The 71641-nt window shown below is 35.5% G+C and overlaps 5 protein-coding genes across 7 annotated transcripts; 4 read left to right on the top strand and 1 right to left on the bottom strand.

Moving 5' to 3' along the window:
• The first annotated feature begins 12825 nt into the window (after positions 1–12825).
• LOC136224661 (probable NADH dehydrogenase [ubiquinone] 1 alpha subcomplex subunit 5, mitochondrial) lies at positions 12826–15462 on the top strand. Its single transcript, XM_066013064.1, has 2 exons — positions 12826–13245; positions 15000–15462. Exons 1-2 carry the CDS (start codon positions 12933–12935, stop codon positions 15188–15190), a joined length of 504 nt encoding a protein of 167 aa, XP_065869136.1. The 5' UTR covers positions 12826–12932; the 3' UTR covers positions 15191–15462.
• A 17930-nt stretch (positions 15463–33392) lies between these two features.
• On the top strand, positions 33393–37518 carry LOC136224641 (protein SGT1 homolog). The gene is made up of 9 exons (XM_066013039.1): positions 33393–33689; positions 33930–33999; positions 34968–35222; positions 35425–35521; positions 35611–35676; positions 35780–35918; positions 36349–36434; positions 36524–36628; positions 37245–37518. Exons 1-9 carry the CDS (start codon positions 33530–33532, stop codon positions 37350–37352), a joined length of 1086 nt encoding a protein of 361 aa, XP_065869111.1. The 5' UTR covers positions 33393–33529; the 3' UTR covers positions 37353–37518.
• A 1656-nt stretch (positions 37519–39174) lies between these two features.
• On the top strand, positions 39175–43422 carry LOC136224652 (uncharacterized). Of its 2 annotated transcripts, XR_010686542.1 has the most exons (6): positions 39175–39487; positions 39992–40247; positions 40608–40722; positions 41704–41822; positions 41910–42000; positions 43081–43422. XR_010686542.1 is itself a non-coding variant. In XM_066013048.1 (5 exons), the coding sequence occupies exons 2-5, from the start codon at positions 40024–40026 to the stop codon at positions 43130–43132; spliced, it is 510 nt and encodes a 169-aa protein (XP_065869120.1). In that variant the 5' UTR covers positions 39196–39487; positions 39992–40023; the 3' UTR covers positions 43133–43422. The 2 variants fall into 2 exon arrangements, 1 of the variants encoding a protein (XP_065869120.1); XM_066013048.1 differs by lacking the exon at positions 41910–42000 and having other exon boundaries at positions 39196–39487.
• A 1419-nt stretch (positions 43423–44841) lies between these two features.
• Positions 44842–52316, top strand: LOC136224633 (uncharacterized). Of its 2 annotated transcripts, XM_066013022.1 has the most exons (6): positions 44856–44998; positions 45267–45434; positions 46997–47252; positions 47612–47726; positions 50255–50373; positions 51802–52316. In XM_066013022.1, exons 2-6 carry the CDS (start codon positions 45278–45280, stop codon positions 51851–51853), a joined length of 699 nt encoding a protein of 232 aa, XP_065869094.1. In that variant the 5' UTR covers positions 44856–44998; positions 45267–45277; the 3' UTR covers positions 51854–52316. The 2 variants fall into 2 exon arrangements, with proteins under 2 accessions (XP_065869100.1, XP_065869094.1); XM_066013028.1 differs by lacking the exon at positions 45267–45434 and having other exon boundaries at positions 44842–44998.
• Positions 52317–52795: 479 nt separating this feature from the next.
• On the bottom strand, positions 52796–54466 carry LOC136224626 (UDP-glycosyltransferase 88A1). Its single transcript, XM_066013014.1, has one exon. It carries the CDS (start codon positions 54416–54418, stop codon positions 52970–52972), a length of 1449 nt encoding a protein of 482 aa, XP_065869086.1. The 5' UTR covers positions 54419–54466; the 3' UTR covers positions 52796–52969.
• Between the last annotated feature and the right edge of the window lie 17175 nt (positions 54467–71641).

Raw genomic sequence — 71641 nt, 5'->3', positions numbered from 1 at the left:
CACGTGCTTGGTACGAGAGGCTGACCAGTTTCCTGCTGACTAGAAATTACGTCAGGGGCAAAGCTGATACAACCTTATTCATTAAGAAAAAGGGTAAAGATACCCTGCTGGCCCAAATTTATGTTGATGATATAATATTTGGTGCAACTAACGAATCAATGTGCAAGGAGTTTAGCAAACAAATGCAGACTGAGTTTGAAATGTCTATGATGGGAGAACTCAACTTCTTCCTCGGTCTTCAAATTAAACAAGGAAACAATGGCATCTTCATCAGTCAAGCAAAATATGCCAAGGAGATCTTAAAGAAATATGACTTGGAAAATTGCAAGCCAATATCCACTCCTATGGGCACTGACACTGTCCTCTGCGCTGATGAGAATGGTAAGTCAGTAGACAGCAAGTTATATCGAGGTATGATAGGCTCTCTACTTTACGTAACAGCCAGTAGACCGGACATTCAGTTTTCAGTATGCTACTGTGCTAGATATCAATCTAACCCTAAGGAATCTCATTACATTGATGTAAAAAGAATCCTTAGATACTTGCAAAGCTCAGTGAACGCAGCTTTGTGGTATCCAAATACTCATGATTTTACACTTATCGGATACACTGACGCTGACTATGGACGAGATAAGCTGGAACATAAAAGCACCTCTGGAGGATGCCACTTTTTAGGAAGCTGTCTTGTATCCTGGTTCAGCAAAAAGCAGGCGTCAGTAGCCTTGTCCACCACTGAAGCTGAGTACATTGCTGCTGGTCACTGTGTTGCTCAAGTCCTGTGGATCAAGCAACAACTTGAAGATTATGGTGTTCAAACGAAGACAATTGAGGTCAAATGTGATAACAAAAGTGCAATTGATCTGTCCAAGAACCCAATACAACACAGCAGAATGAAGCATGTCAGCATCCGACATCACTTCATTAGAGACCATGTACTCAAGGGTGAGATTAAGCTGACCTTTGTCCCAACGGACGAACAGCTTGCGGATATCTTCACGAAGCCACTGGCACGTGAGCAGTTCAGCATACTGAGAGAAGCAATTGGTATGTTTAATCCTCTTCAGTAAAATTCCTGTGCTAAATGAATATTGAATGCTGAGTGAATTACATGCTGAATGATTTATTGTTTGCTGAGTATCTCCTTGAAACTGACTGAATATACAATACTGAGTAAATTAGTTTAGAACTTGAACTTAAAATCATCCTTAAATAATGCACTAACCACTCAGAATATCAAACGCTTGACATTCTAAATACTGAGTGATTAATCTGTTAGCATAAATGCCAAGCACGCGTATAACCTAGGATGACGTATTCACCGTAATGTGTCATAAATGCCAGGATCCTTGTCGGTACATGATCCCAAGGCAAAACTGACACATGGATTTGGTTAAGATCCACACCGTTCAACTTGTCTATAAATTATGGGCATTTCCCCATTTTTTACTCTTTACGCTTAACAAATTCTTAAGGCTAAGAAATTACTCAAATTTCTCTCTCTCAAATACCTCTATTCTCTCCATCTTAAAAGAATGACTAAGTTATCCTTCAACGTCTCCGGTGCCGGCCACCAAAAGTCCAGCTCCGATGAACCTTCACGAAACCCCTCTACACCGAGCAAGGGTAAAACTGGCCAAACCTCTGGCCAAGGGAAAGCTGTTAAGATCAGGACCTACTCAAAGGTCTTCGACAATGTACGTGAATGGAAGGTAGAACCCTCTAGATGGGTTTCGGAGCACTTTGTACAGAACGAACAGCCATTTGCTGAGTGGATTTCCAAGAATGAATGGACTGGGCTGTTCTCGGTCAGGGATGAGACATATCCTGACCTAGTGAGGGAATTTTACCACAACCTCAAGGTTGCCAGTGACTCCGCCGACTACCTGAGCACTGAAGTAAAAGGGAAAACCATCTTCATCAACCCTCTGTACATAGGAAATCTCCTCCAGCTCAAAACTGAGGGAGTAAGGCTGAGAAAGTCAGGAGATCAGGACAAGACTGACTACGTCCATACCTTCTGCAAACCTGAGGGTCACTCAGGAGAGATCTCAGCATCTTCAATGGGACAACATCAGAAGATGGCTCACTACCTGCTGAGCTATTTCATTTACCCAAAGATCAACTGCACTACATCAGCAACCAACTTTGAACAGTGCTTCATATGGCACATGCTGACGTACACCCCCATCAACATGCCAATTTTCTTAGTTGCTGGGTTCCTACGCAGCATGGGTACAATGAGGTTGGGATCAATCATCACCAGGATCCTCATCGACCACAAGATTGACCTCGAAGGTGAGGAATCTTTTAGAGGAACTGAAATCACAGCTGCCTCGCTGAGGGCACTTAAATTTGGACAGCCCTTGAAGAAAGGAAAAGCTGCTGCTGGCCAAGCTGATCAGACTGAGGAGACTATTGCTGAGCCTAAGAAAGGGCGAAGAACTAAGGCCCCAGTTTCTCGCAAGAGAAAATCTGCTGAGGCACCTAATGCTGTGTCTCCAGCAAAGAGGCAGAGGTCAGCTGGAAAGTTAGCTGAGAAGAGAAGAATGCAAGATGAGCCTGACACTGAGGAAGCTGCTGAGCTATCTCAGAAGAAGCAGAAGTCTTCAACACTGGCACCTCTCGACGTCATGCCGACAGATTTTATTATACCTGGTGATTCTCATTTCACTCAATGCCAAGGTACTGATGCTGAGGAACCTGAGGTCAAGTTAGATGACCACTTCATCTCCCAAGTTGAGGAAGAACTTGATGGAGATAATACTGAAGAAGAAGAAGAAGACGATGAAACCAGCGGTCAGGATGACGCTGAGGAGTCTGAAGAGTATGACATCGAAATTGAAGCTGAGGACGCTAACACTGGGTTAGCTGGTGGAGCTGTGCAGACTTACACTGAGTTAGCTGCTAGAATTGAGCAAGTGGATCAAGCTGACCAGACCCATAATGAGGAAAAAGAACCTACTCACTCAGAAGAACCTGCTCATCATACCTTTCCACCACGTAGAAGGCGAAAGCTGGTTAAGGCCAGTGAGAAAATGGTCAGTGAACCCCCTTTGCAATCACCATCTATTCCTGAACTTGTCCTCTCCAAGACAACAAAGGATCCTTCTACCGTCCAATTAAAATTTTTCAAACGGCCCTCAACTTCCTCTACTACAACGCCGTTGGAAAAACAAGCCTCTGTTTCTTCTCAACAGGAACATGCCGAGCATCATACTTCCACTACTTCAACCAGTCAGGTTGAACCGACCACTGCTCATGCTGTCTCCTCAAGCATGGTGCTGACTCCCCATCATTCTGTCGTCAGCACAGACAGTGTTCGAGTTAACACCTCTACAACCAATCTCTCTGCCGATCACACAACAATTCCTCCATCTCAAGTGCAGATTGAGCAAACTCATCCTGTCACTGACCAGGGTACTCCTCTCACACCCTTCTCTTCTGGTCATACGGATGTACATAGGGATGCCACTGAGTCCGGCAAGAAGCTCATCGACTCAGTGCAAGCTCTCATCCAAGATCTTCAACAGTCTGCTTCACCTGCTGCTGGATCCTCATTCCCAGAGACAACTCAGCTCTCCCAAGTCACTCTACTTCTCAACGAAGTCAAGGGACTCAAGGACCTGCTGAATGTCGTCTTATCATTTCAAGCCCAGCAAGCAAAGCAAGACTCACTTGCCAAGTTGGCAGAGATTCAACTGTCCACAATTCAACATCTGAACTCGCTACATCAGCAAGTCCAGAGGTTATCTGCTGTGAACACTGACTACGCCACTTCCTCAGAACTGAAGATGCTTTTTGCTCAGCTGCATACTGAGCAACTCAAGACAAATGAGCAAATGGTGTCCTATAGTCAGTGCTCAGTTGAGCAAATCAGTGAGGCTGTCAGGCTACTTAACCTGAACAAGCAAGAAATGGATACTGACGCGTTGAAGCAGAATGAATTGTTGTCTCTCGCACAACAATCCTTCAACCATATCCGTCATAATAATATTCAACAACATCACTATGACTCAGAACTTCTGAAGACATTCCACCAAGTCTTCGTTGGCCTCTCTGAAGCTCTCATCTGGCAAGCCAAAGCTCAAGCCTTCAGTGTAAATATGCTCAGTGCTGCTGATCTTCATATACCAGTAGAAGTCTCAGCTGATGGGGTTGCCATTTTTGATGGCCTGAACGAAAGTGCTGACAAACTAAAAGAGCTTTCACAAGAACTTTCTCGTGCTGTCTTAACCGATGCGTTCAAGCTCCATGAAGTTGACAAAATGGGGGAGAAAGCGCAAGCTGCCAGAGCTCAGCATGAGCGACATCAGTACGAGCGAAGTCAGTCACAGGGCAAGAAAAAGAAATAGATAGACTAGCATGCTTAAGCCACATCTGTGTAACCCATTTTGTCTAGTTTACTTCTTTTGTCTATATACTTGCTGACTTCTCTCAATATATATATCATACTTTATTTCCTGATTTCAATACTGAGTTATGATATATGCTTTTATAGTACTGAGTTACTTTGTATCTTCATCAGCCATACTTAACACTTATAATATTTATTGACTAAATGATATGCTGATAACATGTTTGACATCATACTATGATCTTATGAAACATTCTGATAAAGAACTCATTGAACAATAATTTGCTCAGCGCGGTCTGTATATCTAAAACTTCCGCTTAACACTGAGTAAATAGAATATGTAATATAGCTGACCTACACCTAAAAACTGACCTTAGACTCACTCATTTAAATTCTTAAATGATGCAATTAAAACTAAGTCAGTAGTGCAACCCTTACGGGGGAGTTTGCTGAATGATATAAGGTCAACTATCATGGGGGAGCTCATACTGAATGCCTTGCTGAATAGTTTTGCCAACATCAAAATGGGGGAGTTTGTTGAAATACCTTTCCACATAATTTTGATTTGACAAAATTGTTTAAATATAAATTATAACACGTATCCTAAACACACTAAGTTTAAATGCTTTGATTTATTCTACTAATGTGTTTGTTCAATGTTGAGTATAAATGTTATAAGTCATAAGGATTGGAAGGCCCAAGCCCAATACGGAAACCAAGGCCCAAGTTAAACAACTCAGTACACTCGGTCCGCGTATGTCAAGACGCTGCCGTTTTTGTTCAAAACGCAACTCAGCAATCGGAAGGATCTAGAAGACCTTCGGGAACAACTTCAAGATGAAGCTGCTGAGTAGTCTCGACAAAGCGTACAAGACAGCAGCTGGCAAAGGAAAACTTCCAGACAAAGTGTTTCCTCTTTTGGCAAAGTTCAGACGACACAGTATGCTGTCCAGTTGACTTTACCATAAAAGGAGAGACCATCTGCTGTGCTGACCGAGGACAGAAGATACACGATTATGATTGGCCGAGAGCTCTGTGCAAGTCAGGATGACAACGACATATAGCCGTTTCCCTCCAACGGTTATTTCGAAATTCGAAATGACCGAATGACCAGACGTCTCTATAAATAGTGCCATCACAAGCTTCACAACACACAGAACTTAATCAAGCCATTACGCTGACCAAATCTCTACAAGTTCTGCAAGCAAGAAGCAAAGCAAATTTCTTACACTACATTTTCATATTTGTGTAAAAGTCTAGAGTGATTGTAAATCGTCTAAAGTGTCTTAGCACATCTTTGTATTAGGACAAAAACACTTATCATTTCTAGAAATAGAAAGGAGAGGCTGAGTACTCGGTTTTAAGTACTCAGCGGAGAGATTAGGATTGAGTAGAAGTATAGAGGAAGGTACTCTTGTCATACTCAATTGCTGATATTGTAAAAGGTTTGAGGCTCTACCTTTAAAGAGCTTAGTAGAGGATTTGAAATCTCGGAGGTGTTCCGGGGACAGGACGTAGGCTTGGAAGAAGCCGAACCTGGATAAATCTGCTGAGTGAAGTATTTCTAAACCTTAACTCCTAATTTATATTGCTTGCTTTAAATAATCAAAACTGACCAAGTAAAGAGGTCAAGTTGAGTTGTGCGCGTTGAACGTCTGAGTTCAGGAATAGACTCCAAGTGCTATCTCCTGACTCAAGCGGAGGAACTGACCTAGTCACCTGTTGACTAAGCCAGTATCTTGCTGTTTACTCAGCGCCGCTGTTCAAACCTTTTTCTTTAGAAAAAGAAGTCTGCCTAAATTGCGAAAAAAGTTTAAATAGTTCCTAACCCCCCCTTGGAACTATACTTGCAACTAAACAAGGGACCAACAACATGGTCTAGAATAAGAAAATTCTCCCTGCCCGAATTAATTTTTAACAGTGCATGTTGCTTTTACATGATTTCTAGGTTTCTGTTGCCTTGCGATTGAAGGATGGAGTTACAGTACAACCAACTATTTCGAATTTGTGGACCTTCCCTGCTACTGGGTTACTAAAACTGAATATTAATGTCTCCGTTGACACTGAAAATTGCAGAATTAGTTTGGGTCATGTGGGTCGCGATTCCTTAGGTCGAGTTGTGGGCTCACATTCAAAATTTCTTCGAGAAAATTGGCCTCCTCTGTTAAAGAATGCAATTGGATTAAAGGAAAGTCTAGGGTGGATTATTTCTCGAGGTATCTACAATCTTTGTATCGAAACGGATGCTAAGGGGACGGTAGATGACCTCTTCTCAAAGGCCTATCATATTTTAGAGCTTGTATGTGTTTTAACTGTCTGTAGAGAGTTAGCTGTAAAGTGTCTTAGACCTGTTTGATCATCAGTTTCAGCATTTAAAATTAATATATCAAGTGTTTATTGAGTTTAAGCTTGTTTGATAACACAACTTAAATATTTCAGTTAAGTCACAGAATCATTTATTCAAAAGATTTAACTTAAAATTTTAAATTGAACATTATTAACTAATATTTTTAAATACATAACTTTTAGTATTTATCAAACAATTATATCATTTAATATTTTCAGCATTTATAATATTCAGTACTTAAAATTCAGTACTTATTTTCTCAACACTCAATTTTAAGTTTCACTAAACGCCACCTAAATTTTCAATCAGTCTTTATTCCTCGTTCAACAAATAAGATTGTAGATACGTTGGCAAAGAATTCATCTTTTTTTAAGCTAGCCCCTCCTATTGGGACTCGGCCGTTAGTAGGGGTGGCAATGGAGCGGGACGGGGACGGTTTTGCATCCCCCATTCTGCCCCTAATATTTTCGAATGCGGTTTCGGGGAATCCCCAAATAAATGTTCGAGGATTTTTTGGCACCCACACCCATCCGCACAGTTCTCCACGGGTTTCGAGGAATCCCGGATCCCCAAATAAAATTTAAAAAATTCTCTAAATTAAAAAATTATCCAATCCCCAAATTTAAAATTCACCACCTGTTAGTGGTATAAAATATCAGTTTAAAGCAGCAATAAAAATGAAATTATAAAATATAACTTTAGAGTAGCAATAAAACAAAATTAAAGTACTGATATAATAAAAAAAAACTCAGCATTCAGTATCAGTATTGATATAATACAAAAAAAAAACTCAGCATTTAGTACTGATATATCTAAATACATGTGATATAACAAGAGTAGCAATAAAACAAAATTAAAGTACTGATATAATAAAAAAAACTCAGCAGTCAGTACTGATATATCTAAATACATGTGATATACCAAGAGCAGTAATAAAACTAAATTAAATTATTGTAGATGTAGATAATAGTACTAGTTAACTTATAACAATTCTGATTATTTTATTAATCACATTTAAATACTAATTATCTTATATATATATATATATATATATATATATATAATATTTTATTTTATTGTTTGGAAATTTTGCGGGGATTTTGCGGTCGGTTTTTCGGTGGCAATTTGCGGATCCCCACGGTTCGGGGATAGTAATACCCACCCCGCCCAATTTTAATGTTCGGGACTAAAATCTCCCATGCCCCCAACCCCGCACCTAAAATTTTCGGTTTTCTCCGCCCTATTGCCACCCCTAGCCCTTAGTTGTAATCAAGCTTCGGATATACCCATGGCTATCTATTATTAATAAAATTTCTTCCCTTCGTTTCAAAAAAAGATCCTTAAAATGTTTCCCCCAAAAAAAACTAAAGAATTAAGGAGGACACATGAATTATTATCCCGAAACTGAATTTTGATATTTGTTTAATATCCAATTACTACTAGATTATAGATAGTCTCATTAATTACTGACTCTGAAATCAATAATTAAGCAAGAAATATTAATCAAATCTTATTCGCTGAAGGCTTTATTAAATTAAAAAATCTCACTTAGCACTGACTTTTCAATTATTATTATTATTTACAAATCGCAAGTTGAAAATGGATCTTAAATTCAAACACATTGAATTGATCGCATGTTATTATTATTGGATTTATGTTGGTCCAAACCTTATTAAATTTTATGATATATAGTTCTAATAATCAGTTAGTTGTTTGTGGTATTAATTGTTGCTAGGATAAGATTACATTAATATTAATATGCACAAATTATTTAGAAGTTCACGTGACTAATTGTCATACTTGTCTAATAAAATTCTGTAAATAAGTTGGGCAGATTTTATGATTATTTTGTTTTTCAAATTTACAAGAAAAATTGTTAAGGAAAATTTACATAGAAGTTCATTTTGGAAACTATCTATATAAGTTATGAAATTATTTCAACCTAATAAAATTATTACTTTTAATTAATTTTAAAAAATATAGTTTATAAATTAATGGTCTAGAATATATTATCTAGGGTTTATGATTTATAAATTGGAGTTTGGAATTTTAAATTAGGATGTAAAATCATATTTTATATAATAATAATGACATATTTAGAATTAAGTTTGCTAATCTGATTTAGTTATAATTTTATTGTTAATTATGATATTCATGTAGACCCAATTATTAAACCTTGTGATGAGAGATATGGATTTGCAGAACAACTAACTTAGAGAATTCTATAGGTCAAATACAAACTTTAATATGCCATTATCCTCTATATATTATGTTTACACCATAATTTAAATTTTCTAGGCTCTAATTCATAAATCATAAACTCTAAAAAATATATTTTAGACTTCTAATTTAAAATTTCTAATCCTTAAAATATATTAAAAGTACTAATTTTATTAGTTTGATATAATCCAAAATTATGACTTACATAGTTATAAATAGTTTTTAAAAGATAAATTTCTGTGTAATTTTCCCAATTTTATATCCAAACCCATTCAAAAGATAAGCCCAACAAAATCAGGCCCATTTGATCAAATGATTACTTTTTTTTTAGGGTAAATTATACTATTGTCAGGATTAACAAATTATTTACAAGTGTCTCATACCACTAACTAAAAATTTGACAAAAACAAAAATAAAGTTATGATATTTTAAAATCATATAATGTCTAAATACATAAAAATAATTTTGATAATTGTAAATAAAAATTAAAATCTAATTTTTTGATGTAATTTCTTATTCTTTTTAACTCATTGATCATTAGATATTTATCTCCATTTTATCTTCTCTATATTGACTTGGTCGTTGGAGTTTACTTAGGAATCAATTCCAATGCAGGAAGAAAACGACATTAAAACAATATCCGGAAATCCCACAGTTCTATTATTTTAGGTAGCGGTAGGTTTATTTACTTTCAAAGTCAGAATAGATTAGATACATGGATGTATAAGGTTTATAGGAATTGATAGAGTGAAAAAAATTGAATATTAAACCTGACAATTAGGATATTAATTTTTAATACTGGAACCAACTCTCATTAACAATGAGAAAACTTTGACATAGTTGACTCATCAATTTATACACATATTGGTCAATGTTTAAATGTTTGACTCTATCAGTATAAGTAATAATGTAGTTGCTTTCATTTTCTAAAAAATAAGATTTCAATACATATTAAGCTAGCTGGCCTTCATTTATTCCTTCAATATTTTGTTGGAAATTTGAATTTTTAAATTGTGATGATTTATTATTTTGAGGTTTAAATATAAATTGCATGGCTCAAGTTTTTAATAATATTATTAAGTTTTATATTTTATAATATTTTTTTAACGGTAATATTATAAGGTTAAAATAAAGAAATAATGAATAAAAAATTGATACTCAAAAGTAAGACATATGTAATGGTTTTGTTGAGAAATAATAGTGTTTGTCTCACATGGCCTCTTTGAAAGGAGTTTCTATAGTTGATATACAAAGCCACACGAATGTTCACATGCACCTTAATTTGCAAGTGAATTTGCTTATTCACCGTTAGATATAGGTTTATTAAATGTAAGGCTCAGGATGCTTTGAATCTCCACCTTAGGATTCTAATAAGCCTAGATCTAATGGTGAATGAGCAAATTCTACATGCTCATTAAGGTGCATGTGATCAAGACTAAGCAAAGCCATTTTATAAGGTGCTAAGTAATAACCAACCAGAAGGTCATTTCACGTGTAGGAAGTGCAAATCCAATCCCAATTGATTTGGGACGCACCCGTATGTCGCGAGCGACAAAAATGCGGGACCGAAATGGGCCCTCTTAGGCCATCCTCCTTTTGTTTGATCCATATTTTATTTTTAATTCTCAACAGTTATAATCGATTTTAATTTTGAAACTGATTTTTCTACTGCTCTTCTTTGTTCTTACGAAGGTTGAAAGTTATTTTGTAATTTCAGTTTATTAATATGATTGGTTATGTACTTTTATTATGTCCGTTTTCTCTCTGGATGTGATATTATTGCTAATAATCTTAAGACATAATCTATCTTTCCTGTAAGATGCAAAAATGGTACCTTAATGTTGGATTACCTTGACTAAGTGGGGTATTGAGGAACACAAGTGGCTCAGAAAGGAAATTCTGCAACATTTCTAATCAAGTTGTGGTATGGCCCGGAGATCAAGAAATACTCCAATAATGTAAAACAGTCTCAACATGGGTTGGAGTTGGGTATGAAAAATCTCACTATAAAGATGATGGTCAAAACAACATATTCCATAGTTTTACAGATATATAAATACGCTAAAAGGATAGAGATGCACAATAAAAATATCTAGATAAAAAATTTGAAATGCCAAATGTCAAAAGTGTTACCGCTTCATCACAATTTGGAAAATATCATAAACATCTCACCACGAAACGCTAAAAGCGTACAACTTCATCACGGTCTAGAAACTAAGATTTCCAAAGTGTAGAGTGTACATACATTCCATGAACATACTATTTTCCAAATTGAAATGTGAATTGTACATAATGCTTTTTTTTCAACACCGCATGTACACATACATACATGAACAACGGCATTCTATTTCTCAAACTACAAAGCACGATAAACATGAAAAAAATGCATTTTTCCATTTACCACACCTTAATTATAACTACACAATAAATGAAAGATAAATCTTTGAGAAATTGAGGGACATCCTAGAATAATAATTTTGATTTGGTTTAAATGTTTCATTGTTTTCCTTCAAATTACTGTTCAAAGCGATCATGTATTACAACACAACCAAATAAAATATCAATGCGATCAATGGGATGGGAAAGAAAAAAAAAAGTAAACAGTACCTATAAGTATATTGTTTCACATCGCAGACGAGATAGTTCGGTGTCCAAAAACAACTGCATAGTAAAAAAAGGATGTACTAGGAATACATCTCCCGTTTGTTTGGGTCACCAAATCTACAAATTTTTATTTTTAAATACATCGGTAAAACAAAACATAGAAAAAAGAAAAGAAAAGAGAAAAACAATAAACTGACGACACCTATAAGCATACTACATCATATCGCTAGCGATAAATTAGAATCAATAATAAACATATTATTTCACATCGCAAACAGGTAAGATCCGTATTCAGAAACAATTGTACAGTATAAAACAAATATACTCAGAACACATTTTCTGATTGTTTAGGCCGTGGGATCTACACAGTAAGATTATATATATTACTAAATCAAAGAACAAACGGAAGAAAAAAACAAAATCAATAAATGAGCGGTACCTATAAAATGTATTGCAACACATCGTTGGTAAGAGATCAGAAGAAACTATATGTAAGAGAAATGACCGACTAGATGTCCGGGGAGCAACGGACGATTTCAAAATAACCAACAAACTAGAAGAATATCTAGGACGGTGAACTGGGATCCAAAGAATGGAAATGCATAAGAAAATCAAAGGGTAAAGGTACATGCGAGCGGTGAAATCACGACGTTGAATGAGATAATGGAGAAGAGTGATCAAGGGAGATTCTGGATCGAAATCGAGTTGAGGGACATAAAAGTTGGAATCATGATTTTAACTTCAAACTATACAATGTCGTTTATTTTAAAATAGTATGTATAGATTGTTCAAACAAAGAAAAAACTTGAGAATGATCAAACATGTTGAGCCATGGTAAGAAAAATAAAAATAAAAAAACAAAAATTATTATACCTAAAAAAAACATTAAAACCTTTTAAGCTAAGGCTAACGAAGTTACATTGTAAGATGCAATTTGAAAAAATTGGGAAATACTTTAATTTTAAAGTTAGAGAGAACATTTTTTTTAATATATATTTCATTGAGTAATAAAATTGTAAGTATGATATGAAAGTAGTAAGGAATAAACTTCATGTATGTATAGGCTAAGCTTATTAATAAATAATTCAGTTATAAACCATTAATATTGATTTCTTAATATCTAGCTGGAGCTTATGCTCTTGATTAGTCCAAGCCCACCGTAAATAAACTTAATGGGCTAAACTGATTCTAAGCCCATGGGCCTATCATTTAGTCCACAAGAGTTTGTATATAGATCCTCATCGTTGATCTATAGGACCTCTGGACGGTTCAGATTTAAGCAGTGTATTATTGTAATTCCAGACCCATTTGCTGAAGACTGAAGGAGATCACAGCACTGAATTAGGTGCAGAGTGGAAGAGATCGAAGGGTGAGCTATCCAGAGTTTCACCGGCAGAAAGATTAACGATGTTCCTGCGGGTGATCGCACGGCCATTGATGGCCAGGTTAAAGGAGACGACAGGGATTGTGGGTCTAGATGTCGTCCCCAATGCTAGAGAGGTGTTGATCAATCTTTACAACAAAACCCTAAAGGACATTCAGGCGGTCCCTGAGGACGAAGGTTATCGTAAGGCGGTGGAGAGCTTCACTAAGCATAGACTCAAAGTATGCCAAGAGGAAGAGGATTGGGAAATGATCGAGAAAAAGTTAGGTTGCGGCCAGGTTGAGGAACTCATCGAGGAGGCTCAAGACGAGATAAAACTCATTGAGAAAATGATCGGTTCGTACTTTTTTTTTTAGTTCTGATTGTTTCTGCCTATTGATTTGTTGGAAGAACTCAGTGAAAAATTCTGCCTGGAATTTAAACACAAAAAGAGTTTGTTAATTTGGTCTTCAATTGTTCAAGATTGGTTCAGAAAACTTGAATTAGAGACTTCCTTATGCAAATTTTCTATTCACATTGTTATTACTATTTCAATTGCTCACGATTTGGTTCAGAATTTAGAGACGTTGTTGATCAAGTTTGTATTCACATTGTAGCAGAATCAATTGACCCTTGGCGCAATTGGTACCATGAACAAATAGAGTATATAGCTGTCATGGGTTGAAAACCAGACATTTGAACACCCAACCAAATTGAAAAGAAAAATAATGGATATCCAGACCTTTCAAAACACACAGACTCTTCCCCCTTTCCAATAATGCGTATGCCTAGGTGAGTAGGCCTTAATTAGTAGGGAAAGTGTAATTCGCCATGTCCGCAAGAAGCAGCCTGGGTTTAGGGATGTTCAGTAATTAATTGTGTTTTGGTGTGTGTGCTTTGTGTTGCTGTTATGTGTGTATGTTGTTTGGTTTGGCGAGTGGCTTGTTATAACTGCCTGCTGCCTTGTTGTGTCAGTTAACGGCAGTTAAGTGTCTTATAGCCAGTTATTTTTTGTGTAATGGAATTCGTAGGAATAGATTAAGTTCCTTTTCCCCAAATAGTTTCAGATATCTGAGGTTCCCTCTAAATGAGCCTCTAGCTAATTAGCAACCACAGGTTCTCAAGGCAGGAAATCAGAACAGGATCTGTATTACAGTATTAGATCAGAATTTAATTACCAATCGTCCTGTAACTCAGTCGTTGACTTCTGGCCATAACAGTATGTTTTTACCATTCGTTACCTTTTTCCTTGGACATTGGGGATTGCTTGCTTACCTAGTTAAGGATGATTGAAGAAGAGTACTGAGATGAACTCATCATATGCTTGTTGGAGGAAATATCTTGAATTTCTTTGTTGTTAGGCCTACTATTTTTTACTACGCAGATCATGTCCTTACATTTGCTTGGTGTGATAAAGGGTTGATGTTTATTTTCTGTCCCGAAATGTCAGTTATCGTTTAAATTCAATTCCCCATCTAAGTGCTTAGCTTGGAGTAATATGACTCGCCTATTAATGCACCTAGAATCTTAGATCCAGTTGCTGTGGAAAGAATCAGTTTAATTTTTGTTTAACTATAATAACACCATTGGGTGTTTACCTGTCAGATTATATCTGCTCATTCTGGCTTTGAATTTAGCGTTGTTAAATTTATTGCTTGATGTTGAAATTTAGAAGAGTTAATTTATTTTGAATGCAGAAACGATTACTTTATTGTTAACCATCCTTGGGTGGTGGAAGTAAATCCCATTCTGTAGTGAAATTGAAATAGATAGCGCAAAAGTCTTGATTGTTGCCATAAAAAAAAAAAAAAGAGGGATAGTGAATGAAAGCTATCACAGGTATAAGCTGCCATCAAGCTATTCGAATTAGTTAATCTACATTGTCATATTAGGTATCATAATTAGAACATATGTTCATTCTCAGTGTTCACCTCTGGAACCAATGTTAATGAGTTTCTTCTTTCAACACTTGCATTAAATATGAGTTCATTTATTATTGGTTCTCTTGGCATCAACTCATTTATGAGTTATTTATAACACTTTATGTTGTATATGATGTATTCATTGTGGGTCTTTGATATTATTTATATTTGAATTGTTCTATGCTGCAGAGTGGGATCCTTGGGGTGTTCCTGATGACTATGAATGTGAAGTTATAGAAAATGATGCTCCAGTTCCAAAGCATGTTCCTCTGCATCGACCTGGTCCTCTTCCCGAGGAGTTCTATAAGACGATCGAGGCGTTGCAATCCAAGAATGGTGCAGCTGCAGTCACCTCAGGTCAGTCTGAGTTAAAGGAGTAGGTTGGCATGGACACTTATTCTGAGGAACATTGAGATTCAGAGTTGAATCTTTCTCTGTGTTCTTAGTTTATTATTTGTTCTTCTCTTGTAATTTCTGTTTACTAGATTCATAGATTTTGATGAGACCAGCAAGAACCATTTGATGAATAATCCTGACACAGCGGAAGTTAAAAGTTGTTTTTATCAGTTGTGCTTCCTGCTTTTTTTTTTGCTAAAGAAAACTACAGATCTTGATTATTTTTCATTGGGCAGTAAAACAAGTGATTCTTCAATGAGCTTATCCTTGTCCATTATTTCATTTGAAAGTGGTGATGATAATATTAGAATGTTATTTGATTTTTATTTCCTGATGTGATAGCTATGGGACTGATCTGAGTTTTCTTTCAAACTTAAGCTGAACATAAAACCCGAGGAAAAGGTTTCAAAGTGGGAAAATTTTAGGGTACTTTTTTTCTGTCCATGTGTATGTAGTGGTATTCAAAACGATTTTCATTGGTCGGAAGTATTAGTCCCGGAGTAATCTAAAGGGTTCAAAAGTTTGCACGAGTCCTCCCTTATACCACTGGAACATGAGGGAATAATGATAGAATGATGGATTAAGGGCCCATTTCTGTTGTTATTGAATTGTTCTTTTTCTTTCTTTTTAAAAGCCGTGGTGCCAATCTAAGGAGAGTAAAACCTTAGCCTAAAAGTATAAAAAAATTAAAAAATCTGAGGAGAGTAAAACCCTAGCCTAAAATTATAATTATCACCATTGAACCATCGAACATAATTTGAATTTTCCATATTAAAGTAATAGTGAATATATTACACAAGTTCAATATGATATAAGTGGGTTAAAAGGTTCTTAAATATTATGTGTCGAGTTCGTGAGTTCTACTCCTGTTGAGAGTTCGTGAGTCCTACTCCTGTTGAGAGTGTTAAGTCCTTGTTTCCTGCGTTTCTGCACTTTCTGTGTGCGCCGATTAGGGTTCCGGCGGAGGTGATTCCAATTTCGAGATACTTTGCCGAGTTGTGCCTCCGTTCTGTTCCGTTGCGAGTACTGCGGTTCCTTGAGAATTTCTTATGGACGAACAATTCCAGCAATGAACCATAGTCGATGATGGGTTCGAGTTCGGGTCTGAGGTGGAGGGGTCGGCGGCGATCGATTATAAACTCTGTTTAGTGGGTTCTCTATTGACCGACCGCAATTTCAATTTTGAGGTGTTTAAACACCGGATGGCCAACATTTGGAGGCCGGGGAAGGGGCTCGCCATTTCAGAATTAGGAGGTAAGCTACTGTTATTCCGCTTTTTCCACCAATTTGATTTGAAGTGGGTATTTGATAATGGTCCCTGGACGTTCGATAATCACCTACGGATCGATGAAAGAGGGAGAGCAACCAATTAACGCTCAATTGACTCATGTGAGCTTCTGGGTGCAGGTGTATGGGCTCAATCCGGGTCTGTTTACAGAAGTGGTTGTTAAAGCTTTAGGCAATTTTGTGGGGGAGTTTGTTGGTTTTGATGAGAAAAGCAAATGGGCACATGAATTGAGTTATCTTCGTATGAGAGTCCGTGTGGATATACGGGTACCCCTGAAAAGTGAGAAGAAGGTTAGAAGAGCCGGGTCGGAGTGGTTGACAGCCAAATTCAGATAGGAGAAATTACCTACTTTCTGTTTCATATGCGGGCTTATTGGGCATATTGACACACATTGTGATTTGTTTTTCCAGAGCACAAAAGAGGAAATTGTGAGGCCTTGGGATGCTTCTCTTAGGGCCCCGGCAAGACGAGCTAATCTGCTTGGAGGGGAGAAGTGGCTGCGCGAGGAAACGATCCCAAGCATGAGTAGCAGCACAAAGTAGGCTAGTGGGTCGAAAGAAAGTGATCTTAACAATCAGAGGGACGCGGCAACATCTTCATCAATTGGCCAGGAATTTTGGCATAAGTATATTCGAGTAGGGAGCCGCAGCGGGTTCTGATCCGCAAGAGAAACAACCAGAAGTGGGGTTGGAGGTCGCCGAGGAGAGAAAGCGCCGAAGAAGTGGAGAAGCTCCGGAGACAGTCAGGTCGGATGATCTAATCAAGTCCGTTTCACTACAGGCTATGGATGTCGATCAGTTGAGTAAAAAGGAGGGGAAGAATAAGGCTAAAGCTAGTGTGAGCCAAGAGCAACTCAACCCTAACATTATGCAAGGTATCAATAAGCAAAAATCCCTATTGGCGGATGCTAGCGTCTGCCACTCGTCATGAAAGTGTTAAGCTAGAACTGTCGAGGCCTGGGCAACGCCAAAGAAGTTCCTATTCTTGCTGAGCTGCTCAGAGCTCATAGGCCCGATGTGGCGTTTTTGTATGAAACACTGATTAGTAAGTCCCGTATTGAAGTAAATTGGAATAAGATTGGTTTTGATGGGTGTTTTACTGTGGATTGCGTCTGTAGAAGTGGAGGGATTTGTATCCTCTGAAAGAGAAGCTCTGACTGTACTTTCTTCACTTTCTCCATTAATCACATTGACGTTCAGATTCATGATCTTAAGAATGGAGATTGGCGTTTGACCGACTTTTATGGGTGTCCGGAGAGAGCTAGACGAAAGGTTTCTTGGAATATTTTTAGAAACTTTGCCGCCACCTCTCCTCTCTTTTGGGCTATTCTTGGCGATTTTAATGATCTAATGTTTCACAGTGATAAAAGAGGGGTGTCTGATCATCCCGAGTGGTGCTATAAGGGTTTCAGGGATACTCTGTCAGAGTGCGGTCTTCAGGATATTCCTTTAATGGGGCATCCATACACACGGATCAGACACATGGGCAAATCAAATGAGGTACATGAGAAGTTAGACCGTTGTATGTGTAATGATCAGTGGGCTACGCTTTTTCCTAATGTCTGCAGTATAAATACGATTGCTCCTTCATCTGATCATTCTCCAATTATTCCGATTACTGATAATGCAGCTCCGCAGGGGCTACGACATTTTCGTTTTGAGCATAAATGGTTGAGGGAAGACGAGTTCAGGGAGGTGGTGGAAGCGATGTGGGGGAGGCAAGATTCAGGTCCTGTTACTGACAAGTTACAGCTACTGGCCGCGGATTTAAATCAGTGGGGACGTATGAAGCGTTTGGAGAACAGGAGATCAATAAAAGAACTTCAAGTCAGATTAGAGATTCTGAGGGATAAACCGGGAGCTGGAAACGCAAATTTGAATGAAGCTACAAGGTCAGAACTGGTCAAATCACTACTTCAGGAAGAGGACCATTGGCGACAAAGATCAAAAGTTCTGTGGTTACAAGAAGGAGATAGCAATACTAGATTTTATCACTCGTTCGCCAACGGGAGGAGAAAACATAACCAAATCAGCAAACTCAAAAACGGACAAGGGGAGTGGGTGGATCAGACGAGAGACGTAGGGGAAGTAGCAGTGGGTTATTTTGGTTCACTTTTCTCAGAAAGTAACAGTAATTGGAATGAGGTGGTGAATTGTATTCAGGGTAGGGTGGATGATGACATGAACAGAAGACTACTTCAATCTTTCACCAAAGACGAGTTTCGCAAAGCCCTATTTGAAATGCACCTAGAGAAAGCACCGGGACCTGATGGGTTCAACCCGGGCTTTTACCAACCTTTTTTGGGAGCTAATTGGAGAGGAGATTTTTAGCGCAGTGACTACTTGGCTTGAAAGAGGTACGCTGCCATCTGGTTTAAATAACACAATTATCACATTGATCCCAAAATGCGAGAATCCTGGTGATATGACGGAATTGAGACCAATTGCTCTCTGTAACGTACCGTATAAGATCATCTCTAAAGTTCTGGCTAACAGGTTGAAACCCATTCTTTCGTCTATTATATCTGAACCTCAATCAGCTTTTGTGAAAGGAAGGTCGATTCAGGATAATGTTCTAATTGCGTTTGAATTGATCCACAACATAAACAGTAATTGTGCAAGGAAAATTGGTAATGTTGCTCTGAAGGTTGATATGAGCAAGGCCTATGACAAGGTGGATTGGAATTACCTTCAAGCTGTGATGCTTAGGCTGGGATTTGATAGCAGGTGGGTCAGATTGATTATGATGTGTGTTTCCTCTATCGAATATCAGATCAAAATTAACGATAATTTGTTCGGTCCAGTTATACCAAAGAGAGGCCTGAGACAAGAGGATCCCCTTTCCCCATATCTCTTTATTTTCTGCGTGGAGGGGCTGGCTGCATTATTACATCAAGCTGAGAGTAGGGGATTATACATGGGTGTCAAGTTAGTAGAAGAGCTCCCTCTGTGTCACACTTGTTATTCGCTGATGACGCCTTCTTATTTTGTCAAGCATCGATCGCAGAGGCGAGGGCACTGAAGGAATTGTTACTCACTTATGAAAAGGCGTCTGGTCAGGCTATCAATTTCGACAAATCAGGAATTATGTTCAGTCGGAATGTGGCAATTTGGTATGGCGCAGGGGATTTCGAGTATCTTAGGGGTAAGTAAGCCGTTGAATACTGGCAAGTATTTGGGCTTACCGTCGCTGGTTCGGAGGACGAAGAAAGCTATTTTTGCTCATTTTAGAGATAGGCTATGGCACCGTTTACAAAGATGGCAGGGGAGAGGCATATCGAAAGCGGGTAAGGCCACTCTAATCAAGGCAGTAAGTCGGGCTATTCCTATCTACTTTATGAGTGTTTTTCTGTTGCCAGTTTCAACAGCTGAGGAGTTGCAGAGGATGCTGAACTCCTTCTAGTGGGGGAATAAGAAGTCGGGAGGGAGAAGCTTTAATTGGATGGCGTGGGAGCGTCTATGCGCCCCTAAAATTTTTGGAGATATCAGTTTTCGAAATTTCACTGCTTTTAATCTGGCTATGCTTGGTAAATAGGGATGGCGCATGTTCTCTAATCCTTCGTCACTGGTAAGTAGAATCTACAAAGCTAAATACTACCCTAGAGGGGATTTTTTGGGAGCCGACTTAGGGCATTCACCCAGTTTCATTTGGCGAAGTATATGGAGCTCGAAGCTTGTTATTAAAAGAGGTGTTAGATGGAAAATTGGAGACGGGTCTCAGGTCAATGTATGGAACAACAGCTGGTTGAGAGATGATAGTGACAGACAGTTACAGACTGCGCCGATTCCAGGCCTTGAAAACGTGAAGGTTTGTGACCTCTTCATTCCTAACTCTAAGGAATGGGATGTCAAGCTCCTAGAGGAATTGTTTAGCGCTAGAGATATCCATGAAATGAAGAAGTTACCTCCTAGATTGGGTAATCAAATTAACAGTATTGTGTGGCAGGCTCATCCGTCAAGGAGATATACTGTCAAGAGCGCTTACCACCTAGCTGTGGGCATGGAAGGAGGTGAGCTCCATCATGTTGAAGGCGAGTGGAAAGCGTTGTGGGCTGCCAATGTACCTCACAAGGTTAAATACTTTGCTTGGCAGTTGGTCAGAGGCTATCTGCCAACAAGAGTAAATCTGCAAAAGAGGGGATTACTAGTTGTTACGAACTGTGTTATGTGTAATGCCGCTTGGGAGGATAAGTGGCATCTGTTACTGGAATGTAGCGGGGAAAAATTAGTATGGCGGATGGCGGGCTGGTTGGAGCTGATCACGTCAACGGCTAACACTTCGTCTAACATATCTAATTGGTTTTGCAGATTAGTAAAGCATTTTCAGGCGGAAGCTGTTGAGAATTTCATGACAAGGCTCTGGTCGATGTGGCAGGCCAGGAATAGAAAATTATAGGAGCAGAAAGTCACATCCCCAGAGCAAACAACAATTGAAGCTGACAACTTAAGGAGGGACTAGTTACGGGTGCAGGAAATCAGACGGCGGACAAGCTGTATTCCTGGCGATCAGCGGGCTTGCACGGATTGGCACAAACCGGAGCACGACCGTGTTTCTTGCTGTACCAATGCAGCTTCTTTTGACGGACTGGAAGCTACAGGGATTGCAGCAGCTGTTCGGGATGCGAACAACAATTTTTTGGGTGGTCGCAGCGAGCTGCTGAACTGTGCACCGCTAGTTAAAGAACGTGAAGCCGCTGCACTCTTAGCTGCTTTGCAATGGATGGAAATTCTTCAATATCAGCAGGTGACGTTCGAAACAGACGCCAAACAAGTAGTTGATGCAATTAAGTTAGACACTGCGGACGATTCCGAGTTCGGGGACTTAATCGCTCAATGTCGGGGTCTACTAAGTAAAAATGACACTTACTCAGTCATTTGAATTTTGCGATAAGCTAACGGGTTGGCTCATGAATTAGCAAGGGTAGCTCGTTTCTCCACTTGTCCCACATTCTTTAATTCTTTACCGAGTTTCATTTCTTCCGATGTACTACATTTTTACCAGTTACCGGTTCATTAATTCATTCATTCTTTTTTGGTTAAAAAAAAGATATTATATGTCATTTTAGATGATTAGGATTAGCCTACTAATTTAAAAATAACAAATATTTAAAATTATTAGTATATTATTCTATATTTTCAAAATGTCACCTTTAACGGAAGTAAAAAATTACATATTGATAACTAAAAGAAAAAAAAGATTGAGAATAGTGTTAAGCTTCCAAAATTCCATGGACGATTTTTGTAAAATAGAGGAGGCGCCGATTATTCTAATGCTTAAGTCAGCGACAAATGAAGATAAAGAAAAAGAAGAAGAAAATATGTTAGGGTTTTTCGGCATACTTAAAAAGATTCTCACACAAATTATTATATTATTCTATATTTTTAAAATGTCACCTTTAATATAAGAAAAAAATTATGATAACTAAAAAAATGATTAAAAATATTGTTAAGCTTCTAATATTGCAAGACCGATTTCTGCAAAATAAAGGAGGCGTCGGCGGTTCTTCGTAAGCACTTTGATGCTTACACTACACCATAGATTGCCCAGTGCAACCTTTTTTCAAAACATGTTGCCTTAACATGTTGCATTAGCTCAATTTATTAGATTTCTACTATTCATTTATGTCTAAGATAACACTTCAACAAAAAGTGTTGTTTATTTATTTTTTTTAGTTCTTTTATTTGAGCAAGTGTAACATTCACACAATATCTATAATTAATGTTACATTAATTAACTTGATAGTTAGATAAAGCAACATTTAACAACGTAAAAGAAATATTTAGATGTTGCCATAATAAGAACAATAATAATAATAAATAAGTATGTCTAATTTATAGATAAAAATATATTGATTAATAATAAATTATATTTAATTAATAATTTAATTAATTATTCCATATCATTTTTACTTTAAAAAATTACCTCAAATTAATTTGGCTCTAAAATCTACAACAATTAATTTCCAAAAATTTCACCAAATTTTTAGGTTCTAAAAAATTTCTCTCCGATTAATTATTGTAAAGTAACTAAATATAAAAAAATAATAAAAACCATAAAATTTCACCAATTTTTAGGCTCTAAAAAATTTCTCCCCAATTAATTCTTGTAAAGCAATTAAATATATAAAAAATAAAAACCATATTGAAGATTTAATATATTGAAATATATATAGTTGTTATTAATAAAAATATTAAAAAAAATTGTTATTTTTTTTGGTAGAAACAGGAAAGAAAACAAACCAACGTCGAGACAAAAGCTAACCTGGGATCAGCCTAGGAAAGCTAACCCCAACTCTGTCCTCTAAAAGGAGAGAAGAAAGATAGATAGGAGGATCAGAAAGGGTGGAAACACCTAACATCCCCTCGTGCCCAGCCGCCGCCAAGCGATCCGCAATTCGATTTTGTTCTCTGTAGATGTGGCTGAACTCTAAGGACTCAAAGGAGGAGCCAAGACTTCTTATTGCTTTGATAAGGTTCTGGCTACTAAGACAAAAAGCATGATTATTAGAGATCATACTAATAGCCTCCATATTATCAGACTCCACAGCAAGCCTTTTAATACCCAGATTTCTGGCAAGCTTGACTCCAGAAAGAATACCCCAAAGTTCTGCTGAAAAGGATGAGCCCAAACCCAGGTTATGGGTGAATCCAGACAACCAGGCACCTCCCGCGTCCCTGAGCACGCCTCCAGCCGCGATCTTTCCATTGTTGAGACAGGAGCCATCCGTGTTCAACTTAACCACCCCATCCTTCGGCCTACCCCAAAGTTCTGCTGAAAAGGATGAGCCCAAACCCAGGTTATGGGTAAAAAAAATTGTTATTAATATATATCAAATTGTTTTTTTTATGTTCTAAATCACATTAATATATCAAACCAATTAATTATGTAAAATTTTATCTATTTTTTGGCGCTAAAATTTTCCTCCAAAAATAATAAAAGAAAAAAACCCTTCCAATTTCATTCCCTCCAATTTTTTCCCTCTAAAAAATCTCAAGTCTATCAAAAAGAACAAAACTTACCGTACATATGTCTTCCTACTCCTTATGGAACCAGATCTTGACTTACCGTCTAAGTCTAACAAAAAGTAAAAAAAGTCCCTAAATCTAACAAAAAGGGTTTTTTCTGTTGTTCCCTAAATTGGTACTTTTGCTTTCAAAATCATGACTTTGGGGGATTAAGGGAGCGTTGGGTGATGGCTTTTCCTTGGTGGTCTTTACATCCCTTTCTATCTTCTTAGAAAGGACTAGGGGTTTCGATCGACCTAGATAACTTATCTGGGCAGTCGATCACTTATCTAGGCTTCTTATCTGCCGTTTGGCCTTTTTTAGTTTAAGTAGCAAAAGAAATAGTTCGGCCACACCCTTATCCTCGAGACTCTCCGGTCTGTCAACTTAGTGGTCTCCGTTCTCTGAGGTTCTTTCTATCTCGTAAGAGATAAGGCTTTACCATCTTTACTCCCTATGCCATTCATGAAAATGGGTTTTGAGTTTTATGTTTTGTACTGATAGTTATAGTCGCAATTTAGGGATTTAAGTGTTCATATAAGTATTGATTTTTTTATAGTTTAAATCAATATATTCATATGTTCTTGTTCCTAACATAAAATGTTTCTCAACTGTTTGTGTTTTTTTCATTTAAAAATCATGCTCAACAGTGACTTAGTCCTATCTTTTAGATGTTTAACAATCATGCTCAGCATAATGACTTGGTCTCAACATTTTTTGGCCAAAATGTTTTACATAGATCAGACACTCTCTTGTTTTGTTATTGAAATTCAATTCCAGAATCGTTTATACATGTTAGCTTGAAAGATGCCTTTTGTCTGGAATGGTTGTTCTAATTATGCCTTTTGTCTGGAATGTCTGGAGTGGTTGTTCTTAGTGATTGAAAGGTGTTAAATTAGTATGAGCAACACCTATTAATCCTCGTAGATTATTTATTACAGAATTTTTTTCAGTATACTTTACAACTATGAATTTTCTTTCCTCCAATTGGATGAAGATTATGGTTATATGACTTTGAGTAGCACTATTCTCCTATTTATTTATTGTTATTAATAAAACAGATAAATTAAACATATACCTGAATATTTAATGCAATTGAGTGTCTCTCTAAGTTGGCTGATCATGCAATTAATTTGGTTCTATATGGTAGTCTTTTGCTTGAGTGCTTAGAATTAATACAGTGATGGGTTTTGATCAGCTTACTATTGTTTCAAATTCTTCGACAAGATTTGCAATGGAGGGACTTAATTCTGAAAGTAATTGTGTTGCTGAAATTTCATGTCCTAACCTTGAAGAATTGCAATTTTTGAACAGTTTCTACTTTAAATGCCTCCAATTGAGTAATATGCCATATTCAGTTTCATCTTGTAATTGAGACAAAGAATATTGAAATTTTGAACTAGCAAATGCTTCAATAGCTTCAGCAATAATCTTTGGTCTTTTGTTCATGTTTGGATCCAGGGAGCAACTCTGTAACTTGTGAAAGAATATGATGAGGGTAATTTTCAAAATGGTAAATTGATTAAATTTTAGTAGAGCAAAATTAGAAATTTTTAGTGACAAGTAGAAATTAGTACAAACAAGTTCCCAGCTGAAAATTGAAATTCAAAAGAGGTGAATCTTGTCTCTTATTAATCACCAAATGGTTGAGTTTGAACGTTTCTTGTTTTGAATAGTCTTGGACATGTTGCACTATCTGGTAAGTTTGAGGTTATACTTTTGTTTTGCTTCATCCCAAGTCAAAAGGGCATCGTTTTGGCTTCGATAAAGGAAAAATTATTGGTGCTGAACTCAAAATATCAGTTTGCTTCAGGCGTGCAAAATTTGAATTTTCATTTAGGAAAGCTTATCTAATTCTTAGTGCTTTCTATTATTTGCTAATTGTTATCGACTGTTTGTTTAACTCCATTACTCACCCATGCAAGTTGGTGCGAGAAATACATCATTTTGTTATGTGTTTTGAATTTCCAAGGCCATATGAGCAGACTTTTCCAAATATGAAGTTTTTGTATTCTAAGACTATATGCATAAACTTGTGTCAGCAAATGAGATAGTTGTCCTCAAGTTTAAGGGATTACATGTGGTTTCTTTTTGTTATTTGTTTTCTGTTACCTGCAGATTCATTTCTCGTTATTAATTGATTTTATGATCTATATAGCAAAAGTTTATGATAAACGAAGATGGAAAGCCATGGGTAATGCGGTTGATTTGTGACTCTTGGAGAGTTTACAAAAGTCGCATCAAGAAAAAACATTACAAGGCTTATGACAATGATAATGATAGGAGGGCAAACCGACCAAACTTTTTTATCGGACAAAGAATTTGAGACGCTCCTCAAATTTTGGAATGATGTCAAAGTCAAGGTGAAAGTTTAAATAACTCAAAACTCACTTTGATATTGTTATTCATGTTTTGTTTTCCAATTTTTCAGAAAGTGGCAGCACTTAATTCAACCCATCGAAAACTAATGAAGGATCAACATACTTGTGGTCCAATTGGATTTGCACAAATCCGCAATAAATTGGTATGTGCGACATGAGTTTTAAAATCTGTTATTTACAATCGAAATCATTAGTTTTAAATGAATATTGACATTTTGTTTCATCTATGATTTGTGTAAGCAACTTGAGAAGCCCGATCAAGTGGAACCGTCACTGGCAGAACTTTTTTGTAGCAACTCGGAAAAGAAAAGAATGTCGTAAATACAAAGATGAAGATAATGCAACCCATAGCAAACTTGTAAGTGTATGTTGTCAATTATTAATTGGTGAAAACATATTCTTGGCACATGTATGTTTTTGTATTGTGATGTATACATATAAATGTGATGTGTTTTATGCTTTTCAAGATATATACATTTGTGTTGTGGTGGGTTCTAGGCACATATATATTTTTGTGATTTGCTGAATTGGGCATTTGGGCACTTATATGTTTTTGTGATTTGTTGTATACATTTATTTGTTGTATACATTTATTAGTGATTATTTTATTTGCTGTATACATTTATTGTGATTAGGCATATGTATGTATTTGTGATTTGCTGAATTGGGCATTTGGGCATTTGGGCATGTGTATGTTTTTGTGATTTGCTGATTTCTCAGAGTATTGTTTTCTATTTTCATTCAATAATTTTTAGTATTTGGACATATAGGCAAGGATTGAAGAAAAATTGTCATCTGAAGGGGAAAACATTGAGATAATTGAGGAAATACTTGGAGAAGCACCATCTCATGGTCCTTCATGGCTTGTTGGTAGGAGGGGCCAGATCAAGAAAAAGAAACAAATTGATGAATCTTCAGTTGCTACAAGTAAGAAAAACATTTCAAGTGAGGAAGTCGAACAAATAAAAGCGGAGGTCCGAGAGGAAATGAGAAATGAAGTTAGAGAAGAAATGGAAAAGAACATGCAAGCTCATCTTGGAACTATTTTACAAAGGTTGTGCCAAATGAAACCAACACTCAATTTAAATTTGGATGGGGTTGTTCCTACTCCCGACATAATCGACTCTCTTCCTTCAAATTCATATTGATGAATGAAGAAGTGTTTGTTTATGCTTGTGATGCTTAGATATTAGGTGCTTTTGTTGAATTCTAATATTAGGTGCTTTTGTTGAATTCTAATATTAGGAGTTTTTGGCAAACAATTTTCTTTTGGTACTGTTTCCTTAATTATGTAAACAGATGTTATGTTGCGATTTATTTAAAAAAATTGTCATTTTGATTGTTAAGTGTTGCTATACAGATTTGCTTTTCAAATCAAATAATGTTGCTTTTACATTACAAAATGTTACAGTTGTTAATAGGAAAGTGTTGCTCTAATTGTAAATTTCGTTGCTTTAGTTAGCAGGTAAGTGTTGCTATTCGTAAAAAAATGTTGCCTTATTACAAACAATCATTACTTTAGTATAAAAATATTGCATTGTTTATTGTTAAAGAGTGTTGCATTTACTTTAAAATAGTGTTGCATTTCTTTAAAAGCATGTTGCATTTTTTTATATAAGTGTTGCAATAAACTACAAAGTGTTGCCATTACTTATCAAAGGCAACATACTATTAATATTAAAAGTGTTTCTTTTACGATGAAACAATGTTGCTTTTAATTATTTTGTGATATAATGTTGCATTTGTTGTAAAATATGGCAACACGTTCTTTGGTGTTGTATTTGGTAACATATGTTGTCTTTGATGGCAAAGGCAATGACTAGTATACCAACACTTTACATATGGCCTAATGTGTTGCCTTATCCCATTTTTTTTCCTATTGTTACATTTATAGGGTCTATTGTAATCATTTACGATGTTGCAATAGACTATCTATGGTGTAGTGCTAAATCAATCCAGCCGTAAATAAAGATAAAGAAAAAGAAGTAGAAGAAACGATGTTAGAGTTTTTTTTTTGTCATACTTGAAAGATTACCATGAACTTTATTTTTATAGGTTATTATATATTCTGTTATGCTTTTCTATTAGAACCTTTTGAGTGTCACGCTTCTATTAGGACAACACGATTTTCTAATAAAAAGTCTTCACGTATAAAGTTTTTTCATAGTTGTGTTCACACTTAACTCAATTTTCTATGGAGAGCAGGTCAATATCTGTGTACCTTTTGAGAGCCGAATCTTCAGTTGTTTATAAGACTCTTAGCCTTTTATGGATCCAAAAGACATTGTTTTTTAGAGTGTCGCATATCCAGGTCTCATGGAGTTGGCATACGGGCCTGTGGCCATAGTTGAGGATATGTCTCTATGAGACATTTATTTGGTTGTTATTAGATTCTCCCTTTAGCAAGGATAAAAACGTGTTTTAAGGATATATAAAAGCTCTTAATCTTTCGTACTCCTCTAGGCTGCTCATTCAATGAAGTGTCGCCTTGTTTGTATAAACATGTGTGACATGTGTAAGGTTATGATGAGGGAAAATCAAGAGTCTACATTTGATATTTATCCTTTTATTTTTCATTTTTCATTTTTCCTATATAAAAAGGGTCGTATTTTTACTCTCTTCTTCACTACACATCCTTTGTGTTTCCATTTATCGTGCCTATTCTCCTTTTGTTTTTCGAACCAAATCTTCATTCTTCTTCCTTGGTAAGCTTTTCGTTTCTGCATGTTTAGGGGTTATTCTTTATATTGCTCTGCATTGCTTCTTTGAAATGGACCCTTCTAGTAAGAAATCCCTTAAGGTATATATTAAAGAATCTAAAGAGGTTCTTAATATTCACGGATCATTGTCGGAACTGTATGGTTCCTCTAGTGAGTTCCGATAAGAGAAATCGATTACCCTAGATGAGGTTAAGGCTAAGGCATTTAGAATTCGTGAAGGGAGGCCCCAAAATTTTGATGCACCCCTGAAAGCTTTTAATGTTTGCTCTTTGTTTTCTATTGCACTTTTCTTTGAAATACGCCTTTTGCACTCCTAGTTGAATGATGTTCACTTTATTTTTTCCTTCTTGAAAATGGGTCATTATCTTTTGTTTCTAGTTCTTTCACCATTTTTATTTAGACCATATCCTCCATCAATTTTCTTACGCTCTTCCAAATCCCTCGATGCTATATTACCATTTACTATGTCCTGGCCAAGTTCATTCTTTGTCGTTGTTGGATTTAGTATGTTTACATTTACTATGTCCTGGCCAAGTTCAATTTGACTTTTCATGGAATCTACAGGAGTGAGACACTTCTTTTTTTAAGATTGGACACTTATGTGTCGTTTGATAAAACTGAAAATTAAGTGCTAAAAAAATAAGTACGGAATTTTAAGTGTTGAATATTATAAGTCCTGAAAGTATTGAATGATGTAACTTTTATAAAAATATTAGTTGATAATATTTAAATTAAAATGTTAAGTTAAATATTTTGACTTATCAAAATAAGTGATTTTTAACTTAATTAACTAATTTAAGTGGTAGAGAAACAACTGTTATCAAACGCACTTAAATTAAATAAGTACTTAATATTTTAATTTAAGTAATTAAATGTTTTACCAAACAAGTCCTTACTGTATTACATGTTTGATTTGATTAGTTTGGAAAGTTAATAGATAGAAATTAAGAAGTTAATTTACTATCCAATTTGATAAGAATTGCAATAAACATGTAAGGCTAGTAGTGGTGAGAACCCGATAGATCACACACAATTAACTAAGGAATGGAGGGTAAAACGACAATTTGAAAATTGATTCCAATGGCACAATAACAAGAGCCGAAATATGTATATTATATGAATAAATAATTTAATTGAATTTAGAGTAATGGATTGTAACATAGATTATAATTAATTATCTATATTAATTAAATTATAAATAAATTTTTGAAACTGAAAAATTTAATTAAATTAAATGATCGGTTATAGATAAAGCAATAAATTTATGAGACTGAAATTTAATTAAGTTAAATAATCAGTTACAAATAAAGTAATAAATTTATGAAACTGAAAATTTAATTAAATTAAATAACAAGTTACCTATAGAGTAATATATATATATATATATATATATATATATATATATATACCTTATATGGGTGTAGGGGAATTTGGCTAACACTAAGGAGTAATAGGATTTTGTGGACAAAATTTCATATACCAAATTACTTGTCCGTAGCCAAAATTCCAAGTGGATTTCACCATTACCATCATTCACTTTTGTTTGCGTGGATTACCATTGAAGACGTTCTACTCGTACACGCTTTCAAATTGTGTGGATCGCTCCATAATAACAGTAGAAAGTCTTCAAAAGGTAAATACGAATAACTTCTTTATAGTAATTGTTTTGATATCAATTAACGGAAATAACGTTATCCTCAGTGATGGAAATAGAAATCTTTTTTATTTTTCGATGTGCCTTTGTATATTCTATTTCCCTAAGGTGGCACCAAAATCAACAAATTTGTTATGATTTGGTTAAGATTGATGTTTTGATCCAATTGGTTAGGAATCGTTAAAGCTATAGTTAATGAGATTAATTTTATGAATATGGTTCCTATAGTTTTTTTTTTGAAAGGATGATTAGTATAGTTTGAGGTTCGATTCCCCACTCCGTCAAAATCTAGCCCTCATTGGTAGGTAATCTGTAAATTCCACTGTAAACCCTCATCGAGGTCTGTGGTTTGCCCTGACCTTGAGAGTGGGTAGACCTAATCTTACCTAAACTTTTATTTACCAAAAAAAATTAATCAAAATATTAAATTCGTTTAAATTATATATACATAATATATAATTTGGTTGGGTTGAAATTTCTTTAGAGCTTTTTGGAAGTGGAGATGAAACTAGGGGTGCAATCGAGCCAAACCGAGACCGAACAGGAGCAGGCTCGGCTCGAAAAGTGTGGAGATCAAGCTCGGCTTGAGCTCGAAGCTCGCCGAACCGAGACCGAACAGGAGCAGGCTCGGCTCGAAAAGTGTGGAGATCAAGCTCGACTTGAGCTCGAAGCTCGCCGAACCTAGAATTTTAAAGCTCGGCTCGAGTTCGATATAAGTTCGGCTCGAGCTCGTTGAGCGGCTCGTTTTAACTTTTTTTTTTTTTTTGAAAATCCTATCCAATTGAACTGGTTTGTTTCACGTACAACAAACTGGGTGGTTATAACTGGACAGAACTCGGAACAAATCAGGAATTAATAGTTCCCTGTTTTGAAAAAAAAAAACTTACATCTGCCTGATAAATTATCAAGGCTTGCGTTGCATCCCTTGTTAGATTAATGCAATTTTTTCTGTTGATGTGGACCTTTATTTATAGCACCTATTCTTGGATTGGCTTGCCTTTACTTCCGATGTGGGACAAATTTTTTCTCAAATTCCTATTAATACTTGGGACCTCTAAGCAAATGTTATCCGTACAAAAAAAAAAAACTCTTTCATATACTCCCTCCGGTCCACAATAGAAGTCTTTTAAGGTTAATACACATTAATTAAGAAATGCAATTAATTTTAAGTAAAAGACTTTGTTACCCTTGTAATAATTGCATCCATTAGTAACTTTATCTATTCCCAAGATAAAAAGTTAACTTAAATAGGGATATATTTGGTAAAAGTCAATTAATGTGCATAGATTTAAGCAAAATGTCATGTATTGTGGAACAAAAAAAACTCTCTGGAAAGACTTCTATTGTGGACCGGAGGAAGTACCTTTTAATCAGTTTTTTTTTTATTCTTAACTTACTAATTATTATAAATTCTTAACTTGTTTCTTTTCTCTAATTATATCTTTTAAACGTTATTATATATTATACGTTTTTAGTGTTAATATTTTGATTATATATAACTTATAAAATAATTTCAAATTAATTATATATATAAATAGTATTTATTTATTAATTCATCCGTTCTGATTAATCTGAGTCATCCGGTCCGACTAAATGACTCTTGACCCAATCATAAATCTAATTTGATAGCCGAATCGGTTATGATAACATTACTTAATTGTACCTAATCAACATTTTATTATTTAAATCAGCCTTCTAATGAATGAATACCAAATTTAATCCAAAAAACAAGTATATCATACAATCTGCAACAAATTTAAATAAAGTAATAAGATTAAACAAAGTGTATATATATATAGTATTAATAAAAAAAACTCTCGAACCTGCTCACGAGCTTTCGAGCCGAACCCAAGGAAGCTTGGACTCAGGCTCATTAATGCTCGAGCCGATTTCGAACTCAAGCCGAGCCCAATCGATCCGAACTTTGGCCGAGCTTTGACCGAGCCGAACTCGAACAGTTTGCGAACTAGGGAGGCTCGTTTGCACCCCTAGATGAAACTTGGTTAGGTGAGTGGCTTGGTCGTGTTCATACCATTCAATTCCTATAAATTATTTGAAACTTTCTTTGCACGAATGAACCAAGAAAATGGATAGAAGGATCATAGATAGCCTTATAAATCAACACATTCTTAGCCAATATGTCACGGAAAGAACAAAATAAATAATAAAAAAAAAAAAAACTACACACTAGGGTAAAATTTTATAAATTAATATGTGATAAATTAATAATTTTTTCAATTCCGATTTAGACCAGTTCACTAAATTAATATTCGATAAATTAATATTTTTATAAATTAATAAAATTTCATGATCCCAACATTATTAATTTATAAAAGTTTTACAGTATAAATTTAATGATAATGTCATACATGGGTGTTTGTTTACTCTATATAACAAAAAGAGCAAACAAAAACAACAAACAGTAAGTAAACCAAATAAAATTATAGTCTAGAATTAGGAAGTTATTATATATAATTAATAGGAATAAAATGTTAATTTACATTAACTTAAACCCTAATACACAAATAACCCCCTGAACTTGTTCAAATATTGCAATTGTCCCTTAAACTTGTCCAATTGTAAAACATAACCCCAAATTGGAAAACATTTTACCCCGTACTTGAAGCAACCGTAAAAACGTTTTCCCAGATTCGTATCATACCAAAGATCTGATTATCACACTCCACAAGCGTTGCAGCTTTTATATTTCACGTGTTTCTTCAAATGCAGTCCATGTCAGCAATTTGAGGTTATGTTTTACAATTGGACAAGTTTGAGGGGTAAGTTGTTATAATTGAAAGTTCGGAGGGAAGTTGCAATATTTGAACAAGTTCAAGAAGTTATTTATGTATTAGACCTTAACTTAATGTAAAACTTTTGGATTTGATTGAAATGTATTAACAAATTAGGGTTAATTTTATAAAAAGAAAAGAATCTTATATTTTCACCAAATGGACCAAATTAGAAATTAACCTTTTACGAAACGGTCTCCACATTAATTTCATAATTTTTGTTTTCTTGAACTGCATTATTTACAAAGCGTTATCCGAATTAATTTTGTGACTTGTTTTAAATAGACTTTGATTTAATTTAAAGTCTTCTCCCCTCCCCGAATAGTAGTAGTAGTAGTATTTGATATTCTTTACTTATATAAAAAGCCTAATTAAAAGTCAAGCTTGTTCCATATCACTTGTTAATAGTCTCTTCTCTTCATCTCTATCGCAGTCTTTTCAGTTTTTCTAGAGACTTCTTCCATCTCTATCGTCTCTTCAATCAATGGCCTCCGATCTACAAATGAAGGCCAAAGAAGCGTTTATCGACGAAAACTTTGAGTTAGCCGCCGACCTCTTAACGCAGGCCATCAATCTTAACCCTAACGGCGCTGAGCTTTATGCTGACCGTGCCCAGGCCAATATCAAACTCTTGAATTTACCTGGTATTCTTCTTTTTATATTTTCTTTATTAGTTCCACTTTTTTTTTTTGGTTAAAAAGTTTAAATCTTTGTCGTGGAACTCAATAATTCAGATGGTGATTTCTGAATCGAGATGCTTTTCAGTTTTGCGTTTAGTTTAGTTTGAAATTCTCGTAGGGCGTGGCCTAATTTCTTTCTTACTGATGTATTGTTGTGCGATGAGGTAGAGAAAATGATGTGTAATTTGTTTGGATTATGTGCAGAGGCCGTTGCTGATGCAAACAGAGCGATTGAGTTGGATAATTCAATGGCTAGAGCATACTTCCGGAAAGGGTTAGTAGATTCGACTGCTTTTCTTGTTTATTTGGAGGAGTACTCGTTTTTAGCATCTGCTTTGTGGAATTAAGATGTCGATTATCTTAAGCCTTGTTTGGGAGTTTGGAGGTTAACGGGGTGAGTGTTAAATGAGGGAATGGAAAGGAACGGGAAAGGGATTGATCGAAACGGGAAAGGGATTGATCGAAACGAAAGTTAAAAATTAACGTTGTTCGAAGTTCATATAATCTAAATTAGGTTAAAAGTTTAACTTGGTAGGAAAGTTAAATTTACTCTGCATGAACTTTCAGTTACTTCCTTTAACCCTCAATTTGGAAGTTAGATTTTGGAAGTAAACATTTAACTTCCATATTTACTCTCCAAAAATAACTCCCAAATAAGGGTAATGTGATATTTAACCTTCTATTGCTTTCATTTACCTCGGTTAACTCCCTCCCGAACAAGGGCTTAGAAAAAGAACTTGTAGTATGGATTTGAATTTGCAGCAATTACTCTCCCTAATTTTACTACGATTATTATTAGTTTCTTTTCTGGTGCGCGCGGTTTTCTTTTTTATCTTGTACAACTATGGTTAAATGAAACGGAAACGTTATTTCTTAGAAAAATTAGCATGGAAACGGAAAAGAAACGGACTCGAAATGCCGAAATTCTAATGAAGAAGAGTTTCTGTGCAACATAGCAATCTAGTGATTGCTGTTGCTATTTTACTGTGATCATTATTAGTTTCTGGTGTAAGGATTCTCTATCTATTGTAATTTAAAGTATCATTAATATTGACAAAATATTTATTTTATTCTGAATAGATCCCCTTGTTTAAAGTATCAATACTGGCAGCCTTATGCTTCTATCCTTTTTTAGATGCTTTCCCATCCCCAATCCCCCTCCTCCCGTTTCAACATCTTCATATTTCTTCCTCCAATTACAACCTTTCCCGGTTGATTTCTTATTTTTTCTTAATTTTGTAGAACTGCTTGCATGAAGCTCGAGGAATATGAGACGGCTAAGGCCGCCTTAGAGATTGGAGCCTCACTAGATCCAGGGAACTTGAGGTTCAAAAATTTGATCAAACAATGCGAGGAGTGCATTGCAGAAGAGGCTGCTAACCTCTCAAGACAAGCATCAGAGGCTACAACAAAAGTTGTTCCTATGGAAGATGTTCAGCAAGCTGATGTTCTTCCCAGCCAACCACCGATAGTAACACCAACCAAACCAAAATACAGGTCAGTGCAGTGTCCCTTGCTTTCGGGGTTTTTGCTAATATTTTTTATCATGCAAACTAATCATTCAGATCTTTGTTTTCTAGCATTCTGTTTTGTATACTTATTTCAGACCCTTAACCTTCTATCGACTTTGATGAATTACATTTAAGTCTCATGATTATGGTCATAGGCCCACCTAAGCATATTCTGTTGAATTTTGCAGGCATGAGTTCTATCAGAAACTTGATGAGGTGGTTGTGACTATATTTGCAAAGGGCTTGCCAGCCAATGCTGTTACTGTTGACTTTGGTGAACAAATAGTAATATACAAACCGAGTAATTGCCATTGGATACTGTTCATCTTTCTGGAAAATCTATTGACTAATAACTTCTGTTGATATGTTTGCAGCTAAGTGTCAGCATCAGTGTTCATGGTGAAGATGCTTATCATTTTCAACCTCGCTTATTTGGGAAGGTATTATTACATTTGTATGGGAATCATGTGGTTGAGACAACTGTGGTTGTGTAAAACAGAAAGTAGCTACTTAATTACATAATTAAGTCTTCCTATTTTATAGATCATTCCAGACAAGTGTAGATATGTGGTGTTAACTACAAAGGTTGAAATCCATCTTGCAAAGACTGATCCTATACACTGGACATCTCTTGAATACAGCAAGGATACAACGGTTGTATGGAAAATTAATGTGGCCTCAGGTATTCCAGTAATTGAATTGTGTAATTAACTGATAATAGAGGTTCAAGTTACCATGAATCGATTTTCTGCGCCTCTTTCATTTCCCAACCCACAATTTCTCCAAGATGAACTCAGAGTAAAATAAAATTAAAAACACATGCATGTTTATAGATAAAATAATGCACTCAGTACTGTAATTTGCATTGTTTCTCAATTGTTCTGTGAGTTCCACACATCCTGAACCAAAAACCAAAGGCTTTCAGCTGACTGTTTGGGTGAAAGTATGGCTATTTTATTTAGAGTATAAGTGGAGATTTAGGCTAGAATTGTGCTTAGTAATTGGATTTTTCTGTTTAAAATAGAGTTGCTTGTATCTTGTGCATGCTCAATTATCTAAAGTTAGAATCACTTCTTTCATGTTAAATTCGCTTCCTATGGTGAAATGTGTAGGAACTGGGTCCAACAGACCTTCTTATCCTTCATCGAAACCAAAAGCAGTAGATTGGGACAAACTGGAAGCTGAAGTGAAGAAACAGGTAATCTTAACCCTTTCCTTATATATGCATTTTCTCCTCTAGAATGTTGTAGAAGGTTGAAAAGATGAGAAATTATGTGTTAATTTCAGGAAAAAGAGGAAAAACTAGATGGGGATGCGGCTTTGAATAAGTTTTTCCGGGAGATATACCAAGATGCCGATGAAGAAACTAGAAGGGCAATGAAGAAATCTTTTGTAAGACTTGCCATCATTGTTGTGTTTATTTGTTCCTGGCTTTCGCTAGGTTCTGGGACAGAAATTATGGTTGTGTTCGTTAATTTGGTGATTTATTATGCCATATATGATTTGCAAACACCACAACAAAGATTCTTTAGCTTTATGCCTACCGGTTTGACTGCTACCTGATTAGGAATGTTGAAATGGATTGTCGTGTCATAATCGTGTTATATTCTACATAATTATATATATATATATATATATATATATATATATATATATAACAAAATTGATGACGTGTCAAGCGAGTTGTGTTGTCCATTGTTATTAGAATTTTACGATTCGATTCAGCTCTATTTCGAGCCGAATTTATAGGGTGAATCTAAATTATAATAGAATCTTAAAATTCCCGATTCGATTCAGCTCTATTTCGAGCCGAATATATAGGGTGAATCTAAATTATAATAGAATCTTACAATTTCGATTCAGCTCTATCAGTTCATCAAAAACTTAAACAACACTAACGAGTCACAATTCACAAAATGAGGATTTCGATTAACGAGTTGAATCTTGATTTGACAACTATGGCTTTGTCCCTAAAGCTGATATTTTTGTGCCTGGGATGTATTTGCAGGTGGAGTCGAATGGAACCGTGCTATCCACAAACTGGAAAGAAGTAGGCTCTAAGAAGGTTGAAGGAAGTCCCCCGGATGGTATGGAGATGAAGAAATGGGAGCTTTGAGGTCTTGGTTTAGTCATTGAATATATTGTAAACTCGAATTTGGATTTTGATCAATGGTTTATTGCCTTTCCTTTTTCTTTTTGTGTTTAATTATGAACTGATCAGGTTTACTTTGCTCAGATGAAACCTTCATTTATTATTGCTACGCATTTGTGCTTTTCTGAAATGTGTCCTTCTTGGTTTTGCTTCAATCCATGCTTGTGAAGTTTCTATGTTTAGATTAGATATTACCATGTCAACATGATATTAACAGATATGGACTTGGTGACTTCTATTACAAAACACTCCATCTACTACTAAAAACTTGAGAAAAGTAAACAATCTACTACTGAAAGCTTGAGAAAAGTATACGACACGAGGTTCTTGATCATGAGGTTCTTGATCATTTTGGGTTATGCACGTTCTTGAAATCTCTTGATCTTTCTTTGTAACAAAAGAAACAGATTAAGCATCACGATGATCAGAAAATTAGTTCAGATACAGTTTTTAAGAGTCTTATTCATTTTTTATAAGCTTGAAACGTGTTTTTTTAACCGTTCAAAAAGTAATATTACTTACATTCTTTTAAGATATTAAAGATATAAGGATTTTTGGGATATTCTGATTATTGACATCTAATTTGGCTGTGATTTATCGATAATGATTTCTACCGCGATACTGCTCCTACATCAACTTGATGGAAAAATTTGCACATCTTTACTCTCTCCTCTTAGACAAAAGCTTACTGCTTGTCCCTTTAATAATAGAATTCATCAATTCTATCTGTTTGATCGTTTTTAATAATCTAAATATTATGTTTGACACGATAATATCTTATCTGAACATAAGAACTTCACATAAATCATGGACTGAAGCAAAAGCAAAAAGGATCTATTTTAGAAAAGCACAAATGTATAGCAATAATAAAGGAGTTGGATTACAATATTCCGGTACTCCTATTTCTGTCATTAAAGAGGCCGAGCCAATATGCATTTATGAGGCAATCACTTTGGTAAAGTGTATGAATCTCGATTTTGTTACTTTTGAATCTGATTCGAAGCTTGTTGTTGATACTTTAAATTCTTCGATTAATCTTATTATTAATCAGTGTAGCTCTTAAAAAAACGATTGTCTTTTTAGGATTCATTTTATTTATAGACAAGCTAATATGGTTGCTCATTCTATAGTTAGGTGGGTCAAGTTTTATGCTAGTCCATTTTGTCGGCAAGAAGCTCCCGTTTTTATGATGATCGTTGTTTGTAAGTGTGATGTTTCTGCTTAATAATATTTGCTAGCGTTCTTTTTCCTTATTCGGATCACTTTGACTCGAGAAAGGGTTTTTTTTTTTTTTTTAAACGAGGCTATGCTTTTAAAAAAATAAATATAAAGTGAATTTCACAATTATTCCAAACACAAAATTCATTTCAAAATGAAATGAATTCCGTACTTTATATATTGCACACCAAACGATTTCACATGAAATGAATTCACAAAAAACATTGAATTAAACATAGCGTTAGGAATTGTAGTTTTACTTTAAGCTGGTCTAACATCATCATATTCCTATTCAATTCAATTGCAGTTCTAAATCTTCCATTTCCTCCTGGCGAATTGAATTTATTCCGAGACCGAATCCCATAAATTCTGCTAGCTAATAACAACACCTACACATCATTAACATTAGCCTCAATCTCTGATTCTGAATCTCACATCCTCTAAGAACCAAACCACTTTCGTAATACTGTGTTCACATCAAGAATCTTACTTTCTTGTTCCATCAAAAGTTATTTGCGTCCAATTTTGATAGCATAAAGTCTGTCATTTAGTTCTATCTTCAACAGGTGTCCAATTGTTCATTTTCCTAAAGTATAGGAACTGATTTGATGATTTTAGAAGAATAAGTGCTCAAATGATTTTTTATGTATAGATTAGGGGCTCAATTGGGCTTTATGCCAAAAAAACAAAAAACAAAACTAATTACCCAGCCAACTTCTCCAAGTCATGCGCATCTCCATTCTCCCTCCCTAGACAAAATTCCTAATTCCTAATTTCTGAAAAGTAAAACGGCCGATCAGCACATCACTCATCTCCGGTCGTCCCTGCGTTTCCGTCTGTTCGTCCTTCGAAGTTCGCTGTCTGCTATTCTTCCCCAAAAGGTAATTTCTCTTCACAGCTACACTCCTCTGCCTTATTCGATTTCTTTCTTTCTTTTTTACTTAATTGTTAATTGTGATTCCTTTTTAGTTGTGTAAGTGTTAATTGAAATTCTTGTGTTGTGCTAATTGATTTGGTTGTCTTAATTGAAATTCTTGTGTCAATGACGGAGATCTTATAGTTATATTGCTTGAGCTTTGATGCTTCTGCTTCATTTTTTGCTCATTGATGTTTGAGCATTGATGCGTTTATACTTCTGCAGTCCTGCCTCTGCTTGATTTGCTGCTGTCAGTGTGTAGTAAGGAGCGTTTTAATGGGAGGGTTTATTTGGAAGGAGAGTTTTAATGGAAGAGGGTTTAATTGAAAATTTTGGTCTTAAAAGAATAACTTTGTAACTGTATATTTGTAATTGATTAAAATATTAATTGCTTAAAGAAAAACCTTGTAAATTTGTAATTGCTCTACAAATCCTACTGGTATGAAACTTTTAATTGCTTAAAATACAGATTCTAAATTCTATTTGATTGGGGGCAAAAAGATGCAATTCTTTGGAGGATCAGATATTAGCCCGTTGCCACCGGCACCAACCGCATCTGGTAACAATGCGAATATGATGTATGTGTTCAATAGGAATGGTGTGTGCCTTCTCTACAAGGAATGGAATCGCCCACTTCACACCCTCGATGCACAGCAGGATCACAAGCTCATGTTTGGTCTACTTTTCTCGCTCAAGTCCCTTACTGCCAAGTTGGATCCCACAAGGTGTACTTTCTATTTGTGTTCTAATCCTATCCCATTTTTCAAATTTCTTTTTATCATGTGATTTAAAAGTGAACATTCATGTCTATTCTAAGTTCGAGTCCTCTTTTCATTACTAGGTTGCTGCATGATTCTGAGTTCTCTGTGTTAATGGAACATGATCCAATTGTCAAGCTAGTAAATGGAAGATGATGATAAATTTCCGATCTGCATTTTATACATCACCTACTATGTCTTGAGATTTTATTTAAGTGTTTTCATAGGGCGCATTGGATTTGGTTGTAGTGTGTAATTTCTTCTCTATGATTCTGTAGTATGTATCTTGTGTTGTATCAGTATTCTGGAGTTTTATCTTTTCTGCAGTGTGGAGAAAGGAAATCTTGGCATGCCTCAGTTACCTGGCCAAGGTTGTTCATTCCACAGCTTTCGCACAAATACTTACAAACTTAGTTTCATGGAGACTCCTTCTGGGATAAAGGTATTGATATGCTCTTCATATACTTTGTCTTTGCTCTTACATTTATGTGAATGCAAGCTGTCAAATATTTAAAGTTGTCCAGTGGATTTACCATTCTAATCTGAATGAGGATTGTGACCACATTGTTTTTCAGATCATATATGTGACGCCTCTTTTTCCCTTTATTTTTCAAGAGCAACTTAGTATTCAGGTTTCCTATCCATCATTAGAGATGGATTCGGTTGGGAGGGGATCCCAAAGGAAACATGGGGTACTGAGTTGAACACCCAGCACCTCCACACCAATTTCATACAAAAAAGTGTCAAGGAAACAATTAACCTGACATACTTCTACACACTTTTTCTTGTATTTTTTAAGTATAAAGTTATATACCATGTTTGTCAGGCATCTTAAGCTCGTAAGCATACTGCAAAACTGTTTGTTTGATTCGATATTTGACATGGGATCTAACCCTTGGAGATGTGCAAAAAAAAAAAAAAAGAACATATTACTAGTAGTGGGAGATCTGGCACTCAACCACTAAGTTTGTACACATTGAGTTAGCATAACAAAACAGGAGAGTATGTTTAAATTGTTTAGATTAAGTCCTTGAATATCTAATTTTGAATTTTATTCATATGTATGCTAGCTTATAGTACGAATCTTTATGGCAAAAGACTTGATATTCTTGAAAACTGAACTCCAAGCTTAAATAATTCCATATATAGAAAAGGACTATGTTTAACAAATTATAGGTCACAAAGATCAAGAAGGCAGGCAGGCATAACCTCCCATAGCCAGACCTTGTGGTGCTTATAGAGTTTGTAATCTGTTTGAAATGATGAGAGGGTTATATGGTTGAAGCAATATCTAATTTATTGTACATTCTAAATTGATGCCAACGATTTGCAAATTTCTGCAGGTGTTCGCTATATGATTCTGAGCAGACCTGTTATATTTCTTGATGGAGTCTTTTTAACTGTGTATTTATTGTTTGTGTAGATTATCTTAGTTACTCATCCCAGGACCGGCGATCTACGTGAATCACTGAAGTATATTTACAACTTATATGTTGAATATGTTGTCAAAAACCCCCTCTACACTCCTGGAGCTCCTATCAGGTATAAAATTTAGTTTCTTTGTTTAACTAAATAATTGAATCAGCTGTCCAAGATTTGGGTCTGTTAAGTACCATTCTTGTTGTGTAGACTTGATCGTGCTTTTCTATAGCTGTCGCTGTGTGGGGTGGTGGGTGGTGGTTCATCTAATCTGCTCAACTTGAATGAGTAATCTAATTAGGTCGTGTTTATTTATTTTTTCTAGTAAAATGTATTTTTGGATATGTTGCCAAGTACCTTGCTCTAGCTTACAGGAGTCTTCACCCAATCTGGTTAACTTTATTAAGCAATCTGATACTAGATCTAATCTATCTTCTTTTTAATATTTTTTGGGATAAGGCCCAAATTTGACCCTAAAGTTTTTGAGAAAGTACAAATTTGGTCCTAAGGTACAAAATGGTACAAATTTAACTCTAACGTTTCCAAGCAAGATCAGTTTTAGCCCTTTCGTACATTTTTTTTGTTGGTTATTTGTGAACATTTTAGACACTTTTTTTGTGTGATTAACTTCTATGTAGTATACATAGTTGTTAGCATTTTAACTGTTTTTTATGTAATGTAACACATTAAACATATGTCGGACATAATTGATGTTTGGAAAGCTGGACGTGACTATTAAATAATAGTCAAACCAACTTTTTTAAAATTTTGGTTACATAGGGCTAAAATTGATATTGCTTGGAAATGTTGGGGTTAAATTTGTACAATTTCGTACGTTGCTAACTAATTTGTCAAATTTGGCCCTTCGTCCATATTTTTTCCCCCCTGGTATGTTGCTAACTAAGTTGTTAAAACTTTCAACTTCCTAGAGTTTGATAGTTTAGTCTAGCTGTTCCATGCAAATTAAATAACCTATGAATACTCATGTTAGCTACTGCATCCATACATCTTATGATCTGCTCATGAATTATTGAACGGATAAGGGTCAATTTTGTCCCCAAGGTTATTTGGGAAGCTCAATTTTTCCCCCATAGTATAAATACTATAACTTAACTTCACCCTTTTTGACGGAATTCTGTCACTAATTTTTTCTTTTTACTTAAAAAATAGCCAAATTAAGCTAGATTTTTTTAATCACGACGGTAAAATTTAGCTGAACTTTCTACCATGAGGGCAGAATTGAGCTATTTTGAATGACAAGGGTAAACTTAATCTTCCCTTGTTTATGTCGTAATGTCTTTATATCATACTCCAGCTGACCTTGAGGTTTATTGTAAGAGCAGATATTTACAAATGTATAATTTGTATATGCTTTATGTAGGTCTGAGTTGTTCAATACTTCACTTGATCAATATGTTAGAAGCATCGCATAACATCCCATGGAGCATAAAATTGCAATCACAGTTCCATCTGGTAATCCACCATTTTCCTGTTCTTGGAGGAGTAAATTGAGTATGGACTTGACAACTGAAAGCGTCTTCCCTTCAATTTGTGTAGTTAGAAATTTGTTTCTGTTTGGATGGGCTATATATATATAGGTGCGTTTGTTGACAAGTTTATGAAATCATGAGATGCCTTTGTAATTTGCCTTTTGGAAGACTTTTGATAAAGGCAAGACTTGAGAACTGCAATTATACGAAGTTTAGAAAATTGTTTATTGCTCTATTTAAGCATTTACCAACGGCAATTTATTTTCCTTCTAGTTTTTTTCTACCCCGGGTTTGCTTAGAAATTTTGTTGTTCGGGATTTCTAATCATAGTAATTGTGGCATTAATTTTCTATTTTATTTGGTTAACTAAAGTTCAGTAAGGATAGGTCTATTCTAAACAAATTATAGATCTTGATAAGGAGGATTTGTATCGGTATTTGTAGAGGGGTAAGTTGTTACTATTGAAAGTTGGAGGGGGCAGTTGTAACATTTAGACAAGTTCAGAGGGTTATTTGTGTATTAGGCCTACAAAAAAAAAGTGCAAAAATATCTCTAACGTTTATAACAATGAGTAATTTTACCTCTAATGTTGTCAGGCAAGAGCAATTTTATCTCTAATGTTGTTAACTTGGGTCATTTTTAGAAATAATTCATCTACACTTCACATGTGAGTCATTTTTATCACTCATTAGTGACAAATCATAAACATATAATTACATATTGATTCGGGATATTATCACAAGGCCCATTAGGCCCAAGCCCAATACAAGCAAGGCCTTGAGAGGCCCATAAGACCACCACAACTCACTATAAATACCCCCAACAAAGGGAAGGTATGGACAGGTTCTCACTCTCAACTCTATCAGATACATTTTAGGCTTTCCGATTATTTCCTTAGTAACCGAGTCGAACATCTAACTTTCTTGATCGTCGGAGTATCTGCAGGGATCGCTCTCCGCGCATGGACGACATCCGAGAGGCAAGAGGGAAACGAGAAGCTGTCCGGACCACTGTAGTTCGTAGCCTAATTGCATATGATTAGACGTGAAAAAATAAAAAATAAATAAAAAAGTATACTGTCTATTTTACGAGTTGGATAAAAAAATTCAAAATATTTCACCGAATTAATAAATATTAACCTATAATTCTATTATTAAACCATAGAAAATATGATTTTTTTAACGAAATGTTATGCACCAATAAAGAACAAAATATATGTGTTCTACAATAATATCTGAAATTGACCAAATCTGTCAATGTTAGGAATAAAATTGCTTTTTACTGTCAATATTGGAAGTAAAATTGAACTATTTTAGACGTTAGAAGAAATTACTCCTAGCCCTAAATGTTAGGGTAGTTTTGCACCTTATTCAAAAAAAAAAAAAAACTTCCCAAGTCTGAACATAGGTAAATATGGGGTTAGGCTATACTTACTTTGTTTTTAACAAAGTAAGTCTTGCTTTGTGTATTTTCACCATTAGATTAATTTTACACCCCATCATCTAATGGTGAAAAACAAAAAGTAATGTTACTTTATCAAAAACAAAGTAACCATAGAAGGCACCGTAAATATGTAAATATGTACTGGCTTTTCTTTTTAATCCAATACTTAAGAACGGAATGAAGCTACAAGAAGATACGAAACGGCGTAGTTATGTCTTGCTTGCTGAGACGACCTGTAGATGATAAAACGACATAGTCTGGTACTGCTTAGTTGCTTTGCTACTCCCCATTCTTTCTTCTTCCTCGCTGGCACCTCTCTCTCTCTCTCTCTCTCTGCCGGTCTCGCTTAGCTCTCGCCACTCTCAGGTATGTCTCTCTATCATTTCCATCTCCCTTTTCAGTTATTAGCATTATCTTCTCCGTCGCATTACTGCAATCTCAACTGTGGAAGTTCATTTATTAAACCTTGACTCCAGCCGAATTTTTAAGAAACTTAAATTTGCATGTATGATTGGTATAAATGAATGGATCAAATTATATCATACTTGATCGAAATTATGAATGAATTCCAGATTTGAAGACAAAAATCCCGTGTTTCTACATCTCTTGAATCGTTTTTCTTCCTTTGCTTCAGAAACCTACTCGATGGCAGCGATCCATCGACATCTCCATCTCCATCTCTCACCGCGTCAATATGCACTCCTCTCTTCACCGCCGACACCTCACTTTGATTTAGCGCTTTTGGAAATTCTCCCCCTCCCCCCACATGGTCGAATCTGCTGCAGTTTTTCTTCCTCACATGGTCGAATCTACACTTCACCTCTCTCCTTGAAATCAAATCTCTGCTTTCTAATTTTCGATTATATAATGCACTCTTGATTCAATTGCATTAAAGAAACATACAAAAAATTTAATTTCTATCCAATTGATGCTGGCACGCAACCGTCTTTCATCCTTGCCGTCCGGACCAGATTAGCAAGCTTCAATTTTGATTGTTTCTTCTTTTATTATAGGTTTTACTTTATATTTTATCAGATTTAATGGTTTTTTTGTTTCACTCAGTTGAAAGCCTGAAACTGATTCTATGTATAAGGAGCTAGAGTCTTTAATTGATTTTTTTTTTTTTTCAATCAAAGAAATTTAATGTAAAAAAGCATAAAACTGATCCTATGTAAAATGAGCTAATTGATATTTTGTTGTTGCACTCAGTTGAAAGCCTGAAGCTGATCCTATGTAAAACGAGCTAGCAGTTTTCTTTTTGCATATTCAATTGTTTGATCTGATATAGTCAATTATCATCTCTATACCCATTAATGTGATATATTTTGAGAACTCGACCTTTTGGATTTTACAACTAATTAGCTAAAACGTGATTGCAAATTTGCACATATGTAGGCAACAGTCCCACCAAACTTTGTGATCTAAAATGAATATGTTATTTTTGCTTGTTCTAGCAAATTGAATAAACAGAGTAGTAAGTCATGATTTTGGTACTTGGTATTTGTTCTTAGAAAGTTGGATGTTTTGGATGATTATGTCTGTACTTTATTTTGGCATATGATAGTCTTGGACACAAAAATTTCATGGATGGAGTTTTTGTGAACCTAGTTTTTATTGAATAAGATTTGTTTGTCCAAGGCAAATAGTTTTTAGTTGAGTTTTGTGGGTGCATTCATCCTAAGGTACTAGGAAGGAAGGCAACATTTAGTTGTATTGTATATATAGAAAGATATCATTTGCCTTCTTTACTATAAGATATGTTTAAGGATCCATTTATTGAGTGAGAACAAATATTTAGTTGTTTTGTTGAGTGAGAACCCGTAAACAAGTATTCAATTTATTTTATTAATTGCTATTTGAGGTTATTGTTGTATGAATCAGTTATTGCTTGTCAAGCTTTATATATATATGTATATAGTTCTGTGTTTTATCTAAGATTTAGTCAATCACATTTTAATCTAGAAATTTTATGGAAGATAATGTTATTTATGTATTTATATAAGTAACATTATAGTGCTCCTATTTCTGTTATTACATTATATAATAAATACAAGAGAGGATAATTCTGAACATTAATAAATATAAAGTGAATTTCACAATTATTCCAAACACAGTATTCATTTCTTTTGAAATGAATTCCATACTTTATATATTGCACACCAAACAAACAAATTCACCTAATCATGGAATTCATTTCTAAATGAAATGAATTCCACAAAGAAAATTGAATCAAACATAGCCTTTGGACTGAATTGAATTGTAGTTTTACTTTAAGCTTAATCAATGGAATATCAGAGTTAAGATGAGTTAATGCAAATGGATAGATCTTAATCCTGTTATATTTTATTGGTGAATGCTATACAGATTCTGGATTATATTTGATTGGGGGCAAAAAGATGCAATTCTTTGGAGGATCAGACATTAGCCCGTTGCCACCGGCACCAACTGCATCTGGTAACAATGCGAATGTGATGTATGTGTTCAATAGGAATGGTGTATGCCTTCTCTACAAGGAATGGAATCGCCCACTTCGCACCCTCGATGTGCAGCAGGATCATAAGCTCATGTTCGGTCTACTTTTCTCGCTCAAGTCCCTTACCGCCAAGTTGGATCCCACAAGGTGTTCTAATCCTATCCCATTTTTCAAAATTTTTTCTATCATGTAATTTAAAAAGTGTACATTCATGTCCATTCTAAGTTTGAGTCTTCTTTTCGCTACTAGGTTGCTGCATGATTCTGAGTTCTCTGTGTTAATGGAACATGATCCAATTGTCAAGCTAGTAAATGGAAGATGTTGATAAATTTCCGATCTGCATTGTATACATCACTTACTATGTCTTGAGATTTTATTTTAACCCTGAAGTGTTTTCATAGGGTGCATTGGATTTGGTTGTAGTGCGTAATTTCTGCTCTATGATTCTGTATTATGTATCTTGTGTTGAATTGAATCTGTATTCTGGGGTTTTATCTTTTCTGCAGTGTGGAGAAAGGAAATCTTGGCATGCCTCAGTTACCTGGCCAAGGTTGTTCATTCCACAGTTTCCGCACGAATACGTACAAACTTAGTTTCATGGAGACTCCTTCTGGGATAAAGGTATTGATATGCTCTTCATATGCTTTGTCTTTGCTCTTACATTTATGTGAATGCAAGCTGTCAAATATTTAAAGTTGTCCAGTGGATTTACCATTCTAATCTGATTGAGGATTGTGACCACATTGCTTTTCAGATCATATATGCTACACCTCTTTTTCCCTTTGTTTTTTAAGAGCAACTTAGTATTGAGGTTTCCAATCCATCATTAGAGATGGATTCGGTTGGGAGGGATCCCAAAAGGAAACATGGGGTACTGTGTTGAACACCCAGCACCTCCACACCAATTTCATACAAAAAAAAGTGTCAAGGAAACAATTAAGCTGACATACTTCTACGCACTTTTTCTTGTACTTTTTAAGTATAAATTTATATACCATGTTTGTCAGGCATCTTAAACTCTTAAGTACACTGCAAAAATGTTTGTTTGATTCCATATTTGACATGGGATCTAACCCTTGGAGATCTGCAAAAAAAAAAAAAAAAAAAAGTTATTAAACTGTAGTTACCTCAGACATAAGGAGTTTTGATCATAGCTATCAAATCGTGAATTGAAATCCAAATTTTGTGAATCATGAATCGAAATTCAAATTCATAAAATTGTAAAATAAAAATATTTAGCATGTTTAACTTCAGATATTATCAAATATTAGTCTAATGTAAAAAAATAAATCATATCAACCAACTACTTAAAATTCAAATCATGCAATCCTAATAAAACTAAGTCACAAATCATTGTTCATCGTCAAGGGAATCATCATCATCTACTAGACAGTAGGCAGAGAAAATATATAGGACTTGGTGTTGGCAGTAGAATAAGGGACGTTGTTTTTTTTATATCAGAAGTAAGAGACGTTTTGTTACATAGTATTGAACATTGAATCCTAATTCCTAATTGGTTAAGGAGTATAGTAAGTAATTATGTAATATATTAATTTAATTCTTAATTTCTTATTATTTATTTCCTAATTCTTATTGGTTGTTGTATTGACTTTTTCAGTTCTTTCCACTTTAGTGTTTCTAAGTAATTAAAATCTAATTACCGCACAAGTCTCAACCTCTAAGTTAAGCAGATTTCAATATTAAAAAAGAAGCAGATTACATGAAGGGATAATTACTAATTTGACCCAATCAAGGACCCCAATTTACATATCTAGCCCACCTTGCCTCAAAGTTACCAAATTAGACACTTTCACCCATTTTGGATAAAACTAACCTTAGTTCTATTCGATCAATCGATCGATCTTCTTCTTTTTGTTGTTGTTCTTCTTCTTGTTCTTCTTCTTCTCCATTTCAACTTCTTCTTCGGTTCATCTTCTTCAATTTTTGATACCAATCGTTAGCGATTTTTGACATATTATGTTCAATTTCCCGTACAAATGGTATATTTTTAGCTTATACGCTTGCTTTTCTCGTTGGTTTTGCCTCTTTCTTCATCTGTAATGGTATCGTTTCAATTTCCTCTATTTTCCATAATTTTTTCCCATTTTTCTCCATTATTGTCGCATTTGCGACGAAATGCGACAATTCTTGTCGCATTTGCGACGAAATGCGACAATTTCGTCACAAATGGAAAAAAATTATGGAAAATGGAAAAAAATTATGGAAAATTGAGGAAATTGAAACGATACCATTACAGATGAAGAAAGAGGCAAAACCATTACAGATGAAGAAAGAGGCAAAACCAACGAGAAAAGCAAGCGTATAAGCTAAAAATATACCATTTGTACGGGAAATTGAACATAATATGTCAAAAATCTCTATCGATTGGTATCAGAAATTGAAGAAGATGAACCGAAGAAGAAGTTGAAACGGAGAAGAAGAAGAAAAGGAGTAGATCGATCGATTGATCGAATAGAACTAAGGTTAGTTTTGTCCAAAATGGGTGAAAGTGTCTAATTTGGTAACTTTGAGGCAATGTGGGTTAGATATGTAAATTGGGATCCTTGACTGGGTCAGATTAGTAATTATCCCTTACATGAATCATGGGAATCGGCCGATTCACCATCTATTTATGGCAGATTTAGATTCGCCCCATAAATTCGAATCTAAATGGGGGTGGATCGAATCGCGAATTTTGAATGGTACGATTTTAATAACAGTGGTTTGATAGTAAATATTTGTTAAACAGGAGAATATGTTTAAATTGTTCAGGTTAACTTCTTGAATATCTAATTTTGATTTTTGTGTCATATGTATGCTAGCTTATAGTATCTTTATGACAAGAGACTTAATATTCTTGAAAACTAAACTCCAAGCTTAAATAATTACAAATATAGAAAAGGAATATGTTTAATAAATTATAGGTCACAAAGATCAAGAAGGCAGGCAGTAATAACCTCCCATAGCCAGACCTTGTAGTGCTTATAGAGTTTGCAATCTGTTTGAAATCATGAGAGGGTTATATGGTTAAGCAATATCTAATTTATTGTACATTCTAAATTGATGCCAATGTTCGCCATATGATTCTGAGCAGACCTGTTATATTGCTTGATGGAGTCTTTTTAACTCTGTACTTATTGTTTGTGTAGATTATCTTGGTTACTCATCCCAGGACGGGTGATCTACGTGAATCACTGAAGTATATTTACAACCTATATGTTGAATATGTTGTCAAAAACCCCCTCTACACTCCTGGAGCTCCTATCAGGTACAAAATTTAGTTTCTATTTTTAACTAAATAATTGAATCAGTTGTCCAAGATGTGGGTCGGTTAAGTACCATTCTTGTTGTGTAAACTTGATCGTGCTTTTCTATAGCTGTGGGTGTGTGGGGTTGTGGTTCATCTAACCTTTTCAATTTGAATGAGCAATGTAATTAGGTTGTGTTTGTTTATTTCTTCTTGAAAGATGTATTTTTGTTCACCTGATCTGGTTAATTTTATTAAGCAATCTGATTTCAAGTCTAATCTATCTTCTTTGTTAAAAATATTTTCCCTGGTATGTTGCTAAGTAAGTTGTTAAAACTTTCAACTTCCTAGAGTTTGATAGTTTAGTGTAGCCATTCCATGCAAAATAAGTAACCTATGAATACTCATTTTGCTAACTATAAGGGTCAATTTTGTCCCCAAGGTTATTTTGGGAAGCTCAATTTTACCCTCATCGTACACAACGGCTCAAATTTGCCCCCATGGTGTAATACTAGCTTAACTTTACCCTTTCTGTTTTTAGCTGCATGAAGCAAATAACATTTGATGACATTAAAGGAATGAGCAGAACATTGTTGCTTGCGTTCAGATATTATCGTTCACTCTTAAGCTTCATACATTGTTTTCCTTACAAAATTTCACACGTGGCACATTTGATCAAATTAAAGAGTAAATTACACTAATGATACCTGAATTTTACCCTAGTTCACACTTTGGTACCTAAATTACATTTTGTCCAAAAAATATACCTGAAGTAACAATGGTCGGACAATTTAGTATATTTTACCGGTCAATGGCCGGTCTGTGCGAGTTTGATGAGTAAATTACACTGATGGTACCTGAACTTTATCCTAAATCACACTTTGGTACCTAGATTTCATTTTGTCCAAAAAATACACCTCAAGTAAAGATGACTCAAAATTTTAGTACATTTGACTGATTAGTGATCGTTCAACATGAGTTTGACTATTTTAAATTAAAAATTGAGATCCATTATATACTCAATTAACATAAAGTATTGTAATTTTATGTTAATTGAGTGTATGGCGAGTCCCAATATTTAGTTCAAAATGGTCAAACTCATTACCCGATCAAACCAACTAAGTTTTTCAGTCACCTTTACTTGAGTTATGTTTTTAGGATAAAATAAAATCTAGGTACCAAAGTGTGAATTATGGTAAAGTTCAGGTACCATCGGTGTAACTAACTCATGAAACTCTTATTGACCGGTCATTAACCGGTAAAATGTACTAAATTGTCCGGTCATCATTACTTCAGGTATATTTTTTGGATAAAATGTAATCTAGGTACCAAAGTGTAAATAAGGTAAAGTTCAGGTACCATTGGTGTAATGTTTTTATATCATACTCGAGCGGACCTTAAGGTTTATTGTAAGAGCAGACATGTATAATTTGTATATGCTTTATGTAGGTCTGAGTTGTTCAATACTTCACTTGATCAATATGTAAGAAGCATCGCATAACATCTCATGGAGCACAAAATTGCAATCACAGTTCCATCTGGTAATCCACTATTTTCCGGTTCGTGGAGAAGTAAATTGAGTATGGACTTGACAACTAAAAGCGTCAATCCTTCAAATTGTGTAGTTAGAAATTTGTTTCTGTTTGGATGGGCTATATATAGATGTGTTTGTTGGCAAGTTTATGAAATCATGAGATGCCTTTGGAAGACTTGTGAAATTAACTTGAAGCCTAACAAGCAGGAGTATCAATCCTTTTACCTATATCTTAGTTATCTAGATTTTTGGTGTATTTTCTATCAATGTACATCTTAAGTTAATGTATTTTGGTCTTCATTGAGTAATGTAATTAAGTGAGAATACCATTTTTTTTCCAAGTTAGGTGAATTCTAATATTATACAAATATCTTGTACGAACCCATGCCATTTGACACATTGAGATTGGGCAGTGATCCGAAGTTCTTTACGTCTCTTTCTGATTTTCAATTATTTATTTTATACTAGGTGATAAAGTAGTGAATTACTGATGAATGATGATTGAGTGCGAAGTTGATAAAGTAGGAGTAGTGCGCCCACATGCACAAATAATTGAAAAACTACAACTGAAAGTCCACTAGCCAACTGAAAGTCCCCATGCATATCAATATACGAATATTTTAACTTGTTTATGTTATGCTATATTTTATCTTACAATATTAATACTAAATATTAATTAAATATTTTTATTATTAATTATAAATTGTTGATATGTCATCTCCACTTGCCACGTCCCCACCTAATCTTCTAGGAAATGCAGGAGCATGAAGTGTGGAAAATTAATGTCCATTTGTTAGAAATATCCACTTAGAAAGCAACTTGATGAGGGGATAATAATTCTACTATAGGAGAATAAATATAGTCTAGGTTGTATAGCTCAGCTGCAATTATTAGTTATAAGAATCAGTATTGTGTTAATAATGACATTTTAGATTCATGAATTTGTTCATTTCATGTTACATATGCAATTTTTGGAAACTTTTTCTCATTATGCTAATAGAGAGAATCAATATTAATTCAAGTAACTAACTTCAAGCAATATATATAAGAAATGAGTATTTATCACAACCAAATTGACGTGGGTTATATATCACGCTTCCATGACTCAGTGAGTTTGGACAAAGCAACACGAGATGAACCACTCTCACTTAGTGCCTCTTTGGCTGCTTTTTTCATAGCAATAGTTTGCTCTCTCACCAATTTACCTGACTCGGATTCCATCAGCTCAGTAACTCTCTTCTCAACCTCCATAGCAGTTACAAACCCGTCCTCCGACTCGTCCATTGACAACGCAATTTTCATATCTTGTACCATCACAATCCTATTAAACCTTTGCTCCGCGTAGAGAGGCCAAGCCACCATTGGCACACCAGCCCATACTGCTTCAAGCACCGAGTTCCACCCACAGTGAGTCACAAACCCTCCAACCGAGTCGTGATTTAACACAGCAACTTGAGGAGCCCATGATTTCACCACATATCCCCTATCCTTTGTACGAGTTAAGAAACCATCAGGAAGCAGAGAGTCCAAGTCAGGATCAGCCTGAGCCGAAATGGCTAAGCCTTTTTCAATCGCCGGAGGATTTCTCACCACCCATAAAAACCTCTGTCCACTTCTCTCCAATCCAATTGCAATTTCCATTAACTGTTCCTTCGAAAACAAACCTAAACTACCAAAGCACAAAAACACAACGCTTCGACTCGGTTGCGAGTCGAGCCAGGTTAACCACTCGGGAAGACCGTCCTTAAGGTTACCGACGCCGTTAACGGTGAAATCCTTTTCGTTACGTGTTGCTATCAACGGCCCGATACAGAAAATAGGAGGAGTTGTACTGTCCGGTACGCATTGTCCCTCTGATATTGCTTTCAGAGGTCTTGGTTCAAGCGATTCATAGGTGTTTATTATAATTCCAGAAGCTTTCGGAAGAATTTCGGAGGCTTCTAGAAAAAACTCATAAGCCTTATCGTTCCGATCAAGCACCGGCTTCGGCATGTCGGTGGCCGGAATTGGCGGTAGACCGGGAACATCAAGAAATGTGCCGTTAAGATCTTTGAAACTCTTGGTGTATTTCCGATGATTAATCGGAGTATATAGAAAAAGAGCAAGACAAGCAGCAGGAGAAGTATAGAAGAAATAACAAGGGATTTTGAGCGCAGAGGCAACGGAGAGATGAACAGCACAAAAGAAGTCGAGAACAAGAGCGTTAACGGTGGAAGTTTCGGAGATAGAAATGAGGATTTGACAGACGTTAGGCTGGCTGAGACGGAGAACCTCAAAGGTTAGGGTTTCGTGATTAGCGGCGGTTGTAGAATGGGGAGAGACGGCGGGAAGATGGTGGAAATAGATTGAAGGAACGGTGGCAGCAACATTTTCAATGTAAGAAGAAGTTTTACCGGCACTGTAAGGTGCGGGGATTATAAGTATGTGAATAGAAAGTGAAGGTTGAGAGGAAAGTATGAACTTGCCAAGCTCCACCATGGATATCAGGTGGCCTATCGCCGGCGACGGGAGCAAAACCAGTGCCGAAGACATAGCGATATTCTGTTTTGCTGTAGAGAGGAGAGACTGACAGGAAACTGAATTTTGAGACTCTTGGCTTCGATTAAATCAATAAGAATGCTTTTTTATAATGAATTAATTATGACATGTTATTATTCTATTGGCCCATACTGTCCTATTCTAGAAATTCTCAATGTATATTTGTTTTTTTGTTTACTCAACTTATATTAATTTCAATCCAACTTGTAAATCTGAGAAGTAAAATTACTAATAATAAACAAAAAGAAAGAGTGACTTTTTCTCTCTCCTGAGCTTTTGGTTTTCCTCTTCTTTGAGTTCTAGAGTTTTCTCCGCTGATTTTTGATCGATCTTGTTATCTGCTGGTTCTTTTCCATTGATCTTGTTACCGCTTCCCTTTGGCTTTTCTCTGTCGAATTTTGGAATTTCTTTCTCGTGGCTTTGTCACTGCGTTTTCAATCTTGAGATGGATCAAGATTTTTCAGAGTTATCATTACTAGATGATGAGGAGGAACAATTTGTGCTTGATGTTCCTGATGATGGAGATGGAGGTAGCAAAAATTTGGTGGAACTTAGTTTGGTTGGTCGACTTCTCACTGAGACGGCGGTGAATTTTCAGTCTATGAAAAAGCGATTAGCGATTATTTGGCATCCTTCTCAGGGTTTATGTATCAAAGACACTGGGGAACAGAGATTTCTTTTCCAATTCTTTTCTATTGAAGATATGCAATCAATTTTGGATGCTGGGCCATGGAATTTTGATAATCGAACTCTTGTTCTTGAAAGGTTGAGGTGCGGAGATGTTCCTTCTCAGATTCCGCTCTTTCATGTGAATTTTTGGGTACGTATCTATGATTTACCGATTGGTTTTATGGCTGAGTCAATAGGTCGTTAGTTGGAGGGGTTTGTGGGGGAATTTTTAGAATATGATAGCACGAATAATTCGGGGTTTTGGAATACTTATATGCGTATAAAAGTGAGGATTGATGTTAGGGTTCCTTTAAAGAGGTGGAAGAAAATCAAGGTCTCGAATGGGAATTCATCTGTGGTGCAATTTAAATATGAGAGGTTGATTCTTTTTTGTGTTCTTTGTGGCTGTTTGAGTCATACTGAAAGTAGTTGCCCAGGTGCTATAGATAAGGATAGGAAGTTGTTACAGAAGGAATGGGGTCCTTGGTTAAGGGTGGCTTCAAGGCAAGGGAATGATGGAGGAGCGGGTAAGTGGCTGCGGAATCCGCGTGATGTGAATATTGTTTCTTTAAACTCCAAGAGGAATGTGTGTCCTGATGATGTTAATCAGGTTGGTCTGGATGGTCAGGGGAAGATTGAGGGATCTAATGTAGGGGAAAAGGGTAAGCAGAATACCACAATGAGAGTTGCAAATAATAAGGTGGTTCAGATGGTTGAGAGAGATGAAGAGCATAAGTTGGTAGAAGGGGACGGAGGTTGTGAGCTTGATGATATGATTCTTGATGATGAAAGGAAGCGTAAGAGGAAGGTTCAAGTTCAATCTGAGTCGGTTGTTGAGGTGGTTACCAATCCTGCTGCTGGGAGTTTAAACAGTAGCAATCTTTTTTCGGCCGGGGTCCTAGGGACGCCCCGCCGGTCGCAATGATTGGTGTTAGTTGGAACTGTCGCGGGCTTGGCAATCCGCGTACAGTGTTAGCTCTTAAGGATATGATTAAGAGCTGTAAGCCTTCTTTTGTGTTTCTAATGGAGACTCTTGTTCATGCTAATAGAGTAGAAGAATTAAAGAGAAATATGGGTTTTCAGGGGTGTTTTTGTGTAGACAGTATTGGTAGGAGTGGTGGTCTGGCTGTGTTTTGGAATGATTTGATTTCTGTTGACATCTTGAGTTTTTCCAAAAATCATATTGATATGTCTATATCTGATGGTGTTTCTCCTACTTGGAGGTGTACTGGGTATTATGGGAATCCGGATAGGAGTCAGAGACAAATTACATGGGATTTGTTGTGCTCTCTTCGGGGGGCTTCGCCGTTGCCTTGGTGTGTTATAGGAGATTTTAATGATATTTTGGGGCCGGAGGATAAGAGGGGTCTACATTTGCATCCGGAGTGGCTGTTTAGAGGTTTTCGGGAGGCGGTCTCTTCTTATGATCTTCAAGATCTTTTTTTGTCGGGCTTTAAGTATACGTGGGAGAGGGGTCGGGGTACTGAAAATCATGTGGAAGAAAGGTTGGATCGGTGTATGGCTAATAGGGGCTGGTTTGAGTTATTTCGTCAGGCCTCTTTAACGTGTATTGTTACTTCTACATCGGATCATTATCCTTTAAAGCTTAACACTTCTTTGGAGGTGCATAACAATAAGGGTTGGAAATTTAGATTTGAAAATGGATGGGTTGCGGAGGAGGGATTTGTGGAGCTTATTTCAAAGCACTGGAAAGGGTCTATGAATCTTGGTTTGCTTGAAAAGTTTGGTAATTGCATTAAGCTGATGACGAGTTGGAGTAAAGATCATAAAATGGTTTTTCGTAAGCAGATCCGTCAGCTAAAGGAGCGTTTGTTAGAGGAAGTGAAACGAGATTCTCAAGGCTCAGCTGAAATGGTTTTGGGTCTTAGAAAGGAAATTGACATATGGCTTGATAAAGAAGAGCAGTATTGGAAGCAAAGATCAAAAAAAATTTGGCTTCAGGGAGGTGATAAAAACAGTAAAGTTTTTCATGCTGTGGCTTCAGCAAGGAAGAGACGGAACCATATTCTTTATCTGCAAACGGACAATGGGACTAAACTGGATACTATGGAGGAGCCGGAGCCCCATATTCGTTTGTATTTTACAAGTATGTATGAGGATGTGGATGATGGGAGGGTTACTAATGTTGAGTATGTGAAGAGTCGGTTGGTTCAAGGTGAGATTGATTCTCTGCTGAGACCTTTCTGTAAGGCTGAATTTACCTGTGCAGTTATGGCAATGCATCCGGATAAGTCACCGGGGCCGGACGGGCTTAATGTGGGTTTTTTCCAGAAGTTTTGGTCTGTTATTGGGGATGAGGTGTTTGTGGCTTGTTCTCAATGGTTGAGTTCAGGTGTGTTTCTTCTTCTATAAATGAGACTGTGATTACTTTAATTCCAAAATCTTATAGTCCGACTGAGATTCAGGATTTTAGGCCAATTTCGCTTTGTAATGTAATATATAAGATCATTTCAAAAGTATTGGCAAATCGGTTTAAGCCCATTCTTCCTCGGCTTGTTGGTCCGGAACAGTCTGCTTTTGTGAAAGGTAGATCGATTCTGGATAACGTTTTGATTGCTTTTGAAACCACGCATTACATGCGGAGGAAGAATTGTGGGAAGAGAGGTTTTGTGGCTATGAAGATCGATATTCGAAAAGCTTATGACAAGGTTCGTTGGTCTTATCTTAGGGCGATCTTGGTTCGAATGGGTTTTCTGGAAATGTGGATTGGTTGGATTTGGCAATGTGTCACTGGAGTAGAATATAAAGTGTTGATTAATGGTGTTGAAAGTAAGGCTTTTAAACCGGGGAGGGGGATTCATCAGGGCTGTCCTTTGTCTCTATATCTCTTTATTCTTTGTGCTGAGGGGCTGTCCCAACTTATAAAGCAGGCTGAAGGGCGGGGTGATATTCATGGTGTTAAGGTATGTCCTCATGCGCCGATTATTTCCCAACTGTTGTTTGCGGATGACAGTATTTTCTTCTTTCGTGCAACTAGAGAAGAATGTGAGGTGGTAAAGGGTATTTTAATGAAATATGAAGATGATTCGGGTCAAAGTGTTAATTTCCAAAAGTCGGGTCTGATGTTTAGTGCTAATGTTAGGATGGATCTTCAAGCTGATCTTAGGAACTGTCTTAGAATACAGGGACCTTTAAACGGTGGTAAGTATCTGGGATTGCCGTCTTTGATTGGTAGAAAGAAAAAGGATGTTTTTAGGTATCTGAAGGATAGGGTTTGGCAAAGGATTAATTCATGGCAATCTTCTTTTTTTATCTCAAGCTGGTAAGGAGGTTTTAATCAAATCTATCCTTCATGCTATACCGGCTTATACGATGGGTGTTTTTTTGTTGCCTATTTCTCTTACTGATGAAATTCAGAAGGCTTTAAACTCTTTTTGGTGGGGAAGGAAAGTAAATGGGCAGAAGAAGTTGCATTGGACTGCGTGGGATCGGTTGTGTGATAGGAAAGACGAGGGAGGCATGGGTTTTCGCCATTTAAGATCTTTTAATTTGGCTCTTCTTGGAAAGCAAGTTTGGAACTTATTACAAAATCCGAATACTCTTCTATCTAGACTTCTCAAAGCAAGATATTTCCCAGGAGGGGATGTGTTCTCGGCCTCTTTAGGTTCAAATCCGAGTCACGTTTGGAGGAGTATTCATTTTTCAATCTCGTTTGTTCAAGGAGGGTTCAGATGGAGAATTGGTAATGGGCTTAAGGTCCGGATTTGGGATAACCCTTGGCTTGCTGGGGATGATTTTTATATTACCTCGGGGAATCCGGATTTGGATGGTGTTAGTGTGGTTCGTGATCTCTGGAATACATGTACTACTGATTGGAACTTAAATTTGATTAATGGGGTCTTTTGTGCTGAAGATGTGGCGGCTATTTTGTGTTTGCCGGGAGGTGTCTTAGCTAGAGAGGATGTTCTTCGATGGCATTTTGATAGAAGAGGAAGATATGAGGTGAGGTCTGGTTACAGGTATATTTTTGATAATTTTTGTGTGAATACTGTTAATAATGTTGGGGGGAGCCATAGTTCTTGGGTTAGATTGTGGAGCTTGAAAATTCCACCGCGGGTGAAACTCTTTTTCTGGAAACTTGGGAGGGATGTTTTGCCGACTCGAGATAGGTTGTGTAGGAGAGGTTTGGACATTGATAATATTTGTGGAGTTTGTGGTAATTTTGGTGAGCATAGCTTACATGTCTTTTTAGACTGTCCTTTTGCGGGTGATTGTTGGAGGGAGGCTGGGATTGTTTTTTATATTCCGCCGGTTGAGAGTTTTTGTGATTGGTTAAATTTTTTGATGAATCGTCATGCGGAACCATGTTTGGGTAAAGCTTGTATGATTTTGTGGTGTATTTGGCGTAATAGGAATGCTAATATTTGGAACGGACAAACTTTACCTGTGAATCTTGCTGTCCGGCTTGCTATTGATTTTCTTTACCAGTTTCTGGCGGCTCAAGATGGGGCGGACAGGTTTGTTGTTCGGGTTCGTGAGGAGTGTGCGGGTAAGAAATGGAAGCGGCCTCCTTTGGTCTTTATTAAGGTTAATATTGATGCTGCCATTTTTAGAGATTCTAATGAGATCGAGTTTGGGGCGGTGGCGAGGGATCATCAGGGTGTGTTTTGTTGGGGCTACTCAAATTTTAAAAGCAGTAATGTTGATCCTTCGATTGCGGAAGCTTTGTGTTTGAAGGAAGTTCTGTCTTGGCTAATTGCTCAACGGAAATCAAATGTTTTAATTGAGTCGGATTTTAAGTTGGTGGTGGAAGCTATGTTGAAGGAAGATGATGATTTTTCGGAGTTCGAGTTGATCATTTCACAGTGTAGGGTATTGTTTCAACAGATTCCTATTGTTAGTCTTTCCTTTATTTTTAGGCAAGCGAACGGTGTTGCTCATGCTTTGGCACGAGGGTCACGTTCTTATGCTAGCCCTTATTCATTTGTTCATTTACCGGATTCTATTCGGCCTTTGTTACGTTCGGATTTGGTTGTTGTTAATTCTTAATAAAGGTTGGTTCTGTTAAAAAAAAAACTTATATTAATTTCTTTTTGTTACATCAACGTATATTGGACAAATTAATAAATTAATAATGTTGGTATACGTTACGTAAGGCAGATTTGGTTTTTTGGGGTGATAGTGGAAAAGTTGACAGATAAGTCATTCTTACTGTGACTCTACAAAACCGTATATGAGATTTTCACCTCATACGGCTCATCGTTCAATTCTTTCGAAGTCATTGGATCATTTTCCTCGTTCGAGAAGTTCCTCCCTTCCTCCACTCCTATCATAAAATTTTATTTATAGAGATATTAATTAATCGATAAATTAATAATTTATAATTTATAGAATGATTTTAATTTTTTTTAAATAAATTTTTTGACTAAAATCAATGGACAAATAAATTCTTCATCTAAAATCAATGAACTGTGTATATTCATCATATTTTTACGTAATAAAATTAAATGTGTATTATATAAGTTAATTGAACTTGAAAGTTCATTGTATTTATGTTAAAAATATTCAATGTATCATAGTTAATTAATTACTATATAAATTTATATAAAGTGTTCTTTCAAATCATACAAAAAATGGCTTCTCATCTAAAAGGTGTCAATAAGTCAACCATGACCGTTCAAGTCAATAAGACCAAAGTTTAGAAGAAATTTTGGTGAGTGTTACGTAAAATTCAATTGAGGATAAAGCCGAAGATGATTCGGTACCTTTGAAACCAGTCACAAAAAAGGAAGCAATTATAGCATCATCGACTCTTTACAATTTTTTGTTACAATTTAACAAAGATACACAGAACTTTTGAATGCACTGAGAATAGTTAGAGATTAAATTCAATTAGATTTAAATTTCAAGAAAAAACAAAATATCATAGATTCAGATTTTGCTAAATTATACTAAGTATGTATATCTATATATACTTCGCATATTTATTTGAGAAATTATTAATTTATAGAGGAAATAATATAATGTATTTATATTATTATCTTATTAATTTATTAAAATTGATCATTTTTTGAACTGGCACAGGTCGGGATCAGAAGAAATTATTATTTTAAAGAGTTTATTAATTTATCGAGTATTTTTTTTTATAGAAATTGGGACGAGACAGAACTTGGGCGGGGTGAGCACCCGTGACCCAAGAACTGATAAACCCGCAATATATTAATAAACGAAAAATGAGTGTTTGAACAAGAGAAGAGGAAGGAGAACAAACAAAAAGAAGGGGGAGGAGAAAAGTTTAGGAAAGTCAAGAAAAACGCAAGTGAGAAATACTACAAATGTCATCATTGATAAACCTGTGGCAAAAAGAAGGAGCTGAAGGCCACCAATTGATCACTGAAGAAGAGACTCCAAACTTTGCCAGTGCATCAGCAACTCTATTTCCTTCCCTAAAGATGTGTGAAAAAAGAATGTTCATCCTAGAGCAAATGCTGAGACAATGCAATCATTCTTGACGAATACTCCAAGGAACATCCATGGAACGATGTCTAAGCAGATTAACAACGTACATTGAGTCTGACTCAACCCAAAGCTGATGCCAATTTTTCTCCCAAGCAATTTCAATTGCAAAAATAGCGGCTCTCAATTCAGCCATGTAAGCAAAAGAAGGAGGGGTAGAAAAAGCAAAACAGCCTTTGGAAAATCCACGGTAGTTGCGAAAAATACCTCACGCTCCTGCCTCGCCTGGAGTGCCAAAAGCAGAGCCGTCCACATTGACTTTAACCTATCCCGGAGGAGGTTTAAGCCAATGGACCGGAATAATGTTGGGAGCCGGAGGCGGCCTAGGAGAAGCCAGAAGACGGGATAAGATAACATCATCTCTCCATGAAGAGAAAAAACCTTTAGAAGTGGCAAAGGACTCTCGAATCATTCGAAAGAGGGTGATCTTCGAGTGCTGAATAGAAGGAGAAACTTCCTTAAAGATTGCTTCATTCCTGCAATGCCAGATTAACCAGATGCAAGTGACAGCGGCAACACGTCAGATCATCGACACTTGTGAGCCAAAATGAATGCTACGAAGAGAGCTGAAGAAGTGGATGAATTTTGAATAACGAGGCAAAGAGCAGTCAAAGTGAAACTCAAGGGCCCTCCAAAGAGAATCTGTAAAAGAACATCTAATGAATATGTGATTAATGGACTCAGCATCCCTACCACATAGAACACAACGAGAGGCAAAGGAGAATCCAAGATGCTGCAGGAGGTCGTGAGTCGGAACCCGGCCATGCAAAACTCTCCAGAAAGTGAAGGAACGAGAAGGGGGAGTGTGAGCATTCCAAACAAATTTATACCAGTCCACCGAAGAGGAACTAGGACTGATAATCGAATAGTACTCTTTGGCAGAGAAAATACCCTTCGTAGAGGGCTGCCAAACGCAGAAATCAAGATCATCTTTACCCCTGTGAATAGATCGAATACTGTCTTGAACAACCAAAGGAAGAGTGCCTAAGTAAAGCCACTCTGAATTAACCAAAAAATCATCAACAGAATTAAAGCGTGAACGCTTATCCTGATGATCAAGACCCAATTTGTCCGCCACCGATGGAATGATCCACCTATCTGTCCAGAAATTGAGCTTTGAAGACTGGCCAATCCACCAAAAGGTTTGGTCCCAAATGGATGAATAAACAAACTTACAAGAAGACCAAATCGAGGATGGAGCAATGGAAGCTTTAGGCAAACCAGAGACAGCCAGAAATCTAGACTTCATCAGAGAAATAGCAACACTGGTGCCTTGAATTAATTCCCAACACATCTTACCCAAGAGAGCCTGGTTAAAGATCCTAAAGTCCTTAATGCCCAAACCTCCATCCTCCAAACTTTTGCAACAAGTTTGCCAGGGAACCGTGATTGACTTTCTCTGGTCAACACAACCCGTCCAAAGGAAATTCCTAACACTTCTATTGAGCTTATTCAACAAACTCACTGGCCACTTATAGATCAAGAATGAGTGAACTAGAGAACCAGTAATAGTAGATTTAATTAGAGTTAAACGCCCTGTAAAGGAGAAAGAGCTACCTTTCCACTTGCTAAATTGAGAGAGAAATTTGTCTACAAGGCTACTGAGATAACAAGCTCGTGGAGCTCCTTTAAATAGAGGGTCTCCTAAGTAACTGAAGGGGAGACACTCCAGACGGATGCCAAGACAATGAGCAAGACGAACCCTCCTCGAGGGACTCACCTGAGAACCAAAAAAGACAGCAGATTTGTCCCAACTAACCTGCTGACCGGAGATCTGTCCATATAGCAGGAAGAAATTCTTGAGAGCATGCAAATTGCTTAAGGATACCACTCCAAAAATGAGCATGTCATCAGCAAAAAGAAGGTGAGAGGGAAAAGAATTTCCACTAGAATAATACATAGGAGAATAAGTACCCTCCCTCACCATCTTAGCAAGCCAACGAGAGAAAAAGTCCTCAGCAATGTCAAATAAAAGAGGAGAGAGGGGGTCCCCTTGTCTAACCCCTCTAGAACAAGAAAAGTAACCCTTTGGAGAACCGTGAATCATCACAGAAATACGAGCAGATGCCAGAATGTTTAAGATCCAATCTCTGAAAGTGAGAGAAAACCCAAAAGAGTCCAATACAGCCAAGAGGAAGTTCCAATCTAAAGTATCAAAAGCCTTACGAATATCAATTTTTAAGGTCATGTGACCACCAAAACGTTTTCTGTCAAGCATATTAACTCCATCAGAAGCTAAGGCAATGCACTGGTGAATGCTTCTACCTTTAAGGAAACCATACTGGTTGGGAGATAGAATCCTTGCTGCAATAACTGCAAGTCGATCTGCAAGAATTTTTGAGATGATTTTGAAACTAAAGTTACTCATTACAATTGGACGAAAATTCTCTATTCTGTCAGCTTCAGCAACTTTAGGAATTAGAGCCATAATACTAGAGTTTAAGCCAGACAGGATGCAACCATGATCAAAGAAAGCCTGAACCATATTGCAAACATCCTCCTCTACAATATCCCAAAAGAAACGGTAAAAAGTTCCTCCAAAACCATCAGGACCAGGGGCACTGTCAGGATCCATGGAAAAGACCGTATCTTTAATAGCTTCAATGGAAGGTTTAGAAATTAATTCCTCATTCTCCAAGGAAGTTACTAAGTTAGGAATTACCTCATTAATTCCTCATTATCGAGTATTAATATATGAAGGTTTTACTGTACTAATAATGTTTTAAGCTCACAATACATATATAAATAAATAAATTGTATATTAGAATAATAAGAAAATGTATTAGGACAATTAGAAAGTAAATAATTTTTTGGGTTAAGGTGTAAAAATATTCCTAACGTTTTGGTTCAGGAGCAATTTTATCTGTAACGTCTAAAATGATACAATTTTACCCCTAATGTTGGAAGCCATGAGCAATTTTACCCCTAACGTTGATAAATTGGGTCAACTGATATTTTTATTCCTTATTCTGCACCAATTATATATCAGTTCGATTTCATGTTTTTTATAATTTAATAATAGAATTAGAGATTAATATTTATAAATTCGGTGAATTTTTTGAATTTTCTTTATCCAATTCGTAAAAAAAACAGTATATTTTTTATTTTTTCTATATTCAACATATATTTATGAATTATTTCTCAAACTGGTAACGTTAGAGGTAAAATTACCATTGACTTCCAACGTTAGGGGAAAATTATATCATTTAGATGTTAGAGGGTAAAATATATTTTTATAGATCTTATGAATAAAAGCACAATATATATACATACACACCTAAATTTTTTAGTAACGTTATATACAGCAAAACCTCTATAAATGCATATCTTTGGGATCGGAAAAAAATATTCATTAAGCGAGATTATTTATTTATCGATAAATGAATAAATTATTCATTTATCGATAAATTAATAAATTATTCATTTATCGATAAATATTCATTAGATATGTAATTATCTTGTTTAGGAAATATATTATTTGATTGATTTGTAATTATTACATTAGCATAATTACAAATCAATCAAATAATTGCAAGATTCGTTCAGAAGATGCTAATATTCCTGAACCAGAAGTTGGTCAATTAGATGAAGATATCCAAGGATTAAGTGATGTCATTTCTAATTTATGCTATAGAAATGTGATGGATGTTGAACATCTTTTGAACTATCCTAGCGAGAATGATGCAGTTATGGAATCGCTTACAGACGAAGAAATTATCCAATCAATAATGAACAATGATAATGGAAATGATCCAGAACCAGATGATAGTTGTGTTGTCGCAAATGTATTGTCAAAAGACGCCTTTCAAGCAATGGTCACCTTAAACAACTACTTGCTACAACATGAGCAAAATATACCAGAAGTTGTGTTTGCACTACAAAAAGTTAAGCATGGTGTTTATTTTGGTTTAGGTGGAAAGAAAAAACAATCAACTATAGATGCATTTTTTCAGAAGAAATGACTTCTAGTTGATTGATTAAAAGGTTTTGGCATATATATATAGATATATATATATATATATGTAATTTAATAATTATTACTTTATATTTTTATTAGGCCCTTAATGATTTAAATATTTTTTATAACTTAATGCATTTAGTGAGGTTATTACTTTAGTCCATTGGCCCATGTCGGGACCGGAAGAATTTATTATATAATCGAGGTTATTACTTTATCGAATATTCATTTATCGAGGTTTAACTGTATTTAGGTACATTCTGATGGTAAAAGAATACTTGTTTCTTGGTGAAGAAATTGAAATACTCAACTTTATAAGAATGGGAATAACAATAATCTTTTTTTTTTAATTAAATTTGAATCTTAGTGGGTTTCTTTCCAACTTTTTTATTTTTTCCCTTGACATACGTAATTAATTACGTGTGAAAAGCATATGTAATAATCATTAACCATATGTTGGGGAACACTCATTAATTATTTAAGTATGATTAAGACAAGTTTAAGTTAGAAAACAATCATTACAGTTTTAGAATAGACAAAACAAATATACCACGTATTAATATACAACAGTTGTGACAGTATTTAATTTATGTTTCTAGAAACTAAAGAGACCAATGGGTAAAAAATGAGTGCCCCATAAAGAAGTCACTTTAAAAAAAAAAAAAAGTTTACTCTAAAGAAATTTGAGAGTAATTTTATAACGACTCGGTCCGGAGTGGGTGACACCGAGATAGAAGGCCTGAGTAAGGAGCGGCCTTAAGGGATGACGATGAGGACAGGAATAAACTGAATCCCACATCGGAAGTGGAGAGGGAGTGATCGAGACTTATTAGTAAGATGAGAATCCAATACATGTAGACGCGTTTTAAAGCCGTGAGGCGTAAGGTATTGGATTTGGGCAGAGCGGACAATATCTACGTAGTATTGGGCAGGGTGTTACAAATTTTTTCATTAAAGAAAGATTGGCCGGTTTGTATTGTCATGATGATGATGATGGAGAATTAGTAGAAGAAACATCTCAACGGCTTCACAACAACATATCTATAATCATAATCGCAATCTCAATTCTCATTATATCGCAATCATAATCAAGATCTACATTAACATTGATGTCTTCCAATTGCAATATGACCTAAGAAGGAATAAGCACATTGTTAGGAAGGATTGGAGTCTGATGTCCCTTCTAATACTTAAGTCAGTGAAGATAACGAGATATAATAGAGTGAATTTGAAGTTGTTGTTTTGTTGGATTAAAATCCACAATATGGGTTTTACGTGTATAAAAATGTAGATTATGGGTTATCATAATGTTAGTCTGTTAAGTGATCTAATGCGTTGTGGATTCAGATATAGTTCCACTATTGATCTCGATGAATGGACATACATTTCGATCTTGTGATTCTATTGAATAATCTACAAACTATTCCTAACATGTTTACTTTATGATCTTTGAGATAACTATTTACAGCAAATAATAGAATGATACCATACGACTAGGTAGGTTTTCATGTGGCAGTACTTAATTGGTCCACATGTTTATACACTTTTGTATCAGTTCTTCCTTTCCATAAGTTACGATGAGTTTTGAGGATTAGAAGCGTATATTTCAAGTCCGGTTTTGTGATTAGGACACGTGTGTCCTTGGCGGTTATCCTTTTGCATAAGGATTCATCATTGATGCATGATTAGTCTACTTTAATTGCTTTTTATGATGTGATATAAAAACAATTTTAAAACATTATTTATGGTGCTTAAGATTGAAAAACAAAAAGAATTTGTTGTTGATATTAATGTAGACCTTGCAAATTATTCTGCTATTTTTTCTGATGATCCAGAAAAAAATAAGTGTCAATTAACATCAATGCTAATGTGAGCAAAACTATAATCCCTAACGATCTTAACTTGATCTTTGATTCCATGTACACAAACATTTTCATGACAAAAATAAGCATTGTTCCGATCTAACCAGATACAGTAAATAGTAACAACAAGCAATTCTTTAAATGCAAGCGTTAAGAGTTTTTTCCGTACCTTTTCTACAACACCAACTGGCCTATGTCAGAATTCGAATTCGAAATCTAACTTAAGCGACTTAAAGTTCTTAACCACTCAAGACAGTCTTAAGTGGTAAAAAAATAAAATATATCTTATTCGTCTCTTCAAAAATAAAAAAAATATCTGATATGATAATTATAAAATAAATATTTCAGTGCATAATAGCATCTCTAATAGAAAATGCTTAAGATATTGTTTGATTATTTGGCAATTACTTTGGTAACCTTTAAGAGCATCTCCAATTGAATATAATGAAACACTCATTATACCCTTTATTACTCTTTTTCCATGGACTTATCAACTATTCAATTGAGTAGTTGATTAAACGTTTTTACTATCTTTATGTATATATTTTTAATTTTTAGTTCTTAAAATAATATAATATAGAGTCTAATTAATTGGCGAGTCTCTTATGATTGAGTGATTGTAAAATTTAATTTAATAAAATGAAGTTTATTAGTTAGAGTTTACATTGATGACATGACATATATATATATATATATATATAGTGGTTGTTGGTATAAACGATGGGAGATGCTCTTGTGATTTTTTTTTAAGAAGTGTAGTCCAAACAATCCTATCAAATTTTGGACTAGATAGAAATAAGATTGATATTACTTAGAAACATTAGCATAAATTTATACTTATTGTGATAAATTAGGATAAGATACCAAAATAGGTTTATAGTTTTTAGAAAAGTATCAATTCAATTTTCACTTACGAAATAGCACTAATATAAACTTAACATTTAAAAAGGAATACCAATTTAGATTTTAATAACGAAACGTGACACGTCATTTATATTACTCTATTAGGTGTCTTCAACTTTCATATTCACTCGCCTCAATAACCCCAATCTTCCGAACTCATCAAAGCTTTTGTCATCGATTTCTTTCAAAATTCATCTTTTGCAGAGATGAATGGGCTTATGTAAGCCCTTCTGTTTTAGCATTGGCCCAATCTTTACAGTCCATTTGAGCCTATTGGCCCACTTGAACGATTTATCCCAATTTTATTATTTATATTTATTTTGTTAAATTATTATGCTTGCTTTCTTTGGGGTAGGGCTGTAATCGAGCCGAGCCGAGCCGAGCTTTAGCCTGTTCAAGCTCGGCTCGCTATAAAATTAACGAGTTTGAGCCCGAGCCGAGCTTGCTATAAAATTAACGAGCCGAGCCCGAGCCGAGCTTTGGCTTGCTCAACGAGCTTGAGCCGAGCTTCGAGCTTGTTTCGAGCCCAAAATCCTCTTTTGGACTTGGTTCATTAAGAAAATTATCTAATCATGAATTGTTTGTGAGTAAATTGTTAATTATATTTGTGAAGTTTGCTCGCAAATAACTCTTTAATTGTGTACATAAACAAGCTCACAAGCAAAGTTCGTGAATAAATAAACAAGATGCTTACAAATAGTTCGTCTATTACTCATTTATTATGTTTGTGAATGAACTCATCTAATAGCAAATGAAATAATATTAAGTTTAGATATTTGTGAACTAACACAAAACTATATAGTTTTCTACAAAACTAAAATTTGTTCATAAATGTTCTAATAGAGCCTGCTTGCGAGCTTTTGAGCCGAGCTTTGGCCTGCTCAAGCTTGGCTCGTTTACGAACCGAGCCAGTAAATCGTGTTCACGAGCGGCTCGTTTACAAATCGAGTCGAGTCGAGCCGAGCTTTTATCGAGCCGATCACCGAGCTGCTCATGAGCGGCTCTCTTCATTTACCCCCTATTTGGGGGGCTTAATGTATATTAAACCACTTGAACTTGTCCCTTTTTTTTTTTTTTTTTGGCACCATCAACTTTCACTAAACCCATCACACACTTCTATTTATCAAAATAGAATCTCCCTTACCCTTTTTATGTTTCGGATTAGCGCCTATATTTCATTCAATAGTGATGTGGAAAGCAACAAATGGATGAATTAAACATGGTGTGAAACACATAATAAAAAGAGAAAATTAAAAAACTAAATTTTATGGTTTGGTGGATTTGCAAATAGAGGCGGATCCAACCCAGGGTTCGGGGGCTCCAACCCCCCAGTCCCCGACTTCACCTTGAGTAATATTGGTTCGGTATTTAATAGCCTCCTAATTTTAATTTATGTTGGCTTTTTTATAGTATAATTTCAATATTTCAAGATAACTGAGTTAGTTAAGAGACATCTTTCATCATAAGAGGTTTTGTGTTTAAATTCCTTGAACCTCATTTTTTATAAAGCTTTTATTTATCTACTTGATTTTTTTTTAAAAAATAACTTTGTTATTTTTATTAATCACTTTCTATATCTTCTTAACTTTTATGTAATATTTTTTTCCTAAATCAATTTTTACACTTTTGAAACTAAAAAAAACTTAATTTTTAAATTAAATTATATATGAAAATTATAAAAAATTTTAATTAAAAACAAAAAGATAAAAGTTGTATAATTTTTAAAAAATTAGTGTTGGATTTATAAAATATTAAATATATCTACTTCTTTAGACCGAACACTTTTAATTTTTTATTATTCAACACACCGAAACGACGAAAATTTAGGATGCTGGAGGCTTTTTTTTTTACTCAGCCTAACGGCTGGAGTTTATAAATTTTCTCAATTTCCAAATCTAACTCTGACACCAGCAACAAGGTCAAAATTAGCCCCCCATGTATAAAATCCTAGATCCATCACTGTTTGCAAAACATAATCTACGTGGTTAAAAGTTGACAAATATGTACATTGAAGTTGATTCGGTTAGCAAATATAGTCTAAATTGATTAACGGTGTTAAAAAAAAGTCAAAATATCAGCCAAAACCAAAAGTCAAAGAGATATCATCTTAATATTTTTTATTTATAATTTAATTTTTTATTTTTTCCTATCTAATCACCATTTTACATCTCATTTCTCTCTCCTTAAATTCTCTCTCCTCAATTCTTCTCCTTCTTCTTCCTCCATTAACCCAACAAAATATATAAGGATTCATATGATTTCGCTTACGGACAATTGAGATTCCATTATGAGAGGTCCTTGGTTGATGAAGCATTTGGAAGACCTCAATAACCTCAAGCTAATCCAACTGAAGATCAATATCTGTTAAAACTCGTTCAGATGTATGGATGACATATAAAATATTGTGTCTGCGACTTTAAGTCCTAGAGAATGTTTTCTGGGGCTTTGGCTCTCGGAAAGAACATCTGACTACCCTAAACTTGTAAAATGTTTTAAATTGGGACAATTTTTTGTAAATTTTAACCTACAGTACCCTAAACAAATCATTAACCAACCAAAATGAAGAATTTAATATGCCCCAAGGAGTGTTTTCTTTTAGCATGCATTTATCTCGAGGAGATTAAGCTCCACTTAAATCTTTTCTTGTAGCATGTTCAACAAGTTAAATGTAGCAATGGTCACTGAAGTTTGAAATTTGTTTCAAAAAGGCTACCATTTTGTTTTAATAAAGTCATGAAACTTTAATTTTTTTTTATTGAAGTCATCTTTACTTAGTTATGTGTTAGGCTTTGTAAGAAGATGACTTTTTATCATTCAAATATCTATTTCTCTTTGAAAGTATTTTTAAGGTTCATCCCTCTTTACAATGAGGATTTATAATTCCTATGGGTTTAGCTCGTGAATCTTGGAGATTTCACGGCTCCTTTAAGTTTAGCTTGAGAATATCTTTGATAATTTACGCTCAAAAGTTATTGCCCGTTTCTCGATCTCTATTAGTTAGTATCAGAGTCGATCATTTCCTAACTTGAAACTTTTTTCGATAATGATTCAATCGAGGTTACTACAAGAAATAATTGAAGTAGTTGACAAGAAGATGGAGAATTTCAAAACTGAGATAATGGAGCAATTACGAGAGAAAAATCGGGTGTTCGCCGAGGAAATGAGAAAGACGAGAGCAAGCATAGAAGAATTTCAAATGGAAATCTGAAACATCGTCCAACAATAAAGAAATGGAAAAGATCCAATGTTGGCTCCTAAAGATTCATCACTAAACTTTCCTCCATTGCACATTCAAGAGGTAAATCCTAAATTTTTAACTTCTCGTGTTGGAGTGGTGGGTAATCAAAT

Source organism: Euphorbia lathyris, chromosome 1 (assembly GCF_963576675.1).
Source record: "Euphorbia lathyris chromosome 1, ddEupLath1.1, whole genome shotgun sequence".
NCBI lineage: Eukaryota > Viridiplantae > Streptophyta > Magnoliopsida > Malpighiales > Euphorbiaceae > Euphorbia > Euphorbia lathyris.
Note: the sequence above shows the minus strand (reverse complement) of the source record. Positions and strands in the feature narration are given on the sequence as shown.

Bases quoted from the DNA above. Each gene is read 5' to 3' on its own strand.
- LOC136224661 (XM_066013064.1), top strand. From the start codon at position 12,933: ATGTTCCTGCGGGTGATCGCACGGCCATTGATGGCCAGGTTAAAGGAG. The intron at 13,246-14,999 runs GTTCGTACTTTT...TCTATGCTGCAG, and splicing joins ACTCATTGAGAAAATGATCG to AGTGGGATCCTTGGGGTGTT.
- LOC136224641 (XM_066013039.1), top strand. From the start codon at position 33,530: ATGGCCTCCGATCTACAAATGAAGGCCAAAGAAGCGTTTATCGACGAA. The intron at 34,000-34,967 runs GTTAGTAGATTC...TTAATTTTGTAG, and splicing joins AGAGCATACTTCCGGAAAGG to AACTGCTTGCATGAAGCTCG. The intron at 35,223-35,424 runs GTCAGTGCAGTG...TGAATTTTGCAG, and splicing joins CCAACCAAACCAAAATACAG to GCATGAGTTCTATCAGAAAC.
- LOC136224652 (XM_066013048.1), top strand. From the start codon at position 40,024: ATGCAATTCTTTGGAGGATCAGATATTAGCCCGTTGCCACCGGCACCA. The intron at 40,723-41,703 runs GTATTGATATGC...TTGTTTGTGTAG, and splicing joins AGACTCCTTCTGGGATAAAG to ATTATCTTAGTTACTCATCC. The intron at 41,823-43,080 runs GTATAAAATTTA...TGCTTTATGTAG, and splicing joins ACTCCTGGAGCTCCTATCAG to GTCTGAGTTGTTCAATACTT.
- LOC136224633 (XM_066013022.1), top strand. From the start codon at position 45,278: ATGGCAGCGATCCATCGACATCTCCATCTCCATCTCTCACCGCGTCAA. The intron at 47,253-47,611 runs GTGTTCTAATCC...TCTTTTCTGCAG, and splicing joins GCCAAGTTGGATCCCACAAG to TGTGGAGAAAGGAAATCTTG. The intron at 50,374-51,801 runs GTACAAAATTTA...TGCTTTATGTAG, and splicing joins ACTCCTGGAGCTCCTATCAG to GTCTGAGTTGTTCAATACTT.
- LOC136224626 (XM_066013014.1), bottom strand. From the start codon at position 54,418: ATGTCTTCGGCACTGGTTTTGCTCCCGTCGCCGGCGATAGGCCACCTG.